This window comes from Lissotriton helveticus, chromosome 6 (genome assembly GCF_964261635.1).
Source record: "Lissotriton helveticus chromosome 6, aLisHel1.1, whole genome shotgun sequence".
Classification (NCBI taxonomy): Eukaryota; Metazoa; Chordata; class Amphibia; order Caudata; family Salamandridae; genus Lissotriton; species Lissotriton helveticus.
Genome location: NC_136067.1, coordinates 1,527,458,441 through 1,527,530,529, shown reverse-complemented (window position 1 = coordinate 1,527,530,529; position 72,089 = coordinate 1,527,458,441).

Sequence of the window (72,089 nt, the reverse complement as noted above, 5' to 3'; positions counted from 1 at the left end):
AACTTTGATGAGATTGCACAGCCATGCCCTTCTACGCAAACTTCATATCAAACAAATTATTTATAATCTTTCAGGACTGGTGTCACCCTGTTCTCCAGACCTGTTCCACCATAGCTTAAAAGAACAAACATGCGTTGACTCCAGGCTTGATGGTGTGATTTTACCAATATATAACAAGCAGAACAAAGACCAAGTTTGCTAGCCCATCAATCCCATAGAGGTGGATGAGAGTGTTTACAAAGCAATAATGCTCGAAGAATTATAGGAATTACTATTTGAGAGGAAGAGTCCATTCACAAATGCATTTCAAATTGGCTAGGGATCAGAGATTCCCGTAGAAGACCAAGCCTTTATCATGCACTACTTCATAATCCAACATTCAGTCCATATAAGTTATCAAATATTTGAAGAGTTTCTGTATTTAACCTAATCAAAAGAACAACTGTATTACACACATTTCCCAAGAAATCAACCATTGTCCACCTACCAACTAACCTGTGCTCAAATGCCACAGTGAAAGTAACACTGACACACAGGGCCCAATTTAGAAACTGCATTTTGTAGTATGTAACATATTACTACAGTTGTATGACTTACCACAAAAATCAATTTACAAATCTATGAGTGTAAAGCTCCACCTCCTCCCCTCCTATTTGTCTATGGGGAAATTCTCACATATGTAAGATTGATACTTAGTAGTAAAATGTGGGAGGAGCAGGGAGAGTGGCTGGAAAAAGAGGAATACTTACTACTAAATGTTGGGGTTAAGGGAGTAGTTTAGTAGGGTTAAAGATACTCACTAAAGGGTAGGGCCATTGCTGTTCACAAACAACACTTCTAAAGATACTTAAGCCAAAAAGGATGCAAAACATTAGTAAATGTCCTCCAGCTTAGAGCTGGAGTAAATCCACTACCACACATGGCCAACCACTGGGACTGCAACACCCTCCAACAGAAAATAATGAAGCTACTGACTTAAATTAAAAACCCTATATGAATTAATATTAAATGCAGTTACATTATTCAAACTAGTTGAAATATAAATAATTTGTATTTAATGTTAAAAATACTATTGAAAAAACAAAGATATTTATCATTTTATAATACAATATTGTATTATCCTTATTTAAATTTAAACATAATATATTAATTTTGATTAAAATATAATCAAACTTTTTTTTTATTCTTTGCACCAATTTTAATCAATTGTAATGGATAATAAAAGCATATTGTACTTTAGGTAGGGTTTTAAATCAAAATTAACTGAATAGTGCTGTAGCATTTTGCATTTTGTTTGTTATATATTTTAAATAAACATAAAATATGACTTTAAATTTATATTTAACATACTTAGTTTTCATTATAGGTAGATCTCCCTATGGCAATATTTAATATAAAATTATTTTATACGATTTTTCCAATTCAATAAAAACTTTGTACTTTTCTCTAATTGTTACTTTAGGGAGAATACTGAGAAAACAATTCTATGCTTCAGCATTCTAATAGCTATAACATGTAAAACTAGGAGTGTTTTTCACAAACTTAGAAAATTGATCTCTTTTATTGGAAAACCAGAGGGAAGTGCCTACATTGATGAAGAAGTACTTGCTGACCGTCTCTTGCAACATCTCTAACAGCACACTTTTCAACACAGATCCCACAAGTTGTACATTAGGCCATAAGGCCCAGCTCAGTCTGAGCCTGTTAACCCTCCATAATGCAGAGGAAAAAGTCTGAAACAGCCACGGAAATGAAAATGGGGAGCCACCTACTGCATTGGCAACCTCCATTTGCAAAGTAGCAATCAAAAAACACCTTCAGCTTCCTTGAAGTTATTTGTATAGCTATATGCCCGGTTTAGCCACAATTTTCAGCATTTATCTGTTTTCATTATTTTTTGCAAGTCACCATGTTTCCTTTTGCCAATTTACTTTGTTGCCTAGATTAAAACTGAATGCCTTATCTGTTTGCTATTTGCTTCCGTTGATTTTTCATGAAATAGGAAAATCTGTTTTCCTCCATTTTACTTTTATTGCTAATTTCTGAATATATTGTGGTGAGTAGATAAACAATCGCTCTTTGTTTAATGTATTTACCTTATATGATATTTCTTTACTCTATTGCTTTCTGAAGAGTTCCGTATCATACTCCTTGATGCTCTCCATTAGTAAATACTGACCACGGTCCTTACTAACAAATGTCCTATCAATTGTCGAGGCAAAGATACTTGTATTGAATCTCTGATAGGCCCCTAAGGCCCTTCTACCAGGGTTTTTGGGAAATTAAACATAGTATTTAAATCTATTTTGTTACATCCTCCCTATCATCCTGTCGGTAGGATTTCATACATTGTTACATTTTGGCAATGACTTTGCACATTGTTAACCATGGGCCCTTACCACTAGTATTGTTAAGTCAATAGACCTTGGAAGTAGTGTAAAAAGAGGAGCTCCTACTAAGGAACTACAAGATGAAGAAACTGTACCTGGAGATGATATGTACATGTTTGGAAGAAGCTAAGAAGTCCAAGGGAAGCCCTCATGATTGGAACTTAGAGCATCCTGGAAAAGGTTGATCAGAATCCAAAATATTTTCTCATTGAGGGCTAGGGCCTTAATCACGAATATTCCTCTTACACATGTCAGCTAAACCTACCAAGAGGTTAATCTGTTTCTGCAGTCCATCACCACTCTGGGGGTTTGTGAGATCATGTAACAGTTGTCCTAGTGATGGCAGCAGGTGCCGTCGAAGGAAGCGCCATCACTCAAAATGGAAAAAACAATATTATATAATGCAATAGTTCTGAATATTATCCCCGTAGCTTGGTCCCTGCTCCACGCAGTAAGATGCTTCAGAGGCAGATTTTCTTACTCTGTGCTACAGAGTCCCATTTGCTGACATTCTGAAAAGGAAAACTTTTTAAAAAGGCACACAGTTTGGTTAGTGTTCTTATCATCAGTATAAAGGTGCACAATGCCATAGTGGGCAGTGCCTTAAAGCAAAGGTTCAGGATGGATAATGGTTAAGTGGGTGGAGTTCTGCTGGGCTGCTTTAAGATGTGTGACAGGGTGGACAGTGCGTTATTTCCACAATCAGATTGATGGTGGAGAGTGTTAGTATGGGTAGAACTCGCTATGGCATCATAATCAGAGTCTGCTGTGGTCGATAAAGCAGTGTCCATATGGGCAGTGTTATATGATGGACTGTGATAGAGCATGAAAATTAAAGCAAACAGAGACAAGGGCTGTAGTGTCTTGACAGTAACTGTCATAGTGGGTAAGGTTATAGTGGATAATGTTATGTGCAGGTTTATTTGGTAAGTATTGTCTAAGGGTTTAATTACGAGTCAAACTTGTGGGGGCCCGGCAGTGGCAGTCTTCCGACTGCCCTATTACAATTATAGCAGTTGACCACTATTGCCCCGCCGCAGCTGCCAGGGAACCTCCCTTCCCTAGCAGTGTTTCAGCAGTCCGTAGGCAGCAATTTGATTGGCGGGACCACCGCTATCCCGCCAAGCATATTACGAGCTTCCTCTCCACCGAGGTTTTAATGGCGGTTCCACCGCCATGAAAACTGCCGCTGGCCGCGCGACGCGAAGGGGAGCTAAGCGAGACAGCATCTTAGTCCCACATTCCGCGCGAACAAACGGTGCACGCCAGCTCTGGGCCGCCCCCTTTCAGGCGCGTCCAATGGGCGCGGGCCACCAGGTGGGAGGGGCGGCCCTTAAGGGGTTTTAAGTTCAGCGCGGCAGCGAGGCTCGGTCTTTCCTGCCGTCGCGTTCCTGGCTGCTCTGCGCTGTTCGTCGGTTTAAAGAAGGTATGTGGTCACTACTAGGCCTCCCCCCGGCCCTGTCCCTGGGCATGACCAGGTCGATGGGGCCCAGTGGTGCGACCACGGGGGGGGTTGGTAGTGGCGGGCCGGGATCTGATTGAGCGGCGGGATAGTATGACCGGCCGGATAGGATGTTTGATCCGTTTTTCTTGTCTTTCGGGCCTTGGCCTAGACTGCACCGGGGAGGGTGCTTTGGATGGTGCTTTCTGTTCCGGGGCGGACGGGGGGGGCCGTTGTGTGTTTCGGCCGTCTTCGCGGCCGCGTGTGTTGGGCTTTGTGTTGTGGGCGATCCTTGCCGCCCGGGGCCCTGCCCTGCGCGGCTGCGTTGGCTGACGGGGCGGCTCTGTCCGTCTGTACTCGGGGTGGGGGGTGCGGTTCGGGCTGGCCCCCCGGGTGTGGCGGGGTCGGGGCTGGGCCTCTTTGGGACGGCTGGGGCCGTTTTCTAGGGTTGCGCCTCGTGGGTAGGAGCACTTAGCGGCGGCACAAATTGCCGAGGGGCCATGGGTTCGAGCCCCACAGGAGGCGAAAAGCGAATAATTTGCCAAGCGAGTAAAAGCTCGAGTCGGGTGAACAGGCGAGGCAGGTTCGGGTACCGACTCCTCCGGGGGTCGTGCTCTCACGGTTAAGGGATTCCGGGTGTAAGGTAATGTCTGGTATCGGCTTGCGAACTGGAGGCCGTCGATGGTGTTCACTTCCGGTCTCGCGGTCGCCATCATAATGACTGTTAGCCGACATGTTTTGAAGGACAGAAATTGTGAATAAACCTCACATTAGATTGCCGGTAATGTGGTAAGATAGACTGTTTAGGCTGGGGTCGGATCCAGGATGTGAATAATATATATTTAATTGTCGATTAAATCTGAAAATAAGAGATTCGGAATGCTTGGTTTATGTTTCAAATATGTTTAAATATCATGTCTCAAGCCCCAACACCCTTCCGCGGTCTCACACCCACCATCACCACGAGACCACGATGTAAGCACCATATAACCTATAATATATATTTAATCGTTGATTAAATCTGAAGATAAGAGATTCGGAATGTTTAGTTTATGGTTCAGATATGTTTAAATGTCATGTCTCAAAGCCCCAACACCCTTCCGCGGTCTCACACCCACCGTCACCGCGAGACCACGAGGTAAGCATCATAGCACCCCGGTGTGTTCCTTCTATGTAGTATCTCGACTTCGAGCCATGAGCTCGGCCCCGTGACAAGCGGTTCCATAACGAGAAACAGCAAATGAAGTTCCTAGATCATTGGGTCCCTTAACACGGTTGATAAAGTCAATTGCTGAAAATAATAACAGATCCAGGCTTTGTGCCAACGGCTGGTCGCGTCCAGGGAGACGAGTGTAGAGCGGGGTCGGGTAGTGATCGTGAAAGCGGGTGCGCGGGTTCGGGAATAATTACAAAGGGCTGTCCAAAGCGCGTCGCGAAGCAGAGTGTAATGGCAACTGCCGCGAGTACCCGCCGCCATTGCCAACCACGAGGCAGGTCAAGTGGCAGTGTGCAGTTAAGGGCTGGATTAGCAGCGCGGGGGGGATTCAGTCTATTCGGTAATTTTCAAAGCATTTGAAAACAAGAAATTGACACAGTATTACTATTTGTTGTTGATACACTTGCAGCTTGTACATACATGCAATGCCAATGCGTTGCTTGGAACGAGTGTAGTATATCCGAAAAGTCTCACACGGTTCGATCCCCGGCTCCGGCAGCAGACTGCCCAGCACCACGTGACTCCGGGCAACAGCCCGCTCAATCTCCCCGAAGGCCCCCCCAGCGCCCAGAGACCCCCATGGGCCTGGAAGGTTTGCACGAGGCTTTCCGCCATTAGTTGACTCTTGGAGCTATTCACCATTACATTGGTTTAGTGTTTTACGTTCCAAGTGTGTCACGGGTTAACTTCTTTCACTCAGTCGGGAGGAATGCTGGCAATAAGTGGAAGCCTGAAATTAATGCTCCGAAGGCATTTTGTCAATTTTGTTGTGCCGGGCATTGAGGGGAGACCTGGCTATTGATAAACTTAAGAGGTATTTGCATCTGTGGTGTTACCTCTGATAAACTTAAGAGGTATTTGCATCTGTGGTGTTACCTCTGGGCATATTAGAGAAGTATTGACGGTGCAGATTAAATTTCCATGCTTCGAAAATCAAAATTAAGCAAGGTTCGTATTGTAATGGTCGAGCCCTTGGAAGGGTTTGTAAGAGCGTGTGGCCTAGTGGCGAGCAGGTCCTCATCGCTTTAAAGAGGGAAGTGTATTCTGGCTGCAAGGCAGCACAGTGTACAGCAGGAGGGGAAGCGGTGATCCTGGCTTTAATGGCTATGGCCCATGGAAAGAAGTAGTGTCTGGAGTCCCATGGCCCTGGACGCCCAACGTTCCAGCCAATATGTACCCAGAGTCGTCTACGCCAGAAATGTGTGTAAGACTTTCAGGCGCCTCTAGATTAAGCCTTCGGGAAAAGAGCAGACAATTAGAGCACTTTCCTATCAAGGGAACAACAGTGCCCTCTTTATTTTTCATTCGAAGTAACGAGAACTAGCTAGATGAAGGGAGTATAGCGGCCAGATCGGTTGACCGCGAACTGGGCAACCGAGTGCGAGTCTCTGCTGGGACGCCATCGTCCTGCTGTTCTGGACAAATCACTTAATATCCCGCGACTAACAAAATAAATGCGTCCTTGTCCAAATAAAGCGCATCGGGACCTTCGCGCGTTGTAGCTCTCAGAGAACACGGTGCTACCCTCACCACCATCAATGTACCCAGTTTCGGTAATATAGCATATAATTTATCACTGGCAGCCAAAGGAGAACGCGGAACGTAGTGCCTCTGTGGGCATCCTAGAAGCACGGAGCGACATTTAGGGGCAAAAATGACTCGTGCAATCCAGCAGGTGAAATGCTTTCAGTTGCCACAAGCATTTGCAATGCAATAGGCCTCGCATCAAGAGAGTCTGAGCTAGTGGTAATGTAAATGACACAATTTTATTATGTGGTGGTTTTGAAAGGAGCGAGATTAATAGCTGGGTGGCCCACGGGGTTAGGGAGTCACAGGGCCAGCGGGATCGGAGGTCACACTAAAGTTGTTGGTGCATAGGTGCATATGCCGGTGAATAACAGTGTTTGTTCTTTCAGATACCTCAAGGTAGCAGCCACTAGGGGGGAAAGGACTGGCAGCGGCTGAATTTTGAGGAGTAGCAGGTAATGCACGTATTGCGTACGTCGGTTGAGAGCGGGGCATCGTGTGGCGTGGTGGACTGGCTAAGATTGGTTTGCCCACAAATAACACAGTGTTGTATTACAGATTCCGTTAAGGACCGAGGGTTGGGACAGGCAGCGGCTGCCTTGAAGGAGCAGCACATTGCCAGGAACACGGGCAGGGATTGTCACCGGCTATCTTTGAGGGAGCAGCAGGTAATACTGGGTTGCATAGGTCGGCAGGGAATGATGCAGCGTGTAACGCGGGTTCTTTTGCAGGTGTGCTGGCAGGGAATACGTTCCGACAAAATGGGTTGTTAAACTCGTGTACTTTCTCATCCGTAGGGACCCGGAAGGGCAGAAGCATTCGGGATGAGTTCCCACGGCGCTGCGTTGCCGCAGGATGGGCTATGGGCAGAATTCTTGGCGATCGCGCAGGCTAAGGGGCCAGCTTGGGCACAAGGCTTCATCGAGGGGCGCCGGCTCGAGGAGGCTGGCAGTCCTGCGACCCCTGAGGACGCCCCGGGCACTTCAGGAGAGGGAGAGGGGACTCGTCGGTCCGCCCGCAAACGGAAGGGCACACGGAAGGAATTCCCGGCCGCGCCAGCACGCTGTAATAAAACGAAACAATCCGCTCCAGCCGGGCCGCCAGTTGAGACTGTGGCCGTACCTACCGTGGTACATGAGACAGTGGCAGGAATGACGGACTTAGCCCAAATGGGTAAGACAATGGACGATATGTTGGGGTTGATGAATATATTTCAGAAGCGTTTAGACACCATGGCGGCTGCACAGGAAGGGTTGGTCCCTCTGTCAGGGTCGGCATCAAGGGATCCGGTGAGTCAAGTATGGGCTCAGTCAGGGCCGCCATCGTTAGCAGGGTCACCGCTACTGGTCGGGCCATCAGTATTGCCACCCGCCAACGGTGCCTATGCTCCTACCACGCAGAGTGCCCCACCAGCTAGCCAGCAGAGCACGGCAAATAATGTTCCCCAAACGGTCGCCCCGATTCTCACGGTCACCCCGCAGATTGTTAACACGTTTAATTCACAGAATGTATCAGCAGTTGCCCAGCTGACTGGTACTCCCGCTGTTCACCAAAGTATGGCCCCCATCTGCCCCCTAACGGTGGCCCCTCAGATCGTCAACGCCCTTAATTCACAGGGCGTGTCAGCAGTCAGCCAGCAAAGCGTGGCTCCCGTTGTTCCCCAGAGTGTGCCCCCCATTATTCCTTTAGGTACCCCACAAGTCCTATCCCAGACCGCCGCTCCTGGCCCACAGGCAGCGGGCCTGGCACCGGCTGCGGAGGGAGCAGCGGGAGGCGCAGGGAATGGTACAGGTGGGCCAGTGGCTGGGGTCCCTTCAGTTCTGGCAGGAGAAGGGCAGCCAGTGAGCGTAGGGAAACAGGGCATCAAAGCGAAAGGGGGATGCTCCTTGGCCAGGCAGGTGCCTCAAGCGGCAAAGGAAGGTATATGGAGAAGGGAGTACATTGACATCCTGACCTTATTAATGCACGATAATGCGGGGGCTGACACAAGGAGGATGGGTAAGAAGGAGGAGGACAAGGTTCGGTTTCAGCGATGGCCGGAAAAGACCGTTGAGAACTGGACTGAGGCATTCAATATATTGGCAGCTATCGTAGTGCAGAAGGACCCGGCTCAGAGTGAGGCCCTGATGGAGTATGCAAACTCCATTCAACAAGGTGCAAGGGAATCCGGAGGGATGGGTTGGTTTTCATACGACCAGGAATTCAGAAAGACCATGGCCAGCTGCCCGGAAATAGGGTGGGACCACACTAACATTCAGCTCTGGTTCAAACACATGTGTAGGACTGGGAACAGCAAGAGGGACGCACCTCATAGGACACAGAGCGAGGGTAGTGATGCTAAACGGTGGGAGCACGATCAAAAGTGGGAACAGTACCCAAGACGGTCCTTCCAACAGCCCTTTGGGGGGGGCGGGGGAGGGGTCAGGGAGCGGGTACAAGACGCTTCAACTCAGGGACATGTAGACTTTTTAATAACGGGGCATGTACCTGGGGGAGGGCGTGCAAGTTCGCCCACGAGTGCAGCAAGTGTGGTTCCCAACATGCAGCAATCTCCTGCACCGGCAGCCAACATCTTCCCCCCACAACAGCGCAAGGAACAGAGGGTGCCCGGCAATAGGTTACTGGAAGGGCAGACTGGACAGACTGAGCAAGACAACGAGACAATTGGCAGATTCCCTTGGCAACACAGAGAGCAGGCAGGACACATCAGGGGCCTACCGTCCAGCGAAGATCAGGGCAAGGGTCAATCGGACAGCTACGATCCAACAACCAACGACGCATTCTCCCAGCAGGGAGGCGGGACGGAGCATTCCAAGGGTCCATCCCCCATAGTGCTGCAGAACATTCTACCTCTGCTCAGGGTGTATCCACTCGTAAAAGAGCGGGAGATATTGGTCGACGGATTTGTGGACGGCTTTAAGATCCCTTACAAAGGCCCCCTGGGTCCCAGGGACGCCCGGAATTTGAGGTCAGCTAGGGAATTACATCAGGTGGTCAGTGACAAGATCAGGAAGGAGGTTGACCTGGGGAGGGTGGCTGGGCCTTTTCCTTCTCCCCCGCTACAGAATTTCTTAGTTTCCCCGCTAGGCGTGGTCCCAAAAAAGCAGCAAGGGTCATACAGACCGATACACCACCTGTCGTATCCAGAGGGCAATTCAGTAAATCATTGGTTGGAGGAAGGGGCGTGTTCAGTCTCATATTGCTCGCTGGACATGGCCATTGATCTGATTAGGAGAACAGGCAAGGGAGCGTGTCTGGCCAAGGCAGACATTGAGTCAGCGTTCCGCCTCCTACCCGTTCACCCAGACAGTCAGCACTTGTTGGGTTTCAGGTGGGAGGGGGCATTCTTTTTCGATCGCTGCATGCCAATGGGTTGCGCGGTCTCATGTGCTTTCTTCGAGGCATTCAGCTCCTTCCTGCAGTGGGCCCTCACAACCAGGCATGGCATTTCACATGTCACTCACTATTTGGACGACTTCCTGTTCTTCGGCAGGGACGGTTCTCAGGAATGCGCCGATGCCTTGCTGGCCTTTGAGGCCCTGTCTGAGCATTTGGGAGTTCCTTTGGCACCAGGGAAAACTGAAGGGCCCGCGCAGGTGCTCACATTCCTGGGCATAGAACTCGATACAGTTAAAGGTGAATCCAGACTTCCAGTAGAAAAAGTGTGTGAACTGCGAAGGGACATCAGTGCAATTATTGGAAAGGGCAGCGCAACGCTGGAAGTAGTGCAGAGCCTGTTGGGAAAATTGAACTTCGCTGCAAGGGTCATTCCGGCTGGCAAAGTGTTTTCCCGCAGGTTGGCGAAGGCCACGGCTAGTGTAAAGAAGAAGCATCACCTAGTACGTCTGGGACCGGGACTGAGATCAGACTTGTGCATGTGGGACGAATTTTTAAAGAATTTCAATGGTACAGTAATATGGAGGGCCCCCTGGGAAAGCAGCCAGGGCCTGTGTCTCTTTTCTGATGCCTCCGGTAGAGTAGGTTTCGGGGTGATCTTTAGAGAGAAGTGGTGTGCAATGAAGTGGCCGAATGCTTGGCGCAAGAAAGGTGTGACGGCAAATATCACGGTCCTGGAGCTGTTTCCCATTGTTGTGGCACTGCACCTATGGCCAGAAGGGTTGGGCAACAGGAAGGTGGTGTTCTGGTCTGACAACCTAGCTGTGGTCCAGGCAATCAATGGTTCGACTGCTAACTGCCCGCTAGTTTTAAGTCTGCTGAGAGAACTGGTCAGGGCTGGGCTGCGTAACAACATTGAGTTCAGGGCTAGACATGTCGAAGGTGTCAAGAATGTGGCAGCTGACGCTCTCTCTCGCTTTCAGCTGTCACGATTCCGGGAGGCATGGCCGCAGGCAGGGGAGGAGATGACACCGTTCCCGGCAGCACTATGGCGACTACTTCGGTGGGGGAACGGCTGAAGAGGATGGGCCAACGTTCTCTGGCCCAGTCAACTAGGAGAAGATATGAGGCCCAACTGACAACTTTCCGAGCAGTGATACAGTCCTTGGGAGAATGGCTCATTAGGCATGCGGGTCAGCGAGGGGCTGCTGCATTGGATCGCCTGTAAGATGACCCACCTTATTTCCACTTGTTGTGAAGCGCCATCACTCAAAATGGAAAAAACACTATTATATAATGCAATAGTTCTGAATATTATCCCCGTAGCTTGCTCCCTGCTCCACGCAGTAAGATGCTTCAGAGGCAGATTTTCTTACTCTGTGCTACAGAGTCCCATTTGCTGACATTCTGAAAAGGAAAACTTTTAAAAAAGGCACACAGTTTGATTAGTGTTCTTATCATCAGTATAAAGGTGCACAATGCCATAGTGGGCAGTGCCTTAAAGCAAAGGTTCAGGATGGATAATGGTTAAGTGGGTGGAGTTCTGCTGGGCTGCTTTAAGATGTGTGACAGGGTGGACAGTGCGTTATTTCCACAATCAGATTGATGGTGGAGAGTGTTAGTATGGGTAGAATGCGAGATGCGCCAGGGCGAGCAGTGTCATGGCAAGGAGTGCCAGAATATGCAATGTGATAAGGCCCATCATGGGGTACGCACTATAAGGGTCTAAATCATGTTACACTGAAGATTTTGTCCATTTGCTTCTTGCTTAATAGCCTCTTCAAATTCCTCCGAGAAGTAAACATTGTATGTAGGCCAGCGCACAATTATTGTTACACTCGAAATTCATGAAATTAGCGAGTTTTGCATTACGTGAATTCACAAACTTTTGTATTTGGGTGTTTTCTACAAGGAGACTGGTTTGAACAGAAAATGTTTTGTGGAAAACTTTTTCTTGTCGAACCAGTCCCTTTACTAGTATCTTGCTTGACTTTTGAAGTAGGCCCTTGTGTTCAATGTTCATACAATATACCACAAAATTAATTTGTCAATGAAAAATCCTAAAGAGTTGTGAAATAAAATGTATTAATTATGCACAGCACAGCCTCAACTGTTTTTCACTAATCATGTACCCTAAACTACATGCAAGGCAGGTCACATTTTGGGGGGCTCTTCAGCTTACACTCTGCACCCATGACAGTTGTTTTGCAATGGCATTTATATAGCGCTGCGTACCACGAGTAGCACACTACTCCAGAGGAGTGGTATGCTTTTAGAACTATTTGGGTAGTGTTTTGATGTCATGTGTGAAATGCACTCATAAAGTATTTTTTCACTGAACCTATGCATGGGCATGCCTTAAAAGGACCGGCTTGAACATAAGTAGTGTCTCTATTGGTTTCCCATTACAAGCACATTTCCTTATTGCGCTGGGGTGCAATGCAAAACATCAAAGCATAGATTGTTATCGATATGTATAAATTGAATACAAAATCAAAGAAATACACGAGGGCAGGTTCAGCATACTTGTTTCTGTTAGTACTTATCGAACCAAAGTGATTTTGGTTATATGTCGCTACTGAAAAAATATGTAAACGAAAACAAATAACCTACAGATGAAGTTTACAGAAAATACTGAAGTGTCAAAAGGAATTTCAAATTCGCACACCACAGCTGCTTTGGAAACTTATCCTTGCTTGGAACGAAGCCATTTTTTTTTTACGTTGAATTGACACCTTAAGATCATGGCAAATGCCCGGCCAAAAATCAATAGGAGAACAACAATTCAATGTTACGTACACTGCGGCTTGGCTAGAGGAAAAGAAATATGTTAGTCTGCCATCCTTGTATTTTCAGAGTTATCCGCTTACTGTTAACATTGTGAAAAAAAACAGACAAGTGGGGGAATGTTCTGCAGGGCGCAGGATAACAATCCGCTGTTACACGCAGTGCGCTCAGCTCTCAAGCAGCAGGGTCCTGAGGGTGGTATTCTCTTTCTGTACTGGTTTTCACATTTCTTCCTCTTTGCAGTTTGAGTTGTTTTCAAACACACCTAACAATCGTCAACACACGGCTACATTCCACTCAAAACCGTTGTTGCGTTGTTGTTAAAACACAAATATCAGTTTCTCCATGTAGGTGACTGTATACAATTTGCGTTACATCGGGACTGCCTGGAAGTGTGACTTTGACCCAGTCCAGTGTGATCAGATATCCCAAATAGGTGATTTGTGCTTTTTGGCACTATTCTCACTAGGGGCCATATTATCAAGAACGGCGATAACATTTATTGCCGCTTTAGCGTCTGGAAACTGCTGCTAAATCGGCGATAAGGGGCTTGATAATATGCCCTTGTGAATTCCCATAGAAGCTCATGTTCACACCAGAACCTGGGCGTCTATGGGAATTCACAAGGGCATATTATCAAGCCCCTTATCGCCGCTTTAGTGGCAGTTTCCTGCCGCTAAAGCGGCGATAATGTTATCCCCGTTCTTGATAATATGGTCCTCAATTCTTTAAAAATTCATACCTCACGTTCAACCAATTGGATTTTTGTCATTTTGGTCTTGTTTCGTTTATTACTTTTGCTCTATTTTTCTGATTAGCTGTGGGACCTTTTAGTGTGATATTTACACTATTTTACTGTTTGAAGTGTTACATTAACACTTAACACATTGCCTCCAAGATAGGTCTGAATGCTCTCTGGCAAGCTACCAGAGTGTTGAGCACAGTTTAATTTAGGGTTGGCTTGTTCCTCACCCTGACAAGGTTTGCGGTTGCTGCTCGACCTGGGCTCACACCCTAGTCAACCAATAACCCAATTTCTCACACGAACCATGATAGAACTTTTAATATTGGCTAATTCACCAGCTGTCAACATGAGTTCCTTGATTCCATGCTTGCATTCATAATATGCCTTATAAGTCAACTGAAACATCTTAATTTCCAACCTCACTCGTGTAGGAAAGAAATCCCCCTGCCTCTTGTAATTCATTCAACAAAAATGATCTCATGTATATGGTTCTCTAACACACAAAATAAAAAATAAAAAATTCTGTAACAGTACTGTGATAATCCCTAATGAACTTGGACAATTCAACTTCCCAAGGTAGTTTTATTCTGCGATATGCATACTTTACATTAATAAGGGTGGGCAGAAGGTTTCATTCTAATCGCGAAATCGACAGAATTTTAGTCACTTGGCATTACTCTTTAACGTGGAGTTCTGGCCAAATTCCCCCAGTCGCCAAGTGGTGGAGTTTTTCTCCAGCGAGGTCCCATAAAATGTGAGCTGGTGGCAAGCGCAAGCGAGAATTGGCATCCCCTACAGCGATTTTCTAATGCAGGCGGTTGTGGGCGGTCGCAGTCTGAGGACTCCGGTCAAGTAGATTTTCAGCTGCTCGAGTAGATTCTCTACACAAGCGGCAGCAACATCAATTTTAATGGCTTCACGCTTTTGTGCAACACATGGTGGCTTTCAGCACTGCTCGCTCTACTGGCACTAAATTGCAGCACAATCTGCATATATTCTGCTCATTGACGGAACTTTGCAGAATCTCACAGAGTTTTTATGGTACTCCATGAAATTCTTTGGAGTGAAACTCTGTAAGTTCCACCTACCCCCTTGAAACATTCCACATTACAATTACCAGCAGTGTGCTACCCAGAAGTGAACCCAAACTTAATCCCATTACTGTAAATGAAAGTCTTCACTTCTTTTGAACAAAATTGGGGTAAACATCACTTACAACAAAACTTTTACAACGCACTACCATTACAACGCGGTCATTACAACGCAAACCATTAAAACGCATTGCGCTGGGGGGCGCACTAGGATAGGGAATAGGTTAATTTACTATCCAATAACCTTCCCTAGTGTCCACGGGGACTGGAGTTGGAATAGTAAATTAAACTATTCACTATCCAGCACCCAAAAGCACTATGCGTTGTAATGGTATGCGATGTAAAAACCGCGTTGTAAAAGCATGCGTGGTAAAAGCATGCGTTGTAACGTCATACATCCCAAAATTGGGGACCCTTGTCGCTTAGCGGAAATTTGTGAAATCTTTCCATCTAGAACAGCTCATTCACAAATATAGCCATACTGAACGCATCAGCTCTTGCTATAATTTTAACCTCTGGACACTTGCAAAATAGATCAAATACCACAAAAATACATTTCGTGGTCTCAAATATACCAGAAATAGGGGTCTAAATGTTATTTGCAATTTATCTGCACCCATACATTCCACACATTCTTGAACATAATTCACCATATCTGAATCAATTCCTGGCCATTAGAACTGTACTTTGATTTTCATTTTCTATTTTACAATAACCCGATGAGCAGAAGGAGCTGGCCTGTTGTTGCTAGCCGTGCTACAAATGGGTGCAATCAGAGACATGGTGGTCTGTTGACCCCAGCAGGCCACCATGCCTGTGAGTGTAGGCTATTCCTATTGCGTCACAATTTGTGACCTACCTCATGAATATTGACGAGGTAGGTCATTTGTGACCTAATTGGGAATCGCTAAATATGTCTGAGACACATTAATACATTTCATTTTGCGAGTCTCTAATTGCAAGTCGCAAAACAAATCACAATTAGAGACTCACAAAATGAAATGGGCGTACATCTGGCCCTAGATGATTTGGTACTGCAAAGTGTAGATGATTTCTTGACTTTTCATTGCACCTATTCATCCTTGAACTTAAAAATCCTGTCCATCGCTCCATGTTTATTTTTGTCAAATTTGCTTGCTGAACCACTTTTTTTCAGTGAAATAATCGATTAATTGAGTCTTTTCCTAATCTTTCTTTCGTCTGTTTACAAAATACAGAAAAAAGAACAGGTATTTCTAATCTCCGGCTACTTAATTTACAGGAGAATTTATAAGCACTGCTGACTACATGATGAGCACGTTGCAACAGAAATATATCCACACCTTGGGGATAGGTTTTATTTTTTTTCATCTTAGCATGCGGTATAGGATTTCCGTCCATCACTTACTGAAAGACGTGAAAGCGATTCCGTGTGTTGCAGAAACATATCACACATTGGAATGGAATGTTATTTTTTATCTGTCATAAAATCATTGGCTTGTAATTTCCCCTTTGACATTGAATCATGGGCCATTTCCTAAACAACAGTCATATAGGTCGTCGACGATTGCTGTCAAAGGCATGCCTCTGTGACTCTGTAAGACTGGATGTAACATGACCTGTGTGTATATGACACTACACACATTGATATCTGTGTGCTAGTGCCTATATGCAGATGAAATTTACAAGCAATATATGTATTATTCAGTTGTTGTGGTGCTTACTGTGCCTGTTTTTGATGGAGCGAAGAGATGCTGGAATAAATCTGAACCCAGTTAGTGTATATTCCCTTCCGTGAAATTTGTAGCATGACTGTGCCATGACATACAGAACCAATCAGATAGAAATAATACAAATCATTTGTTTTTATAAACAGTTACGTAACAGGATTTTTTTCTTTTTCTAAGAGCTGTAGTCAGTCAATCAAAGTACTTTATTTCGATAATTCAATATAATAAAAAGAAGGTGAAAACATACAATACATTCAAAATACACATTAAAAACAATTACAATTCATATATTAAAAATATCCCACAGAATTCATAAAATCACTAAAAAGTCATTTATCATAAATATGACTACCATATTACATTGCTCTCTAAAAATAAACCAATATATACAGTGATAAAAACTCAATCAGTTGCAATTTATCATTTTTCAGTTTATCATTTTCTTGTTCCTAACCCTAACAGCACCTGTCAGATAACTGGCAACATGAAAAATAATTCGGGGGCTGTTAAGTAATTGCAGATATAGGAGAGCGGGCTTAACTTGTAAGAACCCTGCCTCCTTAAGGATAGGAACAAGGAACTTGGTCCTTAATGCTGTATAGTTACCACAAAACATCAAAAAATGCATGGTATCCTGCGTTGAGAAAGTATCGCAGGAACATGGTGGTGCCTTTTCAGGTTTACACCATTCGGGAAACTGACCTAAGTTCAAATGAATCATATTAAAACAAAAGCGTGTCAAAAGAAACCTGTGGAAAGGACGGTTAACTAAAACAAGGTCAAGTTCAGGTCCAGGGGGATTAGCAACAATGAGGTTGCTCCTTACCGTGGGTTTTATGAGCTCAATTTCTTCTCTATCTAACATCAGTATTTGTAGCATAGCCCCCTTTATTAATGCTATGTCTTTACAAGTTATTTTGTCGGGTGAGAGAAAGAGCTCAGGTCTCCCTAATTTGTGAAACCAGTGTTTAACATAAGATAGCCACTTAGTTTTATTTACATTGTCTAATAAGAGGCAATCTTTAATGATAACGTGGTTCAAAGAGAGTTCTTCATTCAGCCACGTCTTCAGCCAGGATATTAAGGGGGCCACTCTAATCGCATCTGTAATAAAACCGACCCCTAACTCTGAGTGGATCGTATAAGATGGGGTGGACTGTGGCACTGATAAAATTGTTCTCAAGAATTTATTTTCAGTGACCTGTAGACAGTCTATTGCACTGTACCCCCAAATTGAAGACCCATATGTGGCTACAGTCAGGCATTTTGCTTTGCAGATGTTCAACAAAGCCTTTATGGGCCTAGCCCCCAGTTTTTTGCTGAAACCCAAATTGCTGTGGAGGTTCTAGCAAAAGCCACATTTCTATTTTTAATCTGGGGTCCCCAGTTCCCATTCTCCTCAAAAGTAATCCCCAGATATGGGAATGTAGGGACTCTACAGATTTCCTCCTTGCCACAAAAAACGTTTTCAAATTTGTCTTTCTTTTACCTCTTCCCATAATCATAATTTGGGATTTCTTAACGTTAATTTTAAGATCCAGGGACTTCATGAAAAGATCGAAGGCATCCAGCAAACGTTGCAGGCCTACACCGGTCCGTGCCAGAAGGACGGCGTCATCCGCATACAGGAGAACAGGAATACCAAGTTCCCCTATATGCGGAATATCAGACGCGGCCGCCCTAAGAACCGGCTCAAGGGCATTTATATAAACTGTAAACAAAAGTGGGGCCATAATGCATCCCTGCCTGACCCCCCTTTCGGATTTGAAATGGCTAGAACAATGCCCCTCTGTAGTGACCCTGACTGAAGTTAAAAGACCAGAATGCAGATCAGCTAGAAAATTTACCAAAACGGGGTCAAGACCTAGGTCAATTAAAATCAACCAAAGTTTTGTACGATTTACAAGATCGAATGCTGAGGACAGGTCCATGAATCCCAAGTATAGGGACCCATCCTTAGCCTTGGTATATTTATCGACCAGCAATTGTAAATTAAGGCACTGATCTAAAGTACCTCTTTTGGATCTGAATCCATATTGGGCATTTGTCAAAATACCTTTATCGTCCAGCCACTCCTGTAATTTATACAGGATGACCCGACCCAAAACCTTAACAGAAGAATCTATCAAGGATATTGGTTGGTAACAGGCAGGGTCTGCCCTGTTACCTTTTTTGAAAACTGGAACAATAATGGATTCTTTCCAGGATGCTGGGATATTGTCATGATTTAACGCGTTAAAAACCTTGCATAGGATCTTCGACCATAATTTTGGGGCATGTTTAAAAATATCAGCGGGGACCCCATCGGTGCCAGGAGCCTTATTTATCAATGTTTGTTCTATCGCCCTTTCAACTTCTTTCACATCAAAGGTAACACAAGAACCCTCCTTTCTGTAAATAAACTCATTTAAACATTCCTGTTGTGCCGTGTTAGCATATATGCTTCCAAAGTGTTTGATCCATGCCTCGTTGGGTATGTTAGACTCAAGAGGACGAGTATCCTCATTTGAGAAAAGTGGCTGGTTAACAACTTCCCAGAACTGACTACTATTTTTTAATGTCATGGGATCGAGTAGTTTTGACCAGGCAATTTCTTTTAACTCGTTCTTCCTAGTTAAAATTGTGTTCTCATAGTATACTCTTGACTTAGTTATTAAGGCGCGATCTTTAGGACTGGTCTTTAAAGCCCTAAGTAAATCGGCATGAGCCTTAGTGCATGCGTGATCAAACCATCTCTTCACATGAGGTTTGGAAGGCCCTTTTGCCCCAGTTAAACTTTGATTGATTTGTTTACAAATATTGTCAAACGCCACAATTACTTGAGTGTCTAATGCCCCTGAGTCAAGGCAGATAGCTACATCGCCCTCCGCCCTAACCAGAACTTCCTCGACACTATTTTCGGGATTTATATTTGTCCACTTTAACCTACGGCCTTGATCTATAGGAATCACCTTTCGGCCACCCTTTTTAAACAATAATTTCATGGTTAAAAAATCCCTGGACGATACCTCCATCACAACTGGATTATGGTCACTGAAGGCTGAAACCACTGTATTATATCTTAACACTTTACCTAATATAAAACAAGACATGAAAATAAAATCAATAATTGTGCCATCACCGAATCCTTTAAAAGTAGGGACTCTATCTTCACTCTCACCGCATCCAGATTCATAAAGATTCCATACCGCCAAAAAATCCTCGGGTGCCTCCCCTCTCTTTGAGTGTTCGAAGTGCGTAACAGTAGAACAGGGGGGCCCTCTTCCACTGAGTGAGCACACGGCTGGTTACAGGGGTGGATATTAAAGTCTCCTAAAAGAATTATCTTGAAACAATTTACCTTAGTTCTATTGACCGACAAAAAGTTATCAATGTAATCCAGATTATGTCTGGTACTTTCCGTAGCATTAGCATTATAAAAATTAATAAACAAAATGTTTGATGAATCAGGGGAATTCAATTCAACAATTAAGCAGTTTTCACAACCTGAATCAAGCTGGGTTAAAACTCAATTTAAGTCGAGTTTAAACAAGCTCAGTAATCCTCCTTTTGATCGACCTACTACACCACTTGTGGCCGGAATAGAAAAATGACTATAACCATCCAAGGAGAAGCTATTAATTGTGTCCCAAGTCTCCTGAAATGCCAAAATGTCAAAGGTTTTCAAAAAGTCAATCCATATTTCATTTTCACATTTGGCCCTAATCCCCGCAATGTTCCAAGTCATGATTCTGCAGAACTGTGGGTTAGGCCTTGGGTTGTTAACAAGTCAATCATTTTCCTCGAAGGATGCCAAGGGCGCAAACCGATTACAAAGTGGGAGAATTTGTTCGGCTTGGAAGTTTGGCCTACACAGAGCATAACAATAGGGGTCCATTGCCACTGGAGTTTGATGACGAGGATAGGCACACAATCCGGCGCTCTGTATAAAAGGGGATGGTGGTGGGTTCTGGTGAGTAACATGAGATTTAGGGATGTTACTGAGGTGGTTATAGAAAAACCCAAGGGGGCGTGCACAAATAAAATCTTCTGTGGTTGATAAAGAGGCCGCCCTCAGGAGAACAGTAGCTACATGCTGAGGGTGCCTATTATTATTATTATTAAAATCAATTTATATGGCGCAACTAAGCCCAATGGGCGTCAAGGCGCATAACCAAATAGTAACAGCTGTTAAAAGTACCACTATACAGTTATACAACTATTGCGGGTAGGCCTTGATGAAATACCAGGTTTTAAGGGCCTTTTTAAAAGAGGAGAGAGAGGACTGTGTCTTAATATTAAGGGGGAGAGAGTTCCACAGCTTTGGTGCAACAATTGAGAATGCCCTATCTCCCCATCGTGCTCTTTTGGCTCGAGGGACGACCAACAGGTTCAACTCAGCAGATCTAAGCGCTCTCCCCGGCTGGTAGGGAGTAAGTAAGGCGCTTAAAGGGTGCGTAGATCTTTCTGACAGAGCTCTATAAGCTAAGCAAAGAATTTTAAAGGAAATCCTCAGTTGAATAGGAAGCCAGTGAAGAGTCTTTCTGGCCATAGTGGCAGAAGAAGTATTGGGGAGTGCTAGGACAAAACGGGCCGCGGCATTTTGTACAATTTGTAGCCGCTGGGTGAGCCCCTTGTTGGCATCTGCATAAAGTACATTGCAGTAATCCAACCTCGAGCCCACCAGTGCCACTACTATCTGCTTCCGTGCTGAGAGAGAGAGATAATGAAGAATTCTTCTGAGTATTTTTATAACTCCCCAGCAGGTAGCGACCGTGCGATTAACCTGTAGGGTCATAGACAGCGAGGTGTCAAAAATAACGCCGAGATTTCTGGCTGACTGGGAGGGAGAAGGACAGGTTCCCAGCGCAGACGGCCACCACTCAGTAGACCAGATATCCTGGTCCTTGCCAAAGACCAGGATCTCGGTTTTATCGCCGTTCAACTTCAGAGAATTCTGAAGCATCCAGTCAGAAACTGTCTGCATACAGATTCTGAAGTTGGCGGCGGATGTAGATACTGAGTGGGCTAATGACACCATAATTTGAGTGTCATCGGCGTATGACACCACTTCCATCCCCTGAGATTTTACTAGCCTCGCAAGGGTTGCAACATAAATGTTGAATAGGGTCGGACTCAAGGCCGACCCTTGGGGCACCCCACATTGCAAGGATTTAACAGGGGATAGAAATTCGCCGAGCTTGACTCTCTGCTCTCTATGTTGTAAAAAAGAGTGCAGAAGGTTAAGAGCCACACCTGAGATCCCTGCCTCCCTCAACCGAGATGTTAAGATGGAAGGAGACAGGGTATCAAATGCTGCGGTGAGGTCCAGAAGGACCAATACCGTAGTGTGTCCGGCATCTACCTTCATACGGATGTTATTGACCACCATGGTCAACGCAGACTCCGTACTATGGACTTTGCGAAAGCCATGTTGGGATCCATCAAGATACCCAGATGAGTCAAGAAATGTAGAGAGATGACAATTAAGGTGAGACTCAAGTATTTTTGCGGGAGCGGGTAACAGCGAAATAGGTCTAAAATTTTTCAGCTGTTCCGGGTCCAGCGTGGGCTTCTTGAGTAATGGCTTAACTATCGCCCTCTTCCACGATAAAGGGAAGATGCCTTGGGTGATAGATCCATTCATCACCTCTAGCAAAGGTGGCAACAGAGTAGCTCTGCAATCCTTCAAGATTTTCAGAGGACATGGATCCAGAGGGGATGAAGATTTGATCCTATCAAGAAGATTATCAAGTTTATCCAAAGTAAGGGGCGGAAAGTCCGTTAAGGTGTTAACATGGTCACTAGACCAGGCTTCCAAACTCTTCAAGATTTGAGGAGAGGAATCATCCATATTAGTTATTTGCATTTCCAAAGCCGTATAGATATCATCAATCTTCTTATAGAAGAACTCTGATATGTTGTCGCAAAGCTCCTGTGAGCCCACTACTGGATCCGGCACCTGAAGAGTACAAAGTGAGTCCACGATCTTAAATATCTCACTAGAAGAAGTAAGGGAAGTAGTGAGATTAGTAAAATATAACTGTTTTTCTTTAATGACCGAAGACTTATAGTCAGCTAGCAGTTTCTTATGTAATTCCCTATCCTGTGGATCCCAGTTTTTCCTCCATTTCCTCTCTTGTCTTCTGCATCCCTGTCGTAGAAGTCTAAGAGATTCCGTATACCAGGGAGCAGTGGGTTTACGGCGCGCAGAGTATCTGTAGGACAATGGAGCTAGTTCATCCACCGCCCTGGAGATCGAATCAGAGAATAGTTCCGTTCCTTCATCCACATCCCCTGAGGCAGAGTAGCTGTCATTATTTATAAATGGTGCAACGGCATCACTCGTAAAGTTTTTGAAGCTCCTCTTTGGTCCTCTAGTGAAGGTGCAAAGATCAGTCTTTCCTTCCAGAGAATAAGTCATCTGAAGAGGAATGGCAAGATGATCAGACCATACTAAGGATACCGGGGTGTCCACAGATAGCCTGTCATCATTGGTAAAGACTCCATCCAGGATATGGCCCGCCCTATGAGTGGGAGTCTTTACAAGTTGGATACAATCACAGGCCGCCAGCGCATCCACCAACCTGGTGGAATCATGGTCCTCCAAATTATCCAAATGAAAATTAAAGTCTCCAAGGATGGCCAGGCGAGGGTTACCGAAATATGGTTCAAGGATTCTAAGAAGATCCTCAGTAAACGATGCTCTGGAACCAGGGGGTCTATATAAAAGGATTCCAGAGAAGGAGACCGAAGGAGCACATAGTATTGAAAAATGTAGGGCCTCAAAAGAGTCTGAGACTGAAGTCAGAGGTTTAATCGTACATTGCAAAGCAGTACTGCAAAGAATGGCCAATCCACCCCCTCTTCGTCTGAGCCTGTCATACCGAAACAGATTGTACCCTTCAGGAATGGCCATTAAAAGATCGTGACCAGAGGACTCAGAGGCCCAAGTTTCAGTGACAAACATCCACTCCGGCTTCCTATCTGTCACAAACTCATGGAAGGCAATATTGTTCTTAATGATGGATCTAGCATTGATCAAAAATCCATTCTTTTTTATTGGACTCTCAGAGGAGCTGAAGCTGCTCCTGTGTGCTGATAAGGGGAGCATAGGGGGTAGAACGGCAGAGTCACACGTATGACAACAAGAGGAGTGCCGAATACCATCAGGAGAGAATTTGTGGGTACAGGGTAAGATCTCAGGCTTAAGGGCTAATAGCTCTGATATAGAATAGTAAAGAGGTACCTCAAATTGAAGGAACGATGGTCCGGAGTCCAGCCCGTCCTCAGCGCGGACGGGCGCAGACGGGCTGAACTCTGGCGTAACTCCGGCGTTAGTCCGGCGTTCCCGCTGCGCGTGTCCGCTGCGCGTCAGCGTGACCTCCATTTAAAGGCTTCTAGCGTCCTTTTGACGACTAGAGCGCGCTGAGAGCCCCGACCACCCCAAGATGGCCGCCACCAGTGAATCCACACCGGGAAATGAATCGGGGAAAAGGTCCGCCCAACAGCGGTGGGTTTAACGTTTTATCGTGCAGGCAATGAGGACAGGTAAGAATAGGGCAGAGAGTAAAATAGAGCCTAAAATTTACGATGATACAGTCTCCCTTGGTTGTTTTCCTAGAGTTGCCAATCCAGCCCACTCTGCGTGTTGATATAATGTCATTTCGAAACATAAGAGGAAAACCACAGTATTTACCCAGCCATGCCAGTACTTTATGATTCAGAGAATCCACCGTTTCCCCCCTTACATCATTCAACCGTGAATCTATGCCAGGAACGTTTGTTAGCACTACTATATAAGGAGCACATTCTGGTGGTAAGTTAACTAATTGTCTTTGCCTGTACTCCCTCAACCCTGTGTTATTAACTGGGTTATTCACTGCAGCAATAGGAACAGGGTTGGCTTTCGGGATAGGAGGAGAAATAGATTGATTACTCGAGGGCTGCGCAGGTGTTACAACTGGGGCGATGTTTATGACATTTTGACTCCCACTAGAAGAACTTGAGGCCCCCTCATTTACAATAGCAGCATTTACAGCGGTGCCCATGTTAGTATTCCTGTCTGCTTTAGATGAAGACAAGTGTGTAGACAGCAGGACACCCAACCTCGAAACCTCCTTTGACACCTGATCCATTTTATCCCCAACCCCTTTACTAGAAACTGCAGGGCCCTTGGTTTCTTTCATACTAACATTAGATTTTTGGGGGTTTATCTCTACAGTGGCTAGGTGGGAAGATAAAAGATTGCCCAATTTGGACACCTCTTTTGTGACTTGTTCAACTTTGTCTGCCAGGGATCTAAGCATAGTCTCCATTTTCTCTGCGAGCATGTTAATCAAGGAGTTAAATTGTTCACTATTCAAGTTTAGCATACCCTCCTCATTTAGGCTATCCGGCAGAACTCCCCCATCGTCAACCGGAATAGTAGCCACCCTCTTACCTCTCCTGTACCCTCCACGTTTGCTTTGTACACCTCTACAAGATCTCACTTTCCTCTGTGCCAACGGTGGAGCTGGGGGAGACTCCGGAGACACTAAAGACAACGGTTGAATAGAGGAAGACAAAGAGCTACCTAATAGAGCCACTTCAGGAACGGGACTAACAAGAATATCAGTATCTGCATCTGTTTGAATACTTGGGGAGCCTCCTGGAGCTAGATCACAAAACTCTACAGGCGCAGAACCATTATTGGGTGAAACTGGCGGGCTGACTCGGCCTAGTGACATACGGCGTGCTGTGTTAATCTTATTCACCACTTTTACCATGTAGTTATCTATTGGTCCGGACAAAGATGGAGTTTTGCAAGAACCCAATTTAGCCATGGCTGACCGGCTTATTATAGCTCAATGTAGCAGTCAGTAATCCCACTCAACAATTAGCACTCACGGCTCTTTGCAGTCTCTGGAAGGAAAAACCAAGGTCCGTGGCCCAGCCCGGCCTCCTCTGGCCTCTGACGGCCGCAGACGGCCCCGCCCTTGTCCCGGGCTTCGCCCGGCGCGTCCCGCGGGACCAGGGACTGGCGTTGCCTTTATGCGCCTCCTGGCGCTGTTGTGGGCGTCACTGGTGGTGGGAGGGGCCCGGCGGAGCGAAGCCCGGCCGGGAGACAGGCGGAGCAAGGCCCGGCCCTTTGCGGCTGGTGCGGCGCTGCGGCGGAGCAATGCCCGGCCGTGAAGTTTCGTCAGACAAGAACCCCCGCTGGACTTAGCACTGGCGCTGCCTTTATGCGCCTCCTGGCGCTGTTGTGGGTGTCACTGGTGGTGGGAGGGGCCCGGCGGAGCCAAGCCCGGCCGGGAGACAGGCGGAGCAAGGCCCGGCCCTTTGCGGCTGGTGCGGCTGGTGCGGCTGGTGCGGCGGAGCAATGCCCGGCCGTGAAGTTTCCTCAGACAAGAACCCCCGCTGGACTTAGCACTGGCGCTGCCTTTATGCGCCTCCTGGCGCTGTTGTGGGAGTCACTGGTGGTGGGAGGGGCCCGGCGGAGCCAAGCCCGGCCGGGAGACAGGGGGAGCAAGGCCCGGCCCTTTGCGGCTGGTGCGGCGCTGCGGCGAAGCAATGCCCGGCCGTGAAGTTTCCTCAGACAAGAACCTAAGAGCTGTATTTTACTGAACTTCAAGAAATTGAGTTCTGAGTAGGAGTCAGGGCTTCAACTCACAAACTGATGATGACTGCATATTGCAGCAGCAAAGACCCAACCCACTGAGTCGTATAATAAATCAGTGCTATTGTGTTTCTACGCGGCCCCTCTGATTGCGATTGCAGGAACACCAGGCACTTTTTGGTCTTCTTGATCCTCGTCATCAGTGATGCGCAGCTTGAGTCTCTAGGGCACAGTGATATCAAGACCCATGTTTGAGAATATCCCCGTGACTCAGGGCAACTCACATAGCACTAAGGCAATGGCTAGAAAGGCCTCAGTCAACCTGAACCACTGACAACTACTCTGAGCGCATTCCATCGTTTTTAGCTCACCTGAGCCATTACAGCCTAGGACCAAGCATATTTAAACTCTTTCGCTCAACCGAACTCCGGTAGTCTCAATCCTTAGGAGAACGAGTCACCTTTTAAACCTCATACTCTCTGCAAACAAATCAAGCAGTAGGTATGTTTGAATTTGCTCCCAGATGAATTTCAAAACCAACCCCCTCCCCTGGTAATGCACCACACGTTGTCGATTTTTTATGCAGTCTGTAAATGTATTTAATGGGTATTGAATGCCCTCTTACCCCTCTTAGAAGTACTGCTTCAACAACTGAGCTGTGTTATATAAGCGAACCTTAATAGAGGTTAAAATACTGGAAATCAATACGGCAGCAGAAATAGAGCCATTATGTTTGCTCTCGGTCTTTATTTACTGGCAATAAATAACGTTCATAGCTTTATTATGTTCTTGGCCTGGAAGCGGCAATCACTGAACAGCCTGTTCTGCAATGTGACATTAGAGCCGCTGCCCATTTAAAAACCATCTTCCTGTTCTCTCTGCCTTCGCAGCCCAGTCCCCAAAGTCTCACTTCGGAAACGCATTTGGCGCTAAGCAGAGGCTCAAATTCCTGCAGCAGCTAAGAACTTTCGAATGCTGACGTACGACGTGGAGGCGCGCGCACGTCACGCAGTGAATTAACAATTTATTCGGAGGGAATGCCCTTGGAGAGATGTGCTGCGCCATTCCTTTCTCTCAGTATGAGCCTATTTCGACTTTAATATTTGCACAGCAGACTGCATGAAATAAAACGTGATACGTTCATGTTAACTTGGAACGCATTTTAAATACTCTCTCACCTCCTAAATGAAAAAGAGATGAACGAAAGAGGGCCTTGGTAGGACAACAGAACCTCACCAAACAAAGGAGCATGGTACGAATAAAGCAGCCTGCCAGCCTCCAAGAAAACGCAGTGGTGAATGGAACTGGGTGGCTCGCAACTTCCATGGCAACACAGAGTAGGGTGGTGTTGGCAGAACTACACAGGCAAATGCACTTAGGCAGAAGCTATGAAGCAATTTTCGAGAAAGCACTTGATAAGATTATGTGGCCACAAATTCACATCCGCCTTTTTTTGTTTTCAAAGCTTTTGTCTGTCTCTTCTCTGCCATTCTTGGCAAGAGGCAGGGGTTCTCATTAGAGAAAGGGCCATCTTTGGAGTAATTGGTGTTTATTAGGGACAATGAAATGCGAGCAGAAAGCAAGCACAAAAACACACATAAAATGGGGCCAGGCAAGGGCCAGCACAGCCTGACACTCAGCTGACCCCAATGTGTTTTTCAACTCGTTTTTTTGTCTTCAGTGGGAACAGACACCAGGAAGACCTTCTAATTGATGATTTAGCTTATCGAGGAGAACATCTTGATAGCAGTGCGAGATGTGGGGCCTGATGTTATCTAAATTATGATAAGAATAGTAAAAAACACATTGGGCAAACTATTTAAATCATCAGATAGCCAGGGGCGTAACAGACCCCCCTGCAGACACTGCCGTGTGGGAGGGGACTTTCTTCTGTACATAAAGGTGGAGCCTCCTAAGCCTCTTAGCTCAAGGTTATGGGTATTTCCAGGGCCCCTCCTCACCATCCCTTGCATGGGGGCCCCTAAGTTTTCCTTAAGCGACTAGGTATAGGTGTTCAAGCATACTGGTACTCACAGACATTTCAGGACTCTCGTAATTTTACCAAAAACGTCAGCGAGACTCCACAGAGTTCCACGAGCGGTGGTCGTGGGACATTGCGCTCCTTGAGCTGATTTTTAGTGCCGGTAACTTGTCCTGTTCTGTAAAATCTACATGAATGACACAATGCCACCAGAGGGCGCTGCTTCTTTCTGCCGCTCAAGTAGATTTCTACTCAAGCTGCAGCTTTGTCACCGTGAGCGGCAGCTCTCTCAACTCAGCAGTAGGGACCTGCTGCGACCGCCCATATTGAGAAATATTGCCGGAAGGCAGTCTAAAGTTGGATTTTCTATCTGGTGCTCCCTAATTTAGCATTGGGGAGCTGCACGTGAGCAAAAACTCTGCCACTCTGAGTGGGCAAAACTCCGCAAACGCTGTGGGAGGAGTGCAGTTTACTGCCCACCACTACTCAGGACTTACTTTCTGCTGGAGTCTAAAACCAAACCATGGAATTGGGGTTTTATGTAGTACAACTGATCAGGGCCAGAATTAGGGCTGTGCAGCTGCTGCAGCCACACTTGGCGCTGTGTTCGTGGTGCACTGTATTTAGATGCACCTGCTGCAGAGTTCATAGTGTGTTCTGCAGCTTTCAGGCAACAATAAAAATGTCAAGATAACTCTGATGATTAATGTTCTTGCTGGAATGAGATGGAGATTTGTCTAACAGCAGTTATAACTCATCATAAAGTAGCATAGAGAGTTTATATGCCTGCTGCAAAGAAAATAGACCATGCAGATCACATAACTGGATTTTATGTGGATAGCTTAGGGGGTTACTGCTTTTGTCTTAGAGATCCTTTTGTTACTTGTAGTTCATCAGTTCCAATCCTAAAATAGCACAGTGACCTACGAACTGTCATCAAAGAGCTGCATGTAAACTGCACAGTATAGGTTAGAACATTCCGAATGTTGCTAAAAAGTTTTTTTTGGGATAAAAAGACATTATGTTTAGCTAAAGTAAACCCAAACCACTGTAGTGTGTTTTAAATCCTGACTTTGTGGTTCTCCAGACCATGTACTCTTAAAATACACTACCTACTAGTATGGATGATGTAATTCCTACACCTGTTAATCCCATTGTTTTATGTAATATTTCTTGTAGACTGATTTATACATGTATCATTCACCGTCTCTGTATAATTTGTATGTGTGATGTAAAGTAGGAGTAGCACTTTAACATAAATGAAATGTGTGTGGGAGAAGGACTATAAGTAGCACTTTAAAAAAATGAAATGAAGGACTATAAGTAGCACTTAAAAAAAATGAAATGCATACTAGAGAGGGGCTATGGAGAGACGATGGGCACTGTTGGAGAGTGGCGGCGAGGAAATCCATGGAGAAGGAGGCCATGGGGGGGGGGGGGCTAAAAATATTGTTGCACCTAGCGCCACCAGAGCTAAAGCCAGCTTGCCAACCTACTGTGAACCAAAATAGTGTGCCTTTTTTGCCATAAGAGTGCGCTTGCTCTTTAACTGTTCGTCATTTGGAATGCAGATTGTGAGTTCTGTGAAAAAAATGGCAAGGGCTAAATTACCAATAGTATAAATTATACTGTAACATTAATTCATTACTAATGTCTTTGTGGCTCCCAGAGCCTCTACCAATTTGTTCTGGTTTAAAATTATGTTGGTCTCTAAAGTTTGCAAGTTAGAAAAGATAGATTAATTAGAGATTTCTTGCAGGATCTTTTTTTAATTATAACATCTTGATTTGATGTTATTTTCAACAGAGAATCTTGTTCGTTCAGCAAGTTAAGGACACTTTAGCTAGCAACATCATACATATCATTAACATTAATACAATTAAATGCAAAGTTCTAAAACAATAGTAAGATTGCAAAGACATTGCCCCTGAAAGCATACACAGAAGCATATGCCAGGACAAACAATTGGCAGTTTTGTCATTTCCAAATGGCTGTGGTTGGATCAGCCAGTACTCTCTCTGATTATAATCAGTCAACTTTAGCGAACAGTAAATTATTTTACAGCTGGCTAAGTTGACTGGTACAAACATAGTACTGCACACAATAAATAAGTAAAAACAAACACATTTCTGTATCTCAGCATCAGTTAAAAAAAACTTTTCAACAATTTAACTACTCATCCTTCATGCATTAACCTGGTTGTATAACTATATGGAGCATAAAATAACAAAATATTTTGCAGCCACGGTCCGTGCAGGTAACAGTGGTAGGGGGGTGGGGCCGGGTGATGAGTGTTCGAGGAAGATGCAGAGGGAAAAATTATTATTTATTTAATTTTCCCTCAGCATTGCCCCTCAAAATCCCCCCCCACCAGGCCCCACAGCCCCACCAATGTTACCTGCACGTTCTGCGGCTGACCTTTTAACCCCTTCCACGCTCATGACGAGCTGGGCTCGTCATGAGGTAGCCTCCTCGCACGCTCATGACGAGCCCAGCTCGTCACGTAACATGCGATTTTAAAAAACTCTGCGTACGGGCGGAATTCCGCCCGCACGCATGCGGTTAACTCTCAGTAGAATATGCATAGACCAAGCAATGCCAGTGGTTTGACAGAGGAGTACATGTTCATGGGTGGTCTTGTCCAGGTGTATGAGGATAAAAACCTATCAACCTAAAGATAGAGGAGTAAAATGGGTAGAGAAGAGAGGAAGGAAAATAGACCCATAGTGATATTACAAGATGTTTCTGGTCACCGTGACATCCGATTTCTAATGGTGAACATAATGCTTGTGCGCTTCTAAGGTTAAGGGCACATGCATCAAGATAAGGAATTGCGATTCCTTAATAGTGATTTTTATGGAATCGCTATTTAGTAATCGCAATTCCTTATGCATATAGGAATGGCAAAAAATATAACGACTCCTATACATTCCCTAATAGCGAATTGCAATTCGCTATTAGGGAATGCATTCCCATTCATTCCTATGGGCCTTGATGCCCATAGGAATGAATGGGAAAGCATTTGCAATTTTTGATTACCAAATAGGTAATTGCAAATTATGAATGCAATTTCACGGGTGCTACGGGGCCTAAGGCCCCCCAGAAGCACCCCCAAAATAGGTAAATGTGCACATGTGGTGCACACTCATGCCCTAAGGGCATGTGTGTGCGCCACATGGCACTTTGAAAAATGCAAATTTGTGCATTTTTCTAAGGATTTGCAAGTTACCATCAACTTGAAGTTGGTAATTTGCAAATCCTTTAATGCAAAGTCGCATTTTTCAAATGCTTCATGCATTGCATTTAGAGAATCGCAAATTGTGATTCCCTAAATGCATTCGTAAAATAGGTAATCGCAAAAATTGTAATGACCTATTTTGCAAATGCATTTTGGTTTGATGCTTTGGAAATGCCTTTTTACCTGTCGCAAACGAGCCATTTGCGACTGGTCAAAAGCTTGATGCATGTGCCTTTAAGACTCTTCCAGGTATCAAAGCTCTGAGGAGTTCCCACCATGTACATGTCATGTACATGGAAACAGTACTTAGTTTATCATGGTCATTAGCAGGCCAATGGCAGAGGGCAGAGGACAGAAGATAATTCCCCGTTCTCTATATACTCAGTTTGTAGTCAAACTGTCCTATCTGCCCTCTGGGTTCATACCGCATGGTTAGTCTAACGCACATGAACTAAGCAAACAACGCATATGTCAATACATAGCAGTTAGTCCCAGGCCCCTGCAGTGGCAGCTATTGACATTTGAAAGTGGTGGCAATAAAAGTTAGGAATTACTTTTAAACAGCGAGCTAGCACTGCATTTTCTTTTCTTTCACCTAGTCATTATTTCATAGACGGTGTGCCCCTATGATGGAGGGCTCTATTATACCCATTTGCACAGAATCAAAATTACAACTGCAATACATGACCGTTGCCTTGTGCCCTCTCTGCAGAGAGGTAAAGGATTGGATGGCCATGTATTCTGAGCACGTTTTTGACCAACTTACAGGCACACAAGGGAACGTCGTTTAAAAGTACTAAAAATGTCTAGATATCGTCATCATATTTGATCAAGCTATATTCTTGATCTTCCTCTTCTCCGAAATAGACCGTTTTCATAATAAAAAAGATTATTCATGTCATTTATCCATTCTTAAACATCAGTGTTGTTTTCATCTTTTGCTATAATCTGCAATAAGTATTTGTGCATAAATGTGCATTCACCAAATCGGTGCCACTAAAAGTACCGGTCCAAGTCTGTGCTGCTCCAAGTTACCTGTGTGAAAGCCGTGGCAGTGAGGGGATGTCCAGTTTTCAATTAGGGTAAACGTTATTCAGTTTAGGAAGCCTGAACTGAGTGAAATGGTTTATCTGAAAGCCCCTAAAAATACACCAATCTGTCTAAATTCTTCTGAATGTGCGTAGTAAAGAGTGCAACCATATATAAATAAGTGAAAAACTGTGAAGTTAAAAAAATATATATTATTACACCTCCATGTTTTAAGCATAGAGCACAAGTATACTGTCAGTTTAGAAAAATCGAGTCACCTCTGTACTTGTGTACCATACATATCTCTGCATAGGTATCGACATGTACTTCTTGTACAATCCCCGTGCAAACGAAAGTTAAAAATTACGCGTATGGGAAACTTGCCTGTTGTTCAGTTGACACGTCTAAAATTATGCATTTATGCATCTCCCCAACGAAAGCATTATATTCCCTCTGCTTGCTTTCTTATTTGTGCTAGGGAAAAGGACATTTTTCAACATTAAATGCATCTGTTTATCGTTTTAACCACATAACAACTTCCCAAAGAGTCCTGTTGTGTGCAACAGTACCAGTGGCTCCCGGATCAGTTAAGTGGGGTGGGCAGGGGGGTGTCGACAGAAAGAAAAGAGGGGGTCAATCGGCCCCCACGCACACATGGCTGGGCCCGGCCCCCCCTATTGGCCGATCCTGGTTGGTTCGCACGTCCCGCCCTTGCCCCGGAAGCAGTTTTGCACTTCCGGGTCAAGGGGCGGGACCGCGGCATAGGAGGGGTTAAGAGCCTGGGGAGCGCGGGAAGCGGCCTCTTTGTGCCCGCGCTTCCCAGGCTCGCTCCTCGCCCCGCCGTAGCAGGGGGGGGGGGTTCACTTGAAGGGGACCAGCAGGGAGAGGCTGACAAAAAGGGTTGGCAATTGTTGCAGGGGTTGTCTCTACTTGCAGGTTAGGGGTCCATTTGACAGAGTCAGGGAAAGCCCTATGGATAGGGGACAAACTAACAGGGTAGAGGGTTTTGATTAGGATGATATGACCTTTCAGGGTAGGCGGTTGGGGGGGGGGGCAGATAGTCGGTCAACTATGCTGGCCTGTGGCGGTAAGGTCATAATCGGTGAGCAGCAATTTAAGGTCCTTAGGTGGGGGCGGCCCCATTCACGAAAGGGGTCGCCCAGGGGGAGGGGCCACTGGTCTCTCCCAGAACTTCAGGGGCAGGATATCCGCTTGCTTGGGTGTGGGGGAGGGGAGTCAACGCCTTCCTCAGGCTGGTAGCCACCCCACACATACACTATGACGGTAAGGGCGTTATAGTTAAATAAAGTTCACGGCGCGCACGAGGAGAAACGGGCCCTTGTCGCGCATGCGCATCTCGGACGTGAGAGCGTAGCTGGGTAAAAGGATCTGACACCGGTTAGCGACCTTGCCGTAGGACCAGAAATTATTAAAAATGCAAATTGATATCAAGATGTTAGATTCGGTTAGGAACCACGCTGTATTAGACATTTGTTAAGGTTAGCCCACCATATCTGTCTAAACTGGATGTAAATCTAATGTCTGAATTTTGCATTTAATAATTATGTAAACAATGTTATTTTATTAAATTTTTTATTTTGTTTAATATTTTAATAAATACGGCCGGGGGTCTCGGGCTCGAGACCCCCTGCCTTCCAAAGAATTCTGTTGTTGGTCTGTTAAATGTGTAACTGTAGTCTGCGTGTTAAGGCGGGGGGTGGCCGGCAGTCACAGACCATGTAGGTATGATGAAAAAAATAATAATACCTATTCCGTCGTCTGTCGGCTTCCCCCACCCTGCCACGTCCCGCCCCGCCCCACTGTGCTAACCTGAGCCGGCAGCCTCTGAACAGTGTTGCGATTACAGGGGTGATTGGCAGCGGCGTAGCTCCAGGGGGGTGTTTGAGTCCCCCCCCTGAAAAATTATTCTGTTGTAAATAGTTGGGTACAATTGATTTCAGTGGGTAATGTAAAGTGTATGTCGGATTTTACCTGGTAGTTGCTAAAAAATAAAAACACACACTCTCTCTAGTCTGTGTTTTGAAGGCCTTAAATAATCTCGATCAGTTTGATAAATATTGATTTTTAAGTACCCCTAACAATCTATACTCCTCGCACTTTCCACTGCCCCTTAAGCGCCCCACATGTCCTGCTTCTGAAATAATGGGTTTTAACAAGATGTACCAGAGTGACTATTGGGAAATCAGAAGCGAACCCCCCTCCCCTAATCATACTGATCAAGCTACACCCCTGGTGATTGGCAGTGTTTGATGTAACAATCAGAGCCTTGTCTGATGGCAGTTGTACACGTTGTGTACTGGCAATGTGAGAAACTTGCAGTGCCTCCAGTCTCAGCTCCAGAGCTCCTCAAGAATTATAAACACTGGTGCTTAATGCCCAGAATCACAGGATGTAGTGGCGATGCCTAAACTTTCAGATACTGACATCAGCCAAGAGCCTGATCAAGTTCCAAAAGGAGAGAAGGGCGGTGGTTGACTTTCCTTACAAAGGCTTAACCTAAACAAGCATTAGGAATGCATCAGGGCTCGGGTTTGTTTTAAGTTAGAGATAATGGCATTGTAAATGGCAATGTGTTTTAGGCACTCTGCACTACCACTCTGCACTCTGCACTACCACTCTGCACTCTGCAATACCACTCTGCACTCTGCACTACCACTCTGCACTACCACTCTGCACTCTGTACTACCACTCTGCACTACCACTCTGCACTCTGCACTACCACTCTGCACTACCACTCTGCACTCTGCACTACCAATCTGCACTCTGCACTACCAATCTGCACTCTGCACTACCACTTGCACTCTCAATCTGCACTCTGCACTCTGCGCTCTCGCTCTGCACTACCACTCTGCGTTCTGCACTACCACTCTGCGCTCTGCACTACCACTCTGCGCTCTGCACTACCAATCTGCACTCTGCACTACCACTCTGCACTACCACTCTGCACTCTGCACTACCACTCTGCACTCTGTACTACCACTCTGCACTACCACTCTGCACTTTGCACTACAACTCTGCACTACCACTCTGCACTTTGCACTACCACTCTGCACTACCAATCTGCACTCAGCACTACCACTCTCACTCTGCACTCTGCACTACCACTCTGCACTACCACTCTGCACTACCACTCTGCACTCTGCACTACCACTCTGCACTACCACTCTGCAATACCACTCTGCAATACCACTCTGCACTCTGCACTACCACTCTGCCCTACCATTCTGCACTCTGCACTACCACTCTGCACTCTGCACTACCACTCTGCACTCTGCACTACCACTCTGCACTACCACTCTGCACTACCACTCTGCACTCTGCACTACCACTCTGCACTCTGCACTACCACTCTGCACTACCACTCTGCACTCTGCACTACCACTCTGCACTCTGCACTACCACTCTGCACTACCACTCTGCACTCTGCACTACCACTCTGCACTCTGCACTCTGCACTACCACTCTGCACTACCACTCTGCACTCTGCACTACCAATCTGCACTACCACTCTGCACTCTGCACTACCACTCTGCACTACCACTCTGCACTACCACTCTGCACTCTGCAATACCACTCTGCACTCTGCACTCTGCACTACCAATCTGCACTCTGCACTACCAATCTGCACTCTGCACTCTCACTCTGCACTCTGCACTACCACTCTGCACTACCACTCGCACTCTCACTCTGCACTACCACTCTGCACTACCACTCTGCACTCTGCACTACCACTCTGCACTCTGCACTACCACTCTGCACTCTGCACTACCACTCTGCACTCTGCACTACCACTCTGCACTACCAATCTGCACTACCAATCTGCACTGTGCACTCTCAATCTGCACTACCACTACCACTCGCACTCTCAAACTGCACTCTCACTCTGCACTACCACTCTGCACTCTGCACTACCACTCTGCACTCTGCACTACCACTCTGCACTCTGCACTACCACTCTGCACTCTGCACTACCACTGTGCACTACCACTCTGCACTCTGCACTACCACTCTGCACTCTGCACTACCACTCTGCACTACCACTCTGCACTCTGCACTACCACTCTGCACTCTGCACTACCACTCTGCACTCTGCACTACCACACTGCACTCTGCACTACCACTCTGCACTCTGCACTACCACTCTGCACTCTGCACTACCACTCTGCACTACCACTCTGCACTCTGCACTACCAATCTGCACTACCACTCTGCACTCTGCACTACCACTCTGCACTACCACTCTGCACTACCGCTCTGCACTACCACTCTGCACTCTGCACTACCACTCTGCACTCTGCACTACCAAACTGCACTACCACTCTGCACTACCACTCTGCACTACCACTCTGCACTCTGCACTACCAATCTGCACTCGCCACCAGACACGGCGGACTCGTGGAAAATTAATGTAGTGACCTAGAGGGTGAGGATGGGATACTCCGCTACCATCGAGTTCGTAGAAGAACAAGATTACATACGAAAAACAAACAGCACAGAAAGCATCACTTTCGCGATCGCAATTGTTTAAACAAGCAGCACAGAAAGCATCACATTTGCGATCGCAATTGTTTAAACAAGCAGCACAGAAAGAGATCACTTTCACGATCGCAATTGTTAAAAAAAACGAGATCTGATGCATGTGATTCTCTACATTGCTGGCCGGCTGTTCATGCGCGCACACAGAGCTGAAGGAAAAAAAAACACAGCAGTGCACACGCTCCCAGCACCATCTGCCTTCAATTACCGGCACCTCGGACAGCTGGTAATTGAGGATTTATGTATTCTTCTGCGCGTGTCCGAACACTTTATGCAGGAAGTGGACATTGACAAATTCCTAAGTCCTATGGCGTGCTGCCTTACTTAAACACAGCCTTGCCTGGACCAATTACCATGCACATGGCAAAATACCACACGAAAAAAACGCGCGCTTTCTGGAATGTGGCAGCCCGGACCCCTTTCAGAATTCTTTTTTTTTCTAATACATAAGAGCTCGGAAACTCCGCCCCCACTTCGTGGTGATGTAGGCCCGAGCCCTAAAAAGGAATATAACCAATCCTGAAACTGCTCTCATGCTGTTTTCAGTATAAGAAAAGCACCAAGATTGGTTAGAGGAGGCTAACCCAGCACTACTTTTGAGGACTAGGGGCCTGTGTCTGCAAAATACCCAGCTGCTTAAAAAGTGATGTGGTCTGAAGTGCAGATGTTGCATGTCGGGCTGCCTGCCACAAGACAGCCAGCCAATCTGACATTCGTATTTGGCACGTTTAGCTTTAGGTAAGTCATCCCTGCTACCAATCAGCAGGAATCAACCATGCCCCCATCCTCACATTCGAGCTAAAATACAGTACAGCTCTATTATTTAAGTTTGCTACTGCTCTTGCAGCAGGTGAGGCGATGCTTCCCTGCCCTAAAAGCAGAATCTCCATTGGCTCTGTCCCATAAGTCAGACCAAGCCTTTCAGTCCACCATTTCTGGAAGTCTTGAGCCAGGGAGAGAGAAGATGTGATAAGACAGAGTATGATAGAGGATAAGATCACTCCTTTATATGTATCCCATTGGCAAGTAACGTATGATAGGAGAGTCCTGTATCACCGTTGATTCTGGTCTCAAGGCCTACTTGGCACAATGCAGGCGTCTTTGGTAGTTCCAAAAGTGTTTGGATAGAAGTCCAAACTCTAATTGTGAATTGGCAAATGTCTTAAGTACTCCCGCCTGGACAATCTGATCAAAAGAAGTCAGTTTGCATGCTATGAATTCTGTCCAGTGCTGTTTCTATCACCATGTAGATCTTTCCACTGTACCAGAATTCTGCCTGCATGTGTAGGTAGCCCTCTGTGTGAAGCAAACTGTTTGCCGTTTGGCAGGACTATGTGGTAGCATGCAGTATGGGGTGCATCTTAGGGGCATATTCTCAAGGATCTATTGCTGAGTTATCTGCATCTTATCACAGCCAAAGTCGCAATAAATTTAACGCCCCATTCACAAGCTGGTGCTAACAGCCCATATCACCATTTTTCCGGCGATAGCATCCTCAAAAAATATCGCCACGGATAACCCCGGCAACTATCGCTAATGAGATGCAGAGTGGGTGTTCCCGAGCAAAAAGCTGCAACAACACCACTCCACAACATTCTCAATGACAAGCCAGATTGGCGATAAGATCCCAAAACATGCGATAAGGCGCAGTAGCAGTAGGAAACTAACACCTGCTCTGACCTGGTGCAAAGCCAGACGACAGCCTGCAGCATAAAGGGAGCCCAGCCCAGAGCCACACCTGAAGAACAACAGATGCCATGGAGCTACTGACCATGCAGCTCGGAGCCCCAACAGGGCCACAACACCCACCGCAACCACCCCCGGACCTCCCCTGGGCCGTACCCCGGGTTCCCCCCACCTCCCCCGGACCAAGAGATTGCACAACAAGGTCACAAAATCATGAACAAAATCATTCGCCTGATGCCCCAGAATCAGACCAACTAACAGTCATTTGAGGACAGAAAAGCAGAATCAACCATACACCATTGAGAGACCAAACCAAATATCACAATCAAATTTCTCACCAAACAAATATTTTGAAGAGTCATGGCGGGTCATCCCTGGACAATCTGTAAGTGACAGCCTGTAAGACAATATCCCAGATAAGAAGGTGTGTCAGGCACTCAACAAAGGACAGAGAGAGAAAGAGAGAAAGAAAGAGAGAAATAAAGAGTGAGAGAGAGACTGAAAAAGGAGCTCAAGGACAATCGAGCCCTTGGCTCATACATGCCAACTGTTCTGTATGTTTCACAATTGGTGCACCCTAAATCTAAGGCCTGGCATTAATTCCAGCACAAATGCCACATCACACTTTCAAAATGCAAGCAGTAGTCAGACTAAAATTAGGCATGAAAGCTCCTTTGTCTCAATACACAAGGCGGAAGGACATCCGAACCTCTGACCTTGGTCTTCAATGGGCCCGGCACCCCTGAGTGAGATACCATACCAGACTCTGGTGACTCCCACACCACAAACTGCTCTAAAGAAAGACCAAGGTGTCCACACCCCACACACACTTGTCCCTGCTCAGGCTACACCTGCATGGCATGCCCCCAACACATTGGTAAAAAACAACCCATACGTCCAAACGTTGAACATACATAAGACTTATTGCACCGAGCTGTGGCATATCTTCCACAGATCCGCCACCGGTCCGAGGAGTTCTGGTGGTACGAGACCAACAAAGGCAATGGCAGTCAATCCCGGGCACATGCACAACCTCAGTCACTTGGAACGGTACCGTGCACATATGCTGCATCTGTTGGGAGCTCTGACAATGGCAGTTTTGCGAATCAGTTACCGTTTGAGTTTCCGGCTTGCGTACGGCACTTGCGTACAGCCCTGGTTCCACTGTCCATCATGCACATTCGAGTGGCCCATGGAGGTCTGCCTATCCAACAAAACGGTAGCTGATCTGGATTATGACTTGTTTGTGCGCCCCCTGTTGGCCCACAAACAGGAGTGCAACCTGGATACCAGGCATGGGATGCCTTGATATGTGGTGTCTGTGCCGGCAGCACTTCGAGTTTGTATACCTTTGACCCTGGACTCCTTGCATATTGTTGCCGCCAGTGGTTCCAGTAGGCGATTCTGTTAAGTCAATAACTATTTGGAACACCTAATTGGCTTACAAAAGATTTTTTTTTAAGAGATATCTTTATTAGAGATTTTATATTATATTTAACAATAGAGAGCAAAATATGAGCAACACATTAAAGCATGTATTTTGTTACCGTGTTTGAGCCCCCACCAGGACAAGAGTTTAGTTGGCATTCTATTCAATTAAAGATGATTAGCTAACTCTTTTAGAAAATAGCCTGAAAATCTTTTCAGCAACACAGATCTAGGAAATAGATACAAAGATTTTCACCAATTGGTTTTGACACTTGGGGCCAGATTGATCATAGCGTTGGGTCACAAGGGGGTGTAAGAGCGACCCAACACTAAAGTCAGAGTTATCAAGCCATAGGAGGCCATCTTGCATGGCCCTGCATGACTCGATAAACCTGGAATATTGCAAGGCAGCGTTAATCGCTGCCTTGCATTACTCTGCCCCAGGGAAGCAGATGGATTTTAGCACATTCCCTTATCTACCAATAGTGGTAAACCTGGGAATGCATCAAAATGCTATGCCTCCCAAGCAGAAGTGTAACTAGGAGAAACATCTTGATTTCTCCTTATTTGTTCCTCTTTCTACATGTGCTGCATTCTGTAGCACACATGGAAAGTGAAAAATGTCTCCAAGGATTGGTTTTGTGCAGGAAGGTGTGCCACCATGACACAAGGGTATACCTGCATTGGTGCAAGGCAGAACATTGTGCGGCAGCGCAAAGAAAGGATAGGAATGCACCGAATAATGTTAAATAGGCACATTCCTGCCATTTCCTTCCGCACAGTGCAGCAAGGTGGGTTGCTGAACTTGCACTGCATGAAAGTATGATAAATCTGGGCATTTGTATCTTAACTCAATTGCATTTCAAGAAATTCAATTTGCTATACTTTTTCTAGATGACACCTTTCAGAATAATGTTCAGTCTATAACAATTGCAAGGATTCAGGGCCAAATATTTTGCTTTGCTCTTAATGATGAACAGTCATATTTCACAACAGCAATGCACAAATCTATTGAACAACTGAGAAAAATGCCTTTTTAAAATAGCAGGAGCAGCATCTGCAAATTAAGGAGTTGTGACATTACACTCCCAACGTGATTTATCTATGAGACTGTATGAGAAAAAGGAAAGAAGATCATTAATATAAAGATTGAATAACACTAGAGCTTGGACACAAATTTTCTCAGAAGCAACTAAAGACCTCAACCAGTTTAATGGGTTTGCCATTACGACTCATCTAAACGTTACACACCTTCATTTTTATAGGGATTTTTCCCCAATACATGAAAAGGGGCTCCCATTTTATGCTACATTGTCTTAAGTTTGATAATTGGTATGCTATGAAAAGCACATATTAGGTCTGTAAGTCCAATATATAAAGGGGCATTACTGAGGGGCACGGATTTATACTCTGTATTTGCAGACTACAGAATTTAGATGAAAAGCAAACCTACAAATGAGTTATAGTCTTATCTGACCACATCGATTCATCTAGTTCACCCAACAGGACTTTTTTTTACCACGTATGCTTTGCATTGCATTTCACAAACATATGAGGTGAAAGTTTGCAGCATTGCTCCTTTTTGTTTCTTCTGGTGTCCTTTTTGGGTCTTTTCTAGAGACTGCTTTAGCTCTCTTTTGGAAACAAACCTATTGCACCCAATATATATTTGGAGTGGGACTCATTATTTCAAAATGTGCTCGTTCCCAATACCCACCAATTCCCACAACCCCTTCTTCATCCACTAATGCCTTAACAGGTGCCATCTTGAAATGTTTTGATAAAACATTCCGAAATGGCCACACAAGTGTTTGTGTACTCATAAACAGTGGCCATCTTGTAATGCTTTTTTCTATACTTTAAGACAATATACATGGTGGGGTGGCTCGTTGAGCCTGTGTACGCAGATTGGCCATCCTGGAATAATTTTCTGAAGCATACAAAAATCATTCCAAGTTGGCCATTTTGTACGCACACGCATGCCCAAATGACGTCAATCTTAGAAAGTCTTTTGTTATTCTTTTCGAAAAGCTATTTAAAGGCAGCCGTCATACATGCACACACATGCATATTTATGCACAAACCTTGTGGCCATCTTGAATTGCTATTTCTTATGTTTTAGAAAAAAATATAACTATATGTCTTCCTAGTGTGTGCACACATGTGCATCCATCTTACAATGTTTTTTTGCCAAAAAAAGTCAAATACAAAAGTAACTATAGCAAAGCAAATAGAATTATGCCACCTGTAACAGAAAATACCTACTGGCTTCGTCAATGCTTGTTCCACTTGTGAATGATCTTTGCCCCATGCAGTTTCAGGTGTGATTCCTTTCATTGCATAATATCAAATAAATTATATGTATGTTGCTAAACTGGCCAAATGTTTAGCAAAAGCCACGCATAGGGCCAGATGTACAAAGCAACTTTTTGGTCACAAACGACTCAATTCGCAGGACCGGGCTGTTTGCGAATAAAAACATTTTTTCCCATGTACCAAGCCCTGTTTGCATTTCGGTAACCCTTTTACTGAATCACAATTAGAGGGTTTCAATTCGGTATCAGGAAGAGGCATGTTTAGGGTGTCCCTTCCTAATACCAATTCACAGTGGAATGTGTAAATATTTTGCGACCGAAATGCGGTTGCAAAACATTTGCAGTTTACCACCATATCTGAGTTGGTGGTAACCCATTCTCAAAGAAGAAGGGGTCCCCACCGGACCCCTTCACTTTTTTCAATTTTGTTGAACACATTTTCAAGAGCAGACAGTGGTCCTAAAGACCACTGTCTACTCTTGAAAAATTAAAAATAAACTTTGAATTTTTTTTTTTAAACACATCTTGTTTTCTTTTAAGGAAAATGGGCTGCATTTAAAAATCAGACATGGTGGTCTTCTGATCCCAGCAGGCCACCATCCCTTTGATTTTCGCGATTCCCAACAGGTTGCAAACCGAGACCTATTTCATGAATAATATTGAGGTAGGTCTATTTGTGACCAACTGGAAATCACAAAATGTGTCAAAGACACATTGGTACATGGAGTTTGAAAATACCAAATAGGAAACCGCAAACATTCGGTAATTGCAAAGCCAAACCAATACACATCTGGCCAGAGCATTGCCCTGCTTGTCCAGCTCAGATGGAATCTATATCCCACTTTTTGTTGGCGGGCCCGGCTTACAAGCTTCCAAGGAGCAAATGGTTGGAGCCCATCTGCACGAACCAGGGTACTAGATCTGCTATGGAGGCGTTAAGGATTCTGCGGTCATCCACTGATGCTCCTATAGTTGTAGCTATGGCAGAATTTTTTAGTTGGGCCTGGTTTATACGCTGCAAAAAACCAAGAGAAACCCTAGTCTAGTTATAGCTATATAGATGCTATGTTATTTCAGTGGGGCACTGTTAATTAACCTACAGTATTGATGATTATTTGGTTTTACACTGCATCATTGTATTTTTATGGTTTTAATGTGGTCTTTGGCTGGTGAGCCAATTTATATGATACATATTTTGCACTAATTACTGTTATCAGCCACACTGTATTGATGTTATATACGGTACAGTGTTTTTATTCCAAGCACTTTTAACCCGACATTGTATGTACTGTCTTTTATGATTATTTTAATCGAAATAAAGACACAATGAAATGAAATGAACATCTGGCCCTTAGAAACTTATCACCACTGCCAAAAAGGTGCCATGCATAAAACCAGATTTCAAAGCGGTCATACATTACAGTACACATAGGGCCTGATGCACAAAGGTAAACGTAGACCTGAAGTCTAACTTTAGACTTAAAGTCTATCTTTAAACCTGTTGTTTAACCCCTCCCATGCTCATGACGAGCTGAGCTCATCATGAGCCACGGCGCTCCGGTGCTCATGACGAGCTCAGCTCGTCATGAGCCGTGGAACGCTCAGGTGCTGTGCGAATTTCTCTCCTGTGCTGAACAATCCACTGAGCCAATGCACTTGTGACGAGCTGAGCTCGTCATGAGCACAGGAGCACCGTGCCTCATGACGAGCTCAGCTCGTCATGAGCATGCAGGAGCTGTGCGTGCCCCCCTCCCCACCAGCACAGCGGGGGAATAACCCCCGCAGCGAAGGGGTTAAGTTTAGATATAAAGTCTAACTATACACCTGAAGTCTAAGTTTAAACATGAAGTCTAAGTTTACCTGACACAGATGGGTCATTTTGGAATGTCTAAAGGACAGGTAGGTCTGTGTGCACACCTCTTTGTGTGTATTTCTTTGGACATATCTCTGAGCATATGCACACATAAATACCATTTGTTAATAATGCTTTCATATTTTTCCAATGTAATTTACTCGCATAGGGCCAAAGTAAGCATAATATGGTGGAATATGTCCTGAACCCATTTGAACCACATGCTTGTATCCAACCCACAAATGTCACTCATTTAAAATATCGTATATATTACATTAAATTAGACATCACTTTTGTTATTTTTTATTATTATTAGTTTTTGAAATTGTTTCAGGGGTTGTGACAACATTATTATGCTTTCACCAATTGAGTATATAGTGGGCATAGCTTAAGGACACAAATATGGTCATACGTGCATGTACATGTTACCAGTTGTCTCATTCAGTTAAATAGGTACCGCTGCTAAAACCCACTTTAACGTACGACTGTTATTTAATTTAAGCAAGTTATACATTTGAATTCACAGATCATGAAATTACCCTGTTTGCATTGCAACTGAAGCAAGTGGTATGTTGTTATATTTTTGTTACAGGAATGAACATAGCGAGTTTAATTACAAGCTACTGCGCGAATATATTAAGGCAGAATAATGCTCATTTAAATTAAGTGCATTTAGGTGAACCTTGTGCCATATAAATATTTAAATGTGTTTACACTTTGCGGCTTGTGTCAACAAATTATACATGGCTGCCCACTGATTACCCTTTATCTAGCTTTTCCTTCCTGCGCGGCGATTGAAAACAACTGATTGCCACAATTCTAGATAAGAGTTACTCGCGAAAAGCGTGCTTAAGCCTGAAGTACTCCGTCAGCTGATTTCAGTGCCATCGATTACAGATTGTGTGCATTGTGAAGTAGTAAGCCCTTGCGGAAAACATGCTTAATTTTCTAAGTAGCCGGCACACCATGATTGCACATTAATTATTTCACACTGACCTTGACTCATAGTAGATCCAACTGTTCAAATCTGTTAAATAAAATATGTTCTGATATAGTGATGAATGTAAATTTGCTGATTTATAATAAAAGTACACCTTAACTTACTTGAGAAAACACTGGTTTATAGTTTTCGAAAAATTATCTACAGACCTTAAACCCTGGTTTGCAGAAAGTCTGTGGACCTAAATTTGAAAAATAAAAGCTCTCTTTAGCAAGGGAGCTTTTTGATGCCCCTGTACAAACCATGATAAACACAGAGATGGTAGAAGTTTAGTAGTGAAAGCGACTATACAGATGTTGTTGTTACTAAAATGAACTGTCGAAAGTTGCCGTGCACACCTTTGAATAGACCGTTATACGTCTTCTTTTGCAATTCCAAGCTGTTTGCGTGCTCCCTGGGATACGTGATCCGCCCTGTTTTTCACGTTAGAGTAAACAACATCAGAATTGGAGCGCCACTGCACTCCAGATCCAGGTGCACAGCTGATATCGTGATTGTCACACATATTTTAAATAACTTTTTCCTTTGCTTTTTCAATTAATCCAATAATAAATCCATGTACTCCATGACTTTAATTTCATTCCTTTTTATTGTCATTGTTCTTTCCACACGTGATTAGCTTGCGTTTTTATCACTTCTAATGCCACGGATATGCCACTCCTGGGGCCTCATTTATGAAAAGTGACGCATCGCTGCGTGAAAACAGCGATGCGTCACTTTTCACTGCGCTCTCCCTGCGACATGATTGATGCGTCATATTTATAATATGACGCATCATGTCGCAAGGAGTTACAGATACGTCAGTATTTCTGACGTATCTGTAGGCGCAAAAGTCACGCATTGCTGGAGTGTGTCACAAAAGTGACGCAACTCCAGCAATGCTTCCTTTCACATGGTGAAATCCCCATGTGAAAGGGCTTGCGTCATTCTTACGCCTGCTGTGAGGCAGGCGCAAGATTTTGACGCAACAGCGTCCTAAAAGTGACGCAGTGAAATCTCATAGATTTCACTGCGTCACTATTACGAGGCTTTTTGCGGGTGAACGCCCCCTCTGCATACATTATACCTGACGCATGTATAATGTAGCGCAGGGGTTTACAAAGTGACGCATCTGCTTAGATGCGTCACTTTGTAAATAGTGCGCATCAGGAGGCATGTTTTAAGCCGCCGATGCGTCACAAAAAGTGACGCATCGGATGCGCAAAACGCACGCAAGGCCTCGTAAATGAGGCCCCAGGCCTTTTTCCGGGCACGCAAAAAACATAAAACATCCACATATGTAAGTGAGTCTTTTACCCGATGCATTTCGGGCTGTTCACAGCCCTTCTTCAGGGGTTTACTATAAAGTAAAAAAACGTTGCTGTTAACATTTTTGCTTCAAATTGTTACGCTCGACACTTTCCATTTAAACACTAAAGAACCATACCATGTTTAAGATCAACCCATGTGTCTAGCGCATTCCCTCAAAAGCCCGGAAATAAAATGCTGCCGTAATTAAACTGTAAGGAATCTTCCAACCAACTCCCTTTCCCGTGTTGTTAACCTTCCATAACCTTACATGACATCCCCAATCTTTCACCCCTATACTGCTATCTGCTCCTCCCACAGTTACCTCACTGGATTTGCAACCACTCTATCACGTACCTTAATAGCTTGATTCCATTTATTTGCTCTAAACCACGATTCTCTCTTGATGACGGCGTTTGACTGCGCGCCATCTTTTCCCCTTGTTTTAACTCCTTAGATGTTGCCCCGCCTATTGCCTTCACCTATTGATCCAGCGGCCTATAGAAAATATATCATAAACAACGCTACCCAACTTCATAATCTATAAACGAAATTCTACACTAACTTATGGACCCATTTATAAACATGACATATTTTGGGCCTACTGAATCAGGTGGTCAGATTAAACCTATATACACATTATTTACAAACTATATACAATTTTATACATCTGCGGAAGGAATATTGTCATTAGAATAAATCCTAACCATTTAAACGACCACCATTGGCGATGGGATCTAGCTAATAGTAACCTACACTTCTGAATAACCAAGACCAGCTTGTTTGTCAAAAGTAAGATTTTATTTACTAAATTATGGTATTTCAAAATGTAATTTTATTATTGTAATTTTATTAGCATTAAAGTAAGCATGTTTGAAAAGCTTCATGAGAAAAACACATTTTAGTAAGAAATTCAAAGTTTAAGTAAGGATTTAACAGTTTAGCATTTCTAAAGTCTAAGTCCCTAGCTAAGCTAAATAAATGGAAAATAAAGTAAAGTTCTTTGAGGATTCTTACGTGCTCCACGCAAAGTCCAGCAGCACTTCACCCTCATCGGAAAGTCAGAAAGCAGCAGCCAGCCCATCCCTAAGGGCATGACTTTTTATACCTTTCTATGCTAGCTAAACTAAGCGAAGGAAAGTTTTCAAAAATCCTCGAAGTCCCATTGGTTGAGAGTGACAAGTGACATGTCACCCACATTTCAAAAGTTCCATTAGGTCACGTTTCTTAAAGACCATTGTCTTTTCCTAATGCAACCAGGAGCTTCCTTGGTTTGCAACAATTGTAATTTAATGTTCTCACAGTGTTCATTTCATTTCCACGGGTGCCAAGTTAGAGCTGACAAAATTGTCTTTTATCACTGACTTCCGACCTTGGCCACGTCCGACAAAATGTTGACAACATGTCAGATTTACTTAGTGAATGCAGCTTTGACGAACACTTTTTCAGAATGGGCTTCTCGTGACTTGTGCAGAAGTAAAATTCAGCTTTAGCAAACTCGAGCAAACTAGGCCCAAAAGCAGGCAACTTATGCTTTCTAGTAATAAACAAAAAACAAGAAAAGTATTAATGTAAGAAATAATGTTGATTCTGTATCCACCCTAGGTTTACTAATTAATTAATCCTCCCGATTAATCTAATGTTACCTAGCAAATGCAAACAAATAAAGCAGCGTTTATATCTACCAATCTTCATGAATCCATAAAACTTATGTGCACCTAGAATAGTAGAAATGACATCACATAGACAAGGAAAAGCAAAATAAGCACATGCCTCTTTTAGATTTGCAGCAGTTAGTAATGACAAAAACGAAAACGACAAATTATTTTATTATTTTGCACGAACAAAAAGATGCAACATTTATGCACGTTTATGAGCACACATGTTAGTCCCCCCATGTGTAAAGTTTAATCTAGGTTGTATTAACACGATACATCACAAATCATTAATATTATTATTCATGTTATGGAAATGTGACTTTGCGAGTTTAAACAAAATTTTGTTTTCTATCTCGCTCCATCAACTCCCTCATCTGGTGATTAACAAATCACCACACCAACACCCAAAATTTTGGTAATTTAAATTTCCGAGAAATTGATTCAAATTCATTTGTATCAGTAATCCTAAAAATCTGTTTCTGCATAATCTTTGGAATTAGCATAACGCTCTCTATGTAACTCTTGTAATTCAATCTCCCTTTCTTCTTCTTTTCTAAGTTTATAGATTCTTTTCTTTTCTTTCAACTGCTTCTTTCTCTTATGCAACAAACAACCTATTTTTGTCAAAATAAAAATGAATACTATTATAATCAAAGGTGCCAAAATCTTACCAAGAATTGAACTACCAATATCATGAAACCAATTTTTAATAGCTTGGAGTCTTTTTGAAAGTTTCCCTGTAAAATCATCTTCTTCTAAAGGAATTATCTCAGAATGCATTTGTGTAATGTTTTTAATGTACATCTCAATATTCTTACTTTCATCAGGTATATATGTGCAACAATGTTGTACATGTAAAATGCCACAGACTCCTCCCTCCTTTGCTAGGAGTATGTCTAAAGCAAGGCGATCTTGAATCACCATAGATCTGATTGCAACTACCTCAACATTCACTAATTGGAATCCATCAGCTGTGTCTGTTGACAATCTGTCAACAATTGTGGACAATTTTCTAATTCTCCCTGCATTTAGGGTTATACCAACAAAAGGTATTACTGCTTGAAAAATATCTCCCAGAACTTCTGTAAAAGTTTCTCTTTTGACTCTATTTACATAATTATGAATTTTGAACAATCCTTCTGAATCTCTATCAACATGAAACACTTTAGGAAAAACAATTCCCACATAACAAGTTCCATACCAATGGTCTGGAAGGTTGTAGTAGGCTTTGTCACCACAAACAAAATAAATCCCAGGGAAGATTGGATCTTTTCCACCTTTGAATCCCCAACCTCCCAAAATCTGATAAGTATCTTCACAGTTACTTGCACCTACAAAATAATTATCAAAAAGTGTATTATCTCTTCTAATGCAAAGCTTTCCACTAACTGGTTTATCTATGTGAATTGCAACATTTTCAAGCATTTTGCCATTTAATTTCTCATCCTCTTTTTGCCAGAATTTTGACTTAGTCTGCTTGACTAATTCATTTCTTTTGTAAATTGCTCTTCTCTCTTCAACCATATTCAAAAATTTCTTTCCCTCAGCACTCAATTTGCAGGTTAGATTATTCTTGTAAGCATACTCGTAAGTGAGTTCATTAGTAACAAGGAAAAATTCTCTCATTTGTTTTGCTTTCTTGTGCTTATTTAAAGCACCATCAATCTTTATATTCGCAAAAATCTCGTCAAAATCTGAATAGTAATATTCTAAGCGTCCAGTTTGATAAAATAAGCTAGTTAACACACTACATGTTACACCATATGTGAGAGGAAGCATATTGTATGTCACTCCCTCAGAAACAGAAGCAGGTAACTTGACGCAGACATAGCAGTCTTTTGCATCCATTACCTTGACATATTCACTCAAAAGCTTTGTGAATGTATTACTTGAAAAATCACTAATAGATTTATCTTGATGAAAGTTAGGTTGATGATCAATAATTTTAGCAGATGCACTATGTTTAGTTTGACTAACTAAAGCTTTGCTTGTCATGTTAACTTTGTGTAATTCTCTATTCATCTCTAATGGGATGATCACAGCTAAAACTAACCAGAGCAGAATTAAAATGAGCAGACACACCAGAGTCATCTTACAGCATCTCTTAAAAACAGAACACTTTGAAGTGCTCTCCTTAACATAAGGCATTTTTGGTTAGTTTTAGTTTTGTCACAAAATTAAAAACAAAATTAATTTTTAAATTTCTAAGACTTAAACTATTTATACCCCCCTTTTAAAATAATTTTTTTTTTTAAAACCCTAAACAAGTTTTCTTCGACCTTATGTCATACATAAGATTTCTTCAACTAAACAGTTTTTCTTCGACCTTATGTCAGCTAACAAAATTTCTTCAGCCTTTTGCCAAATTAAATTTTCTGTACTTCAATCATTGTCACTAATTTCCTCTATTTCGTTTTCTTCTTCACTACTACCATAAATGTCAATAACGGGTGGAATTACTAAATAAGTCCACTCAGGAGATTTGTATTTCTGGTTTGGTCTCACTATTCTTTTTCCTTTTCTCGACACCACTTCAATTTTCCTTCCAACTCCCACTTCCTTTCCAGGACTCTTTTGACTACTGATTTCTTCAACTTGCTCTTTAGGTTTCTTGATCAACCTTACTCTCAATCTTCCACCAGGCCAGTAGTCTGCTTTTCTCACGTATTTCTTCTTTGGTTCAGAAGCATTTGATTCTGACTTCCAAGCCCTTTTCTTTCTGTTTTCACTTGCACCATCCGCGTCACTTTCTTCTGTTTCGTAGTCTGAAATTTCAATTGACTCAGGAACTTCTCTATTCGGCAGTTTTACTCCTTCAGGAACACTTCTCTGATTTCCAATACTGGTACTTGGTAATTCGTCTTCTTCTTCTTCTTCAATTACCTCCAACTTCCCAGAATTTGGATTTCTGTTCCTTACTTCAGAGCTTGTTTTCTGCTTTTCGATACTCTCCTGGTCTGAAACTTCTTTTTGTTTCGCTTCTCTGTCTTCAATAGAAATAACTGAATCCTCAGTTATCTTTCCTTTTAACAGATTCTCTTCACCTTCAGAATCGATTTCAATAATTTCCAAGTCTTTTCTTGTTGAATTTTCATTCACAGATACAGGTTCCAGATGTCGACCTTCTTGTCGATCTTCAGGATCTGGATTTATTTCACCTTCTGCTTCAGAATCAGAATCATCTGTAGTATCACTTTCAACATCAGAACTCTCAGGAGTTGGTACTGGAATAGTATGACTAGGATGAATCCAACGTTTCAATCCTTTGCATTTTACAGCATTAGTAGTGATCAAAATTATTTGCCTAGGCTTCTGCCATCTAGGAGTCAGACAATTTCTTCTCCGATGTACTTTCGTTCTGACCCAGTCACCAGGTCTCAGGTCATGTGTCAAAACTTTCTCATTTGATTGTGCTTCAGTTCCCACCTGATTAGACACAGAAGTCACTATATCAGATAACCTTTTACAGTAATCCAAAATAGCACTGTCATTTATGCTCAACAGTTTACCTACAGGTACAAAAGCTTGCCTCATAACTCTTCCCATTAAAATTTCATGAGGACTCAAACCTGTCTTTTTATCTGGTGTACTTCTTAATAACATCAAAACAAGTGGAAGAGCATCTGTCCACTTTACACCTGTTTCAAGACACATTTTTCCAATTCTGTTTTTAATTGTTCCATTAATCTGTTCAACTACCCCAGATGCCTCTGGTATGTATGCACAGTGTATTTTCTGCTCAATGCTCAAAGCTTCACAAATTAACTTCATCAGTTTGTTATCGAAATGGCTTCCTCCATCACTCTCAATAGTGACTGGAAAACCGTACCTTGGGATAATTTCTCTGAGCAGTAGTTTTGCTACTGTAATTGAATCACAATGTCTTGTAGGAAATGCTTCTACCCATCTTGAAAATAAACAAACGATTACAAGAACATATTTTAAGCAATTGTGTAAGGGCATTTCAATGAAATCCATCTGTAACCTGGTAAAAGGACCACCCTCTCGACCAATTATTCCTGTCCCCACCAATGATTTTCTGTTTGGATTCATTTGTTGGCAAGACAAACACCTTTGACAAAAAGATTCTGCAATTGTTCTGAATTTAGTATTGAACCAAGTTTCTCTGAAAAGTCTAATCATAGAATCTCTTCCAAGATGTGCTGGACCATGATATAATCTGGCCATATCTGCAATTAAACAATTCGGTAAGACTATTCTGCCATCTTTGTAAACCCACACTCCATCTTCTTCACGTGGTCTACAATCTGATCTTAACCACAGATCTTTTTCTTCATCATCTGCTTCATTTTGTAATTCTCTAATCTCATTCCATGTTTCTACAACTGTTGTTAGCATTAATGAATTTGAATCAGTTTCTTTACTTCTTTCCCGATTGTATGAATAACCTTTTCTTGCACAGAATTTTGCCGTTTCATCTGCAAATGCATTGCCTTTTGAGATATAATCAACTCCTTTAGTGTGCGCTGCACACTTGACAATTGCGATTTCTTTCGGCAATTGTATTGCTTCAATTAATCTCCTTATGAAAATTGCATTTTTAATTGGAGATCCTGCTGATGTCATATAGCCTCTCTGAGACCAGAGTTGTCCATAATCATGTACAACTCCATACCCATACTGACTATCAGTAATGATGGTAACTCTTATATCCTTTGATACTTCACAAGCACGAATTAAAGCAATCAATTCAGCCACTTGTGCTGATCGAACTCCTTCAAGACATGATGCTTCTTCAACATCTGCAACTGTGCAGACTGAATATGAGGCTTTCAAGACACCTCCCTCTGATCTTAAACATGAGCCATCCACAAAGTAGACACAATCTGATTCAGATAGAGGTCTATCTTTGATATCATGTCTTGGTTTCGTGCAGAATTCCATAACATCTAAACATTCATGTTCTGTTTCGATGTTATCAATGATTTCAGAATCAGGCAGTAATGTAGAAGGATTCAGATTCAAACATCTTGAAATCGAAACATTATCTGCTCCTAGTATGATTTTCTCATACTTTGTCAATCTGCTGCTTGTCAAATGTTGAGTTTTACCTCTTGTCAGCAATATTTCAACTGAATGAGGCACAAAAACTTTCACAGGAAATCCCATGATAATTCCTTCACTCTGTTCAAGACTAACACTTGTAGCTACAACTGCTTTTAAGCAACCTGGTAATGCTTTTGCAATGGGATCAAGAACTGCAGAGAAGTATGCAATAGGTTTCTTTAAATTCCCATGTCTCTGAATTAACACAGACAATGCACATCCTTCTCTCTCGCTGCAATACAGTTCAAAATCTTTCTCATAATTCGGCATACCTAAAGCAGGAGCTTGACATAGGCTCTTTTTCAAATTCTCAAAAGATTCCATCTCAATTTCATTGAGAATAATTGGATCTTTTACATCAGACTTTGTTAGTCTCTGTAGTGGTTTTGCAATTACTGAAAATCCACTTATCCATTGTCGACAGTAACCAACCATTCCTAAGAACATTCTGACCTGTCTTTGTGTCCTTGGAGGTTGCATTGCTTGAATCATTTTAATTCTCTCAACTGTTACTTGCCTTTTTCCCTTTGCAATTCTGTGACCAAGGTATTTTACTTCTTGTTTGCAAAATTGTAATTTTGCTGGAGACACTTTATGTCCCTCTTCTGCAAGGCGATTTAACAGTATTATTGTGTCTGTCACACAATTTTCTCTTGTCTTTGCAGCTATCAACAAATCGTCAATATACTGCACTAACGTAGACCTACCTGGTAAATCCAAGTTTTCCAAAGATCTTTTTAACAACTCATTAAAGATTGAAGGACTTTCTGTATAGCCCTGTGGGATTCTTGACCATCCGAGGGTCTTACCTTGGAATCTGAAAGCAAAGATTCCATAACTATCTGGATGTAAGGGAACAGTAAAGAATGCATTGCAAAGATCAATGACAGTGTACCATTCAGCATCATGTGGAATCTGGTACAGAATTACTGCTGGATTTGGAACCACAGGACAACATGGAACAACGATTTGATTAACCTTTCTCAAATCTTGTACGATTCTAAATGCTCCATTTGACTTTTTAACTCCCATAATTGGTGAATTACAAGGACTACTCTCCATTTCTTTTAATACACCTTGTTTGATTAATTTTTCGATTATAGGCGTAATACCTTCAATTGTTTCTGTTTTCATTTTATACTGTGGAATATTAGGAAATTCTATTCCCTGTTTCAATGTAATTTTTACTGGATCTACGTTTTTCATCAGACCCATCTCGTTCCCGGTAAAATCCCATATATCAGATTTCACTGTTTCTTTGAGCTTTTCAGGCAAATCTTTCTCTTCAAATGCAGGAAACAATTTTGTTTCTTCTGCTTCCATCATCATCATTGTCATTCTGTATAAACCATCTTCCTCCATTGTTTGTAATTCAACTCCATCAGGAGAACAATATATTCTGCAATTCATTTTACACAGAATATCTCTGCCTAGTAAATTTACTGAACTACTATTACAAACCACAAATCTGTGTTTGTCTCTATAATTTCCAATTTCAACTGGAACTGGATCAGTTAAATCAGTTTTAATTTGTTGATTGCTTACTCCAACAACTTGGATGGTATCCCCAGAGAGAGGTAGGTTTTCAATTTCCACTGATCTAACAGTAGAACGGGTAGCACCAGTGTCCACTAGAAAAGTGATGTCTACATCGTTAACTTTCCCGTTTACAAATGGACCAGACTGGTCAACCTCAAGAGTGGCTCCAACAACACACTCTTCCTCCTCTCTCGGGCACCGTCAGCAATAATCATCAGAATCACTGTCTTGGCTTTCTGTTAACAAAAATTGTTGTGAAGCATTTTGCATTTGCACTCTTTGTTGCTTTTGCTGTTTTTGCGGTCTTATTACCTGTTCATTTCCCTGAAATCCCACATTTGGATTATATTTTTGAACTCCCCCACAATTCGGAAATGGTGGTTGTGGTAATTGATCCTGGCAGTTATTCACCTGTTGCTGTTGCTGTCGCTGAATGTTTAACTCGTTTAACCCCTGTTGCATCTGTAGCTGTTGCTGCAGGTCAACACCATTCTGCATCTGTGGATTTAATAAGGGATTCTTTAAGTTTCTAGGAGGTTTAGGACACTCGTCTCTCCAATGTCCAATTTCGCCACAATTAAAACAAGGTAATCTTTGTTTCAACTCCTCAATCTTTGGGCTAAATTTTCTTGGGAAAATATTACCTTTAAGCTTTCCTTGTATCTGGTTCGTATTTCCAGTTTGAACAAAATTTGTGTTCTTATTACCAATGCTGGCAATTTGTTGCTCAGCTACTTTTACCTGAGCCCACATGGCTTTCTCCTTGAGCTTCTTTTGTCTCACCTCTAACTCATCGCTGCAATATTTAGCTTTTCTCAGAATATCATCCACAGAAAGTGATTGCCATCCTACAATGCTATTTCTGATCATGTCTGCAATTTCAGGTTTTAGTCCATAAACGAATCTATAGATAAAATGACTCATGTCCTTTTCATCTAATTTTTCATAGCCACTGTATTGTTTAAAAATTAACAGTAACCTCTCATAAAAGGAATGAACTGATTCTTTTGTTTCCTGATTTGTCCTTTCTATTTTAACCCAATCAACTTCTTTGGGTGGAATTTTGTTTTTCATCCAAACGATCACCTTTTCGTAAAAATCCATTACAAGAGGATTTGGGGCACCTGTTTCTTTGATTCGTTCAGGTTCTGTTTTTGGCCAACTTATTGATATTTTACATTCTGTCCAAAGATCTGATGGTACGACAATGTCGAAAAATCCATCTAAATCAATCCACAGAACTTTTGACACTTTGATAAATCTATCCACTTGTCTATACCACTCTACCGGTTTCTCCCTCAATTTTGGAAAATCATTTGTGAATAGCAGTATGTCCTGTCTTGACCAAGGGACATGAACATATCCTCCACCTGCAATCTCTCTCATTGGAAATTGTTTTGACAATTTTTCCAATCTTTCATCTTCCTTCTTTTTTGTCCATTTTACTCTCCATTTATTGAGTTCTCCCAGCTTTTTGATGTAAACAATCAAATCTTTTATATGCACTATTCTTCCCATTGAGTTCAAACTCTCAATGTCACTTTCTGAAAAGTCTAGTCTGTAATGTTTTGCAAAATTCTTTTGTTTACTCACATCGATTTCAAGTTCCGCTGCTAGATCTTCTAATTGATCATATTTATTTTTAGTTTTCCACTGAATACTTTTACAAATGAACAGTAGTTCATCATCTCGATAATAATTTAAACTATCTGGACCAATTGTTCCAATTATTAATTCTTCGATATTTGCTTTTAATTTAGCCACATCAAGTTTTGGAGTAGTTACCCTAACTTCAGGACTCCCTACATCTGAAATAGCACCCATTGGTGTTTTTGGAGATAAATCTTCATTAAAGGTTAAATCTGGCATTCTCGATCTCGAAGAGTTTATTTCGGATATGTCTGAGTAAAATTTTTCAGCAGCTTTTTGAATTTCTGCATTTAAAGGAATAGTTAACCCTGTTTTGTTTGATTCTCTTTGGTCAAATACAGGCTGAACAGGACCAATCGTTACTGGAACTGTCACAGCTTCCATGCTTTTTTTCATTCGTTTAATTAATTCTTCCTTAGATTTAAAATATTCAGCAGAATCAACAGCCTCAACGTTTCTTGTTTCCCTTGCATAGTCTTTTGGAGCTTCCCTTGCTCTTGGAGTCATTGCAAAATGTCTACCTTCATTTCGAGCATTATCAAATTCTGGTCTTCTTGGAGTTTCGATAATTTCACAATTATTTGGATAAAGTTTAGGAGCTTCATTAATTGGAGGTGCACTCGGTGAAGTTTCAGTAGAAACCACCGGAGTAGACCATGATCTAGGAGGTCTTAAAGGTTGATTCTTTCTAGCTGTAGTGTATATTTCTTCCATAACTGCATCTTCAGATTCACTTTCTATAGATTTCCCAGCAGGAGTACCCATGACCATTTCCTGAATTAAATACAATCCTTCACTCATGTTTCCCTGTCTCCACATTCGCAATCTGTCTTCATGAGTTTCTCTTCTCCAAGGTGGAGTTTTAGTAGGTCTTTTGATTCCACTAGCTTCTCTTTGTAACTGATACATCTCATCTTCCCACTCAACTAAAGCTTCAAATTGAGTTGGTCTCGGTTTTGGAATAAGAGCGTTCATTTTCTCTCGTAAATTTCTTAAGACTTTTACATTAAATGAACCATCATCAGGCCAAGTTAAAATACCGTCGTTCTTTGTATAGCGTTTCCAGCTATCGAACCATAAAACAGTATGATATCCATATTCACCTTCCATGTACGCTGCAGGTGTTTCATACTTATGAAGTAATTTACCACCTCGCGTTTCAATTTTCTTGTCGGGTGAAAATAAATTTTTAAGTTTCTGAAATAATGTTGGCTTTTTCTCAACATGTTTAAAATGATAACTCATTTTTAAAAGTTAAATTTAATTCGTAAAATCGTTCGTAAAATATTTCCGGGATGTTCCGCAAAGCAACCAATCCGTGCGCGAAACACACCAACAAGCCAATGACAGTTGAGCTACGTCAGTTTCCTGCTCAACGAATAAAAATGGAGTTTTTCTGAAGGACCAATCAGCTTACAGGTCGTCAGAGACTCAAGAGCCAATCAGAGTATAGCTTGTGACGTAGGTCACCCAATCCCAGCGCGGCTCTGTGACGTACACAGCAGCTGCGGTTTCTCGCTTCTCACTCCTAGCGCTTACCCCTCCTTCACAAAATCTTTTCACAGCGCCATTTTAAGGACACTTTTCAGTGTAAATTAATTCTTTAACAATGACAATAAGGACTCATCTGTTCGTTTCACTATTTAGGATAGTTTACATACATTCAAGTATCCACACTTCGGAATAGTCGGCGCTATTCACACTAAGGATAATTTTCAATCGTCGGTAGAGTAACTCTTACCCCACCCTTCTAACACGTAAAATTATGAACTCGTTTTCCTCTGAACGCACCGCGAAGTGACAGTTCTAAGAGTTCCACTTGAACATAAATTACAAATCAAATTCGCACTTTCACACGGAAAATTCCCTAATTTCAAACATACATGAAATCCGTACAGGGCTCTCACCTGTTTATAGAAATCATGCACCGTTAGCAAAATAACGACGTTATCCGTACAGGACTCTAACCTGTTTATAGATATAAAACATGTACCCCTACAGGACTCTAACCTGTTTATAGATAATCATGCACCGACGCTACTCTGCCCTTCATTCAAGCTCGGATATAACTAATACTTTTATCACAGTGAGTTTTATGGAAGGCGCTTTGTTCCTATTCTCATGCTGCTCTAATTTCTTAGAAAACCCTCACTTTACAAGATTCACACCTAGCCCTAACACTGTGCTGCACGGCGACAACACTATGGTACACGGCGATACCTCTTGTGATACTCGGCGATATCACTGCAAACAGAACAGATGACTTGCGTGACTAATTTCTCGCCACACAATCTATACCGGTATAGCTTATAGATAGCACGAAAAACAAACTCAACATGTGTTAAAACATCGATCCTATTTCCATACCATAACACTTTAGTAACCCTTAGCAACCAACATATTACCTTGGTTACCCTTAGCAACCATCAATTTCTGCTACCAGAGAATTGATCCAGCGGCCTATAGAAAATATATCATAAACAACGCTACCCAACTTCATAATCTATAAACGAAATTCTACACTAACTTATGGACCCATTTATAAACATGACATATTTTGGGCCTACTGAATCAGGTGGTCAGATTAAACCTATATACACATTATTTACAAACTATATACAATTTTATACATCTGCGGAAGGAATATTGTCATTAGAATAAATCCTAACCATTTAAACGACCACCATTGGCGATGGGATCTAGCTAATAGTAACCTACACTTCTGAATAACCAAGACCAGCTTGTTTGTCAAAAGTAAGATTTTATTTACTAAATTATGGTATTTCAAAATGTAATTTTATTATTGTAATTTTATTAGCATTAAAGTAAGCATGTTTGAAAAGCTTCATGAGAAAAACACATTTTAGTAAGAAATTCAAAGTTTAAGTAAGGATTTAACAGTTTAGCATTTCTAAAGTCTAAGTCCCTAGCTAAGCTAAATAAATGGAAAATAAAGTAAAGTTCTTTGAGGATTCTTACGTGCTCCACGCAAAGTCCAGCAGCACTTCACCCTCATCGGAAAGTCAGAAAGCAGCAGCCAGCCCATCCCTAAGGGCATGACTTTTTATACCTTTCTATGCTAGCTAAACTAAGCGAAGGAAAGTTTTCAAAAATCCTCGAAGTCCCATTGGTTGAGAGTGACAAGTGACATGTCACCCACATTTCAAAAGTTCCATTAGGTCACGTTTCTTAAAGACCATTGTCTTTTCCGAATGCAACCAGGAGCTTCCTTGGTTTGCAACAATTGTAATTTAATGTTCTCACAGTGTTCATTTCATTTCCACAGGTGCCAAGTTAGAGCTGACAAAATTGTCTTTTATCACTGACTTCCGACCTTGGCCACGTCCGACAAAATGTTGACAACATGTCAGATTTACTTAGTGAATGCAGCTTTGACGAACACTTTTTCAGAATGGGCTTCTCGTGACTTGTGCAGAAGTAAAATTCAGCTTTAGCAAACTCGAGCAAACTAGGCCCAAAAGCAGGCAACTTATGCTTTCTAGTAATAAACAAAAAACAAGAAAAGTATTAATGTAAGAAATAATGTTGATTCTGTATCCACCCTAGGTTTACTAATTAATTAATCCTCCCGATTAATCTAATGTTACCTAGCAAATGCAAACAAATAAAGCAGCGTTTATATCTACCAATCTTCATGAATCCATAAAACTTATGTGCACCTAGAATAGTAGAAATGACATCACATAGACAAGGAAAAGCAAAATAAGCACATGCCTCTTTTAGATTTGCAGCAGTTAGTAATGACAAAAACGAAAACGACAAATTATTTTATTATTTTGCACGAACAAAAAGATGCAACATTTATGCACGTTTATGAGCACACATGTTAGTCCCCCCATGTGTAAAGTTTAATCTAGGTTGTATTAACACGATACATCACAAATCATTAATATTATTATTCATGTTATGGAAATGTGACTTTGCGAGTTTAAACAAAATTTTGTTTTCTATCTCGCTCCATCACTATCACTGCCTCACAATTACCACAGCTATACTCACTACTGCCTACAACCCCCTTAATACATCTCTACATGAATCGCAAATCCAATAATAGCATTTTACTAAATATGAGCCAGATGCTTTTCCCTGTACAAACCAACTTTTAATTTATTGAGATTTGCATCAGAACAGAAACAGATAACTTATATAAATCATAACGTAATTGAGGCCAGATGATAATAATCATCGGAAACTAGCCATGTTAGCAAGGAAATGAAATAATAGTTTTTCATAATTGGGATTTTGTGATGACATTAAATTGGTCTTGATGAATCCTTGGGTTCTTCAATTGAGTGACAGAGTAGAGTTTAGACATAAATATGAAAAGACTCATTCATATAGCTTTTGGACAGTTATGTAAATTTTTCATGAGAGCCAATCACGACATAGTATTTCCATCAGAGGAGAATTGTTGATAACCCAAATCATTACTAGCACAATGGAAATGTTTAAATGGAAGACCTATTGATACCAGGAAATAGTTTCTAATTTAAAGGGCATAATAATGTACTTGAATTGGCTTATGAGTGCCCTTTACATTCTGCTTTGATGGGGTTGTGTGATACTTTCTTTCATCCAGGACATCATATAAAGTTTATCCAAAAAACTGTAGGAAAGTGAGATTAATATAAAAAGTGTCTTCTTTACAATTTGCAGTTTAGCTCCTTCAAAGAAGCAAGTACGGATTTATTAATGTGTCTAAAACATTGCTGCATTGATGAAATGGTTACAGATTCATTGTCAGCTTGAAGTGCCCAGACCTTATTTCTTCTGCATCTACGCCGTTCCACAGACACCCGCCCAAACAATGGGTGCACATCAGGACCTTATGCCTCATGCATAAAACCCTCTGAGGTTCAGCACTCCACTACTTTCCAAATTTATGAAGTCATTCCAGCTGACTAAATGCCTATGGTCAGACACACAACACAGGCTCTTCATCCGTCCATCATTACAAAAAGAAGGGAGTGGTGAGAAAAAGAGTTTCACAGTGTATCCTCCCTAGTTAAAGTGTATGATCACTAAAAAGTACTGTGAGTCAAAAACAAAAGGCATCAGATTGATGATGGACTTTGCCAAATAAATCTCTACTCTTTCCCCTTCACTTACAGATAATAGAGGAGTCCGAATAGTCCCTCCTTAAAAGGGATGTTGTGTCCACAAGCATCTCGATGAAGAAGCATGCCTCCTCCAGGTAGCTGAAACCACAGCGTCCTTTTTTAAGGAGGAAGTGGTCGAAACACACATAACCTGCATGTATAGGAGAAAGAGGTTGTTTTGGCACAGGGCATCCCTCTAATGATTTTGTTTTGGTATTTGACCCAGAGCTTTTTTACATCATACTCTTTATCCATCCAGCCATATACAAATGTTTTGGTGGAAGAATGTTGGGTATATAAATATTCTTTCTCTGTAATTTACATCCTCCACCACTTCACCTCAAAGCAAACATCACGAGATTCAGAAAAAAAATAGCGAGAATGCTTTGGTTCTGAGATTCCATGCAATGGTATCACAGACAGCTGCCCTTTGGGGTAGGAATCTTGCCCTAGCACACACAATATTTAGGCATGTGATAATCCTACCCCTTACTACTTCTGTAATCTATCTCATTTACCTCCTTTCAGAGAGCAATCTAAAACAGTCTCCAGGCATCATCAGTGCTGTATAAAAATACACAAAAAACATAGAAATATTTGCTTTTCTATACGTTTTTTCAATTCATAGAACATGAGATTTACATGTAATTCAGTACATTTCTAAGTCCAACCCCATTTGCAGATATCAGGTAGCAACGAAAGCCCTTTAAAAAATATATCACTTTCTGTCTTTGTTGAGGCTACATTTCATGATATTCATAATAATGCTGCAAACAGTGTCAGGTGTTGAGTTTCCAAAATCCAACAATATAGAAAGTTCTAGTTTTAAGTCTGAAACTATGTATGCGTTTCTCAGCAAAATAGGTTGGAAAATGCTCACCTAATAGTTACCAACTGGGAGTTAATCTGAGAGCCACTGATATCCAACATTTACAGTAGTTGTCATGGGATGTAACATATTTTATGTGAGATAATCTATAATATGAAGTGCTTTGTAAATTTTATTAGTATAATACATTTGTTTGAGAATTATCTAAACATAAGCCTATAATGGGATACTTCCAATTGCATCATTGTATGGACTCATGTCAACCCAAATACCCTATGCATACCTTGCAATTAGCCACATATAATATTCCTCAAAATCTAAAACAAAAGTGATGAGTTAAAGGTTCACATCCAAGAATTTCTAGATTGCTTTCTTAATCTAGGACACACAGTTTTATAAGGACAATCACAATGGCCTTGTTTAGAGGATAACTGTTTATAATATTAAGGCACTGAGATGCTGGGGTGAGCCATGGAAATTGTTGGTTGGTGTCCAGTCAAGGAACCCAGATGCTTTTCAAGAGAAAAAATAAAACAATTGTATATTGGAAATTACCCTGATGTTACACAGCTAAGGTATGTTAACAGCCATTGGTGGCCGAGAGATATATGCATCCTACCCTGAGAACTTCATCTATGCGAAATGGCTGTGACACAAGAGATGGTAAATTGAGTTGCTTTTGATAATCACTTAAATTGGAGCAGGAAAAATAAAACGTACCTAACATTTTTAATGCAGATTATTTTAACAATCCACTTTCCTGTCAATTAACATTCACATTTCAATCACACGCCAATCCTTTCAACATACATTGCTCCATAGTTTTTTTGCATGGAAATCCCAGCTTTTATTTCCTCCTTGTTGACTTGCCCCCTCTGTGGGGTTACCCTCAAACGTTTTGCCTTCACCCCTCTTCTTTTTGCTGACTTAGTTTTTGTTGACTTTAGGACTCTGTGCACTTTACCACTGCTAACCAGTGCCAAAGTGTTTGTGCTCACTCCCTAAAACACAGTTAAAATGGCTTATACCTGATTGGTATATTTAATTTACTTATAAGTCCCTATTAAAGTGGTTCATTATATACCCAGGACTTGTAAATTAAAGGCTACCAGTAGGCTCGCAACACTTATCATGCCATCCACTTAAGTAGCCCTATAAAACAGGATCCAGGTCTGCCATTGCAGCTTAAATGCAGTTTAAACTGCCAATTTTACTTGGCAAAATAAGCCTCTTGCCATGCCTTAAACTCCCCTTTTATTACATATGTCACCCCTAAGGTAGGCCCTTGGTAGCCCAAAAGGCAGGATGCATTGAATTTAAAAGGTTGAATGGGTAGTTTTATATTTTACATGTCTTTTCTAGTAAAAATACCAATTCGTTGTTCACTACTGTGAGGTGTACCACTCCCTTAGGATAACATTGGGTTGCCTTATTGCATTAACAAGTGCTAACATTTGATTGGGAACAGGTAAAGATTTAATGTTTTGTGTATGTCTAATTGTGATTTAAAATCCTCTTTAATGGTAAAGTCGGACTTTAAGTAATAATGTTGAAAATGCTACTTTTATAAGGTTGGCATTTTCCTGCCCTGTTTGGTACCTGCAGCCTGTTCCTGGGTCAAATTACTGGGTGCAGTTGGCAGTTGGGCTTTGTTAATTCCTCCCAGACAGCCACAAAATGGAGGGATTAGGTATGCCTGGATGGGCCATCACTGGCAGGATGGAGAGCAGACCTGGGCACAGCTTCACTTGCAAATCAATAGATTGTGCCTCACCTTCACACAAAGGATTTGTCAACACTTCATTGTTCATGCAGTCATCCTGGAGTCAAATGTCAAATGTCAAATGTATCTTTATTGTTTAACTTAATTAAAACCATAACAATTCCAATAAAATGAATCAGTCTGCAGAGGAACATATACTGTACATATTAAAACTATTAATTACCATTAATAACATTTACAGCTTTTGATGATATCGGATCAAGACAGTGTTAGCACCAGTGTATATACCTATTAGACTTACTGGTTGTCCGCTGCAGTAACCAGTTCCAATTGTATAAAACAATAATTAAACCATGTATCAAAAGTTTCATCTCTTTAGTAAAGGAGCATATAAAATGCCAGCTCAATTCAATTTTTCATATAAGAGTAAAAACTTTACCAATCTACAGTTGAGTTGCGGGTCATGTGGATCAAGACACTTTAATATAGCAGATCTGCAGGTGTATATGCCCCTATCTTTAAAAGGATTTTTTAACAATAAAAGACAATTTAGTTTTAAAACGGGACATATACAGATCAGGTGAACAAAGTCCTGTTTCGGAGCACCACATAATGCACATGACGGCGGACCACTATATTTCCAGAGGGGTTGATCAGCATTAGTTGGTAGTGCCCCAAGGCGTATTGCTAACAATTTCCTTTTTAGATGAACGGAATATGTTATGTCAAAATAAGCCGCTGGTTGTAAAATTGTATAGGATTGCAGTACCATCCAGGCATGGGAGCGCTTGCTGAATATAATTTTGTCCTCCGTTAACAAGTGTCTTTTTGCTGCTTTATTTATTAGTCGCCGAAATGTTGTGAATGGTAAATTCAAGCTCCATAACTCTGACACCTTTGTTAACTTTTTTGATAACTGCAAATATTTGTGATCAGCTGATCGTGGATTATTCTCTTGAGCTTTCCAAATGGCGCTGATAAGCGGATTCTGGCAGCTTGCCGGAATTTTATACCACAGTTTTATTGTCGAATACATTCTTGCTAGACGTTGCTACAGTAAGCCAAACTCTAGGCGAATCTGCGCAGGAGAAGAATTTCTCAGTAGAGCAAATACTGTTCTATATGCCTTAATTTGCATTCTCTCAAGAACTGCTACTTCCTTGCAATGTTGAACTTCAGTAGCATAGGCTAAAGTTGGCAAGAGCTTTGCTTTAACAACCGCCAGTAATGGTTTGAACGATGGACCGCTTAAACTCTTCGCTATACAGCAAAAAGCATATATCAATCCATTTCCTTTCTTCATTAAACCATCATTATGTGTTTTAAAGTTAAATCTACTATCAATACTTAGGCCGAGGTATTTATAATTTGTGACTCCCTCCAAATTCACTTTGCCTAGTTTGAATTGTTGTCGTTCCTGCAAGCAGTGACTCATTGTCTAATAGGTAGTCCTTTGCAAAATTGCTCAATATGTCAATGCCTCTTTGAAGCGCTACTTTCGTTTGACCTAACAACACTATATTGTTCGCATAGGATAGATGCGTTAGTTGCAGGAGGCCTAGGCGTGGCGGATGTAAGTTTGCCTGGTCCAGCTTGGGTGAGAGATCAGCCATAAATAAGTTAAACAGGGGAGGGGCTAAAACGCAACCTTGCTTCAGGCCATTTTCTATTTGTATTTTCCTTGTAAGTCTGGAGCCATCTGCTAATTTGACTTGCATCCAGGTATTTGTGTACAACTGCATTATGGCTCAGAGGATGTGAGTTGGATGCCCCCACTTCCTCAATTTGTTCCGTAAAATACCTCTATCTACATGATCAAATGCAGCTTTGAAGTCTACAAAACATACATGTAGGCTTTTCCGCTGTTGTATGATCTTATCTGCTATTAAGCCTTGGGCTAGAATGTTTGTAATTGTGCCCGAACCCTTACCAAATCCAGACTGATTTATGGGGATTATGTTATTTGTTTGCGACAAATGTACCAAATCACTGAGAATTAGAGAGGCATAATATTTAGCTTCTGAGTCCATTAGTGAAATCAATCTGTAATTTGCTGGATCATCCAAATTACCTCCATTATGTACAGGGTTGATTTTGGTGCCCCTCCAGCTTTCAGGTAAAATACTTGAGCTGCTCTCCTCATTGTACAATTGCATCAAAGGCGCAGCCCAAAAATCATGGTCCAATTTGAAAATTGCCTTTGGGATGCCATCAGGTCCTGGAGCACCATCCATTCTACCTGCCCATTATTATTTTAAGAATGTCATCTTTTGTAAATTACAAAATGGAGTTTTCAATCATACTGTCTGCTGTTGCGTTTACATCATAGGGTATTCGTGATGTCTTACCAGCAATATAAGATGATTTAATCGGCACAGTTTGACTATGTAAAATCGGTTGGATAGTGTCCCTTGGAATTAATTCTAAGATTGCATTGTCATCCTTTGTTGGCAGACGTTTAAGGGTGTTTGTAGCTTCTTTTCTCATTGTATCCACCTTCCCAAAGGTACTTATTAAATGTTGCATCATAAACTGCTCTGAGAGGCAAGGAGCATTAGGCATTTTTTTACATCTCGCAAGACAATTAACATGTTCCCAGAATGCTTTTGCATTTGACTGTTTTGCATTAAAATGCAGCTTGGACCAGAAATTGTCTGTTTATATCTTTCTGTTCTCCCAAATTTCCTTTTCATACTGTTTTTAAGAGATTTTTCTTTCCCAGGTACTGTTAGAGACAGTTTTTGCCTTTGCAGATTTTACCAATGCTCTCAATTCTTTCCATGTATTCCAAGCTTTATTCCCCATACATTTAAGAGACATCTGCCACGCTTTCTTGCCACAATTTCTTGTAGGAGCATCTTTTAACAAATGTCATTGAAAAGTTTCCAAGTGTGCTACCAAAGACCCTTCCCTGGGATAGTGTGTTGTCACCAGCTCCTGTGCTTTGACAGCTATATCAGGGAGGGCATTGGTCGTCCATCTTATGCGCTTCACGTTAATTGTTGATATGTCTCCTACTGATGGCAAGACTTCCATAATCCTTAATGGGGAAATTAATAATTCCAGTCGCTGATGTGAATGATTACTTTTGACGGTATATTTGATGGAAAAAGCCTTTACTAATGCAAGCAGTGGCAGGGTAAGTATTGTAAAGTCTATACTGGATCTTGCCTTCACCCCGTAATATGTAAAATTTGGAGGAGTATCACTCTGAGTTGCTCTCATACCCAGGTGTTCCAAGGTTGTCACCAAATTCTGCCCTTGCCGATCGATTCTCCCAAGGTATGGTGCAGCTTGTGTTTTCACAGCCAGATTTTATTTTCTGCATCTGTATCTGGAGTAAATATTAAGTTAGAGTTAAAGTCACCTATAATGGTTATTTCCCACATAGGGTTCTTGAACCTTATTTCAGATATTACCATAACTAATTTGCTGAATAGTTCCTTTTTCCTCTTATTGCTTGGGTGTGCATACACATTCAAAAGAATGATGGTACTTACTACATTGCACTGCCCCAACCCAATGCTGATCAGCTGCATGTCAGATGTCGTTGCTGGCAACTGCACTGATGCAGTATTTAATGCAGTAGATATATAAACGGCTAGGCCACCCTTTGGCCTGCCATATCATTGAGATCTTGTTGTCTCTACATGATGTAGAGTGTAACCTGCTACCTGTACCAGTGCGATCAGCCAGGTTTCTTGAAGGGCATTTTGATCAAAATGTTCCCAGTCATCGGGTGCCGCATTATGATGAAGTTCTTGCTTTGCTACTGCAGTATTCCACGATAAAACTTTTAGACCTGGCTGGGATTCATAATTGCAGTCATTATCATGTCATTCTCTTCGCCTAGCCATTCTAGATCTGTAATTTGCCACATCAATTTGCCTTTGTGATTCTATCGCATTGCCTCTCGAGCCGCCTCTTGCATTTTTTAATATAGAATAAACTGAGGTTAGACTTTGTGTATGTACACGGTTATTAGGTGCATCCTGGAGTCAGGGTAGGGGAGGCAGGAAACTCCAAGCAATTCAATAGGAATTCTCTGGAAACCTCTCCTGTTTCAAAGAAGGTACCACATATGCACATTGGACCCTCAGACCCATTCTTCGGTTCAATTTCTGGACGTGCAGAAGGACTCTCAGGGGACTACTTGCTGCTGTGGCCTGCTGTGTACTTCAGAGGACTGCTCTGCTGCAGCTGGAAGGACTGTTCTGTATTCCTGAAGCCTGCCTTAAACCCTCTGAGACCAGCCCTGCTGCTTGAGTCTTCTTCCACATCTTCAACCCAGGACTATCAAAGTTACTCCAATGGCTAGTTGACTGGCCTCCTGATCACAGCCTCTGGGACAGAAAAGGCTTGGACAATCTTCAACCTGGACCTGGACACATCCTGAGTGACTTCCCCCCCCTCCAAGTGATGCAACCCTAGTCCTGGATCCTTGAGAGTGGTACTAAATGTGCCCAGATCGCCAACATCCCAAACTTGAGACTTGGAAAATGTTGGGCTCAAAACTGCTGTCAGAACAAATAGGATACAGTGACTAACCTGCATGCATATCTGCCCAAGGTGATTCGCTGGTCGGCCTGGCATTCAGAGATCTCCCACTATGTTCTCCACAGCAGCAAATCCTCTTCAGTTGTCCTTCATAGAAGGTGTATCCGGCCTAGCAGAGCCCTCATCAGCTACAGCTTTCTGCCTCGTCCCGCTGGAGGTGTTTAACTTCAAAAAACCATCAGAGCATGGAAATCTTCACCCTGACTTCGTCCTCAATGACGACGCCTCACTGAACTCCTATCTTCTCAGAACATTTTTCTTGAAATTTCTTCTAAGTTCAAAGGTAAGCAGTGATCAGGCCCAATCCATTCTTTGTGTCCGAATCATGCTCCATCACAGGCGCCCATATATTTTTTTAACTTTGATCCTTGAGACTAGATGCCTATGGTTTCGGCATTGTTCTCTTAAGCACTATTTTCTACCTAAAACTTTAAAAAATCATGACTCCAGTTCTCCTAATTGGGTTTTTGTAATTTTGGTGTTAAATAAATTATTACAACTTACTTTATTTTTCTATATTTGTGTAGGATTTTCCTAGTGTTGGATTCTCACTTTATTACTTTGCTGCCTAAATACTTTACACATTCCCTCTAAGTTAAGCCTGACTGTTTATGTTCCAAGATACCATCGGGTTAAGCACAGGTTGATTAAATTAGTGACTTTTGTGGTTCACCCTGACAGGGATTGAAGCGTTGCTTGAGCAGGGTTATCACCCCACAACAGCCCAATTTCTCAAACTCCCAAAATGTTTTGAAAGCTATTTGAAACTAGGTTCCATATCAAATGAAGCAGTCTCTTTTTAAAGTGCCTCCTAGTTCAAATGTGGTCCCAATTCACAAAGATTTCCAACAATATGTCACAATTTCAACATTTGGTAAGTTTAGTGTGAGGGCAGAATTGTGGACATGTTGTATATTTATGTAATTTGACATACCTCTTGCAAGAAGAGCGCCACCCTGGAAATGCATGCAGATTTGCTCATGCTAAAACGAGTGAATGAGTTTACAGTGTGGGATTGGCAGATAACATCTCCGTATTTTCAAAAGGTTTAGATAAATTAGGGAGGGGTTTTATCCAGTCGAAATATATTTTTCTCCTCAAATGAAAATTACATTTGCGTCATATTTCTGCATGCTGAATTTCTAACCTATTATCAAATTTAGATTTATAAATGTGATGCATTAAGGTAATACAGATATCTACAGGTATCATAGAGTTTTTTGAACAATTTCTAGGATTCTATGTTAATCCCAATAAATGTCAGCTATCTGCTCCAAATTTTACTGCTAGCTTTCCGGAGCAGATTTCCGAATTTTGATCTGGCATTATTTAACTTTTGGTCACTTGAGCTGTATGTTCTGGTATATGACATCTTAAAAATGCAGTGCTTAATTTGAGCTGCCGGTTTCCAGCGCTCAGCCCTGGCACTTAATCATCTACACCAGTGCTTTCTATGAGCACCAGTTAAGGACACATTCATTTATGGGGAGATTAAGTGATTTCTCCAGAATCACAGGATGTTGAGCTGACGCCAAGACTGGAACCTGGTTCCCCAGCTCCGAAGTCAGAAGCTCTGGCCACTTTGCCACATCCTTTCCCCACTTTCATGGTTAGTTGTTGGTTCTGTTTTAGGCGGTGTTAACAGGAGAAAAGGGCTGAAGCAACCTGCCTCCTGACAAGAGTCCCAGCACTTTTTTTCTTTTACAAATTAACGACTGTTAAAATTCATTGACATATGCATATTCTTCATACAAGTATAAACTGCCACAAGGGAAACATTATCTCTTTGCAGAAATAAGCAGTAATTGATTGTAAACATTTGGGGGCATATTATCAAGAAACAGAGTTAAAATTATCGCCGTTTTAGCGGCAGGAAACTGCCACTAAAGCGGCGATAATGGCATGTTCTGGTGTGAACATGGGCTTCGATTGGAATTCTCAAGGGCATATTATCAAGCCCATTATTGCTGCTTTAACAGCAGTTTCCTGCAGCTAAAGTGGCGATAATTTTAGCGCCGTTCTTCATAATATGCCCCTTGGAAACTCGTACCACGTGCAGGCTCCACAGTCCTATTGGAAAACGCTCAAGTGGCTCTTTCTTTTCGGTCTATACACAAATTTGGTAACCTGGGTTGATATAAAATATTTTACTTCCTGCCTTTGAATTAGGTGTCCTTTCGTTTTTAACGTCAGTGACACCTCTTGTTTCTCATGGGGCCGTGATGTTCTGCAAGTTGCTCCAGCAGGTTGTGCTTATAAAGTGCTGTTAGAAAGTAGGCAAATGGGTTCATACAACAATGAGTTAGTGCTGATCTGTGTTTGCTTTACTAGCAAGAGTTTTAAGGTCGTTTTTTTTGCTGGGGCTCTGCTAACAAAATATTTTCCCAAGTGATTATTTGAGAGCAGCTAAGTATGAAAGAGCGGTGGTGCTTTGCCACTAAGATAGCTCAGTCGGTGAGACCCAGAGGTCTGCAGATCCCAAATTTGAATCCTGACAAGGGTAAACAGCCTTTCTCAGGCATCAATAATATTTATCATTGAAGTTGTAAGAGGCAATACGCATAGTGGCATGTACCATGTTGTCATTACCACTGAAGAGATAGTATGGGCCTCATTTATGAGAAATGACGCATCGCTGCGTGAAAGCAGCGATGCGTCACTTCTCAGTGCGCACTCCTTGCGACATACCTGATGCGTCATATTTAATGTATGACGCATCATGTCGCAAAGAGTTACAGATACGTCAGTATTTCTGACGTATCTGCAAGCGCAAAAGTGACGCATTGCTGGAGTGTGTCACAAAAGTGACGCAACTCCAGCAATGCGTCCTTTCACATGGGGCCTGCGTCAGTCTTACGCCTGCTGTGAGGCAGGCGCAAGATTTTGACGCAACAGCGTCCTAGAAGTGACGCAGTGAAATCTCATAGATTTCACTGCGTCACTTCTACGAGGCTTTTTGCGGGGGAACGCCCCCCTGCATACATTATACCTGACGCAGGTATAATGTAGCGCAGGGGTTTACAAAGTGACGCATCTGCTTAGATGCGTCCCTTTGTAAATAGTGCACAACAGGAGGCATGTTTCACGCTGCCGATGTGTCACAAAAAGTGACGCATCGGAAGCGCAAAACTGACGCAAGGCCTCATAAATTAGGCCCTATGTATCTTAAAGGCAGTGACACAGCGCCTTAAATCATTGGCCTTGACCTCTGTCAATACAGACTTAGCTTTGGGGGTCACTCTGTGTACCCTACATGCTTTGCTGCATAATGGCATGCACACTCCCTGTTATAAATTGTATTCAATGTGAGTGCACTCTTCTCCAAACTCAATATATATTGTGCATTACTGTTCTTAGTTATAAGTACCATTGCTTTCAATCGTGTTCTATGATGATTCGCAATGTTATTTTTTAATGCATTATTCGTTATTCTCATTGAAATGTGAATTTTGGCATATCATGTCTAGATATTTCTAAGAAACTTTTTGTTCAGCCAGTGAGTCACTTTTCTGGGAAGCTTCTCCTGATACATTTCTACATTAATGAGATTTGAGTCGCTTTTTTCTTTGCCTCTGAAGTTATGAATTGCCTTTTACTAAAATGTAAATCAGCAATCAAATTCCATCATGTTCTGTTCTTTTTTCCAACAATAGACACTTTATTACAGTCTTATCAAACAATAAAGAATACGTGTCAGTTCTGTCCATAGCATCAATGCTGATCATTTTAAAGCAGAAATAAAGTAAAAAAGTAA